Here is a 71,879-nt window from a genome sequence, read left to right as displayed (position 1 = left end):
TGGGAGATAACGTGGCAGATAAGGTGACTCAATTATATCTGAACAGGGCCTTCCAATCCAATAAATGAAATTTGATCTCTAGCATTTATAATGTAAATCATATTATTCATAATAATTTTTGATACATTTATATATAACACATTTATCATATAAATCCTCCTATGCATAATAGCTTTTACACAACCTTTAGGTAGATGGCAAAAATTGGCAAACATTTGTCAAAAATGATGCATTATATTATTATACACACACACACACACGTACATACACGGAGGACATGGGACTGGAATTTTTATTGAGGTCAAGGGTAAGAGCCTAGGGATTTGTAGGCTCACTCTGTATTGGTAAATTTTAAACATAAGATCAGGAATTTAAAGCATGAGAAGAGAAAAAAACAAGCAGCCCAAATGGTCAGTTAACAAAATCAACCAAGAAACCTAAAACAGGGAGACTTGGGGCGCCTGGGTGGCTCAGTTGGTTAAACGACCTGCTCTTGATTCCAGCTCAGGTCATGGTCTCAGGGTCATGAGATGGAGCCTGGCTCCAGGCTCCTTGCTGGGTGCAGAGGCTGCTTAACATTCTCTCTCTCCCTCTGCCTTGCTCCTGACCCTGCTCTCTCTCTCTTTCTCTCAAATAAAATAAAATAAAATAAAAGTAAATTAAATTAAATTAAAATGAAATAAAATAAAATAAGGCCTCAAAGGGAGGTGCCCAGTTCTTTATCTAGTTCTACAGCGGGCAGCGTGTTTATTGGAAACAGCCATCCTTGAAGAGGACACCTCACTGAAGGTTGCTGGGTGATCAAAGTTTAAGTCAGGCACTCGAATTACAAAAAAGAAAAACCACCTGCCAGGACTTACAGCACATCCTATGATTTCTGTTCTGTGTGTAACTCCTAATTTAGAAACAATCCTCAGAAAAGGAAAGAACCGAATGCCAAGTGCAATTGTGTGTCTACCACCCAGGTAGGATAAGATTCAAAATAAGAATTGAGCTGAACTACAGAAAAATAGAGATCTATTCCTCATTTCTTAGATACCCACGATTATGAACTCAAGTTTTTACCCATTTCACTATAAATTGTGTTACTGAATTGGGATTTTAATTGAAAACGTAGCCAGGGTTAAATGATGCGCATCCTCTCCAACGTTACCCATGCTTCGTTAGTGCTCCGGAGAACCCAGGTCTTGCCGTTCTCTGCCTGTGTGGAGAGGTGTGCACGCCTCAGGTAACACATGGAGGGTGGAAGCTCTGAGGCCCAAGCAGTTCTGTGGGAGTCCTTCTTTGAGGAAATTCTATTTTCCTTGACTCTTTTATTACCCGATTTCATCTGACCATGGAGCCAAGTGAACTCTGTCTTTACAAAATCCATGCTGACCCCAGAAGTCTCAGCAGGTGATGCAGTTACCTCCAGGTTGGGTTGAGACTGCGCATTAAAACTCCCGGGAAGCCACAGATCACCCTTGGCTTTAGGAAGTGCACGTTTATCCCTCAAGGACCTGATGGACATTTTCCAAAAAAGGAAATTTTATTTTCCAAAAAAGGAAATTGCAGAATACATGACTTCTCTTTATGCATCTGTCTGGCTGAGACCCTACACTATTTTTTTATTCATTGTGTAGATACAGGCATCTCCCCTTCCACAGTAGGTCATTAACCTACCTTTGCCTTACCTCTCAGTATTTTATTCACTAGTAGTTGGGTATGTATCTTTATCTATCTATTCCTTAAAAATTTTTTTAATTAATTAATTTATTTATTTGAGAGAGGGAGAGAGCTAGAGAGAGAGCAGGGGGAGGGGTAGAGAGAGAGGGAGAAGCAGACTCCCCACCCAATACGGGACTCAATCTCAGGACCCTGAGATCATGACCTGAGCCTAAGACCGATGCTTAATCGACTGAGCCACCCATGCACCTTATTTAAATAAATAAATAATTTGCTTTTTAAGTAGGCTCCATGCCCAGTGTGTAGCCCAATGTGAGGCTTGAACCCATGACCCTGAGATCAAGACCTGAGCTGAGATCAAGTGTCAGATGCTTAACCTACTAAGCTACCCAGGCGCCCCTGGTTATGTATCTTTAGACTGCCAGGAAACTGGTGTTTATATTCAGGATAGCAATCTTCATTTATATATTTATGTCCTTACCAGTCAGCTTGACTTGTCTAGAATCATGTCCTATATATCACAGTCTTTTGCTAAAATGTGCAGGACTTTCTACATTCCATTATCTCTGACCATTCAATTTAGAATGTGGAATTGGTGGCCTATAGTGAATAATACTCCTACCTATATGGCATCTCCCTCTGAAGTTCTCAGGAGATGGATGCATTAATTACGGAGCATTCTGATACAGAAGGTGTAACGTATTTTATAGAGCCTCATTCTCCCTGCCCTCCATCTTTCTGTTATGGTACCAGAATCAACATTTGACCAATGTTTATTTCAAAGTTATGTAAGATCCATAAAACAGTGGCAAAAAGAAAGTGATGTAAACATTAACAGGGCTTGCAAACAATAATCAAAACCGTTCTCTAAAAGAAAGATTGCATGTTTCTTCCAAAGGAGATGTTTTCTGGCAGCCGTTAGCATGGTAGCTGCGTCTTGAAATGAGGGTCGTTTTGTATCACCGAAGAACAAAAGTCTAAAGGAAATTAAAGGCTTTTCTAACTACTTCATGTCGCTGTTGGAATATAAAAACGCATTCCTGAACAACCACAGCATTTCCATAAGCCAATAAAATGATGACTCAGAAAGTTAAATACCCAAGCCACAAACCACTTACATATGAATGTTTTAAAGTTATGTAAAAGTCCTATTTTTTAAAATATTTGTATAATTAGAGAAGAAATAAATTGTGCAAAAGTCATTTAACCACTCACTCTTCCCTGAAATATCTCAAGGAAATTCACTCATTTCAAAAAATGCAACGCTGAAGAACATTGTAGAGTTCCAACAGATTTATTCTGATGACAGTAAACATTCTTTGCCATTTGCTTCCTTTGATGTCCTAATGCAGAGGAGAATTTCAGATCAGGACCTTTTGCTAGCACACATTCTAGTGGATTGCTTGCAGTTCAGTGATGTACCCATCCCAATGTCTTTGACTTCAGCCTTATTTGTGGTCACTTAACCAAATTCCTCAGATTTTGGCCTGGTCCCTGGTTATTTCTATCATCTAAAGGCTGGTTCAAATTTCTACACATGTGAGTTGATTAATTGTGTGGACATCGGCTTTGAGCAAAACCAGATAAATGGACTGAACCACGTTGTGGTTGATTTGGTCGGCTCATGGAAATAGCAGATAGTACCCAAAACACAATGGGCAGCAGAGAGCCAAAGTAGCAGTATAATCCCTGACACCCAGTATATGATCTCTGTGAATTGTTATTTAATGCCAACTGATGAATGATCTTGATCATTAATATAAAACTTTGATCTCAAAATATGTATTGTAGGTGAAGAAGACAACTTGTCTGTTCCTTTGTAGCCCCTGAAATCTTAAATGAACTGAGTTACTGCACTGAGTGTAGAACTAAGTTCCATCCTTGGAGGCAGAGTGGTTCTCTTTAAAATACACTTATTGTATAATTTCCATAAACCAAACAAATGTGGGAATACAGAGATCTGTCATTAAAGAGAGAGTTCAGAGTCTAGAGAGAGAGAGTTTTATAATATGGATATTAACAGAGTTGCAAGGAGCTCCAAAGTATCTACAAACCACATTTTATACTCAGTATAACCACATTTTATACTCAGTATACTCAGTAGTCTCCATATATATAAAACAGAGAGAAATAATATTGTACAAATTAATATTGAATAGATTAATAATATTACCCAAGTCTTAAGGCTGTTGTGAGGATCAAATGCATTATTGTAGATAAAATGTTCACACTAGTGCTTCACACATATTAAATGTTAGCAACTGTTAGCACTTGTTATCATCATGGAAACCCCACACTTTCCTTTCTTGTTTAGTTGCTGTAGTAGTAGCTGCTACTTAATGGATGCTTATTGGATACCACATATCTTATTCTTTTTAGGATTTTTTGTTTATTTGTTTGTTTGTTTAAGAGAGAGAAAAAGAAAGAGAACAAGATGGGAAGAGAGGGAGAAGCAAATTCATCACTGAACAGGGAGCCCTAATGGGGTTCAGTCTCAGGACCCCGGGATCATCACCTGAGCTGAAGGCAGACGTTTGATCAACTAGGCCACCCAGGAGCCCCCTATCTCACATATCTTACCCCAAGTAATATTTTATTAGTCTTTCCCATAACTCTCTGAAGTAACTATTTATAATCCCAAGTTATAGGTGAGAAATTTAGCATTCAGAAACTCAATAATTTGCTTGACTCAGCTCTAATAAATCCAGAGCTAAAATTTGATCTATATTTTTCTTCTAAACCACACCATGGACGAAGATCATTAATGGAGAACTGGGATGACTGCTCAGGTCTCCAGCAGTTTTACTGTCTGGAGGGCTGGCCCTTTCCATCTACCCTTTGCTGTCTTTATGTTGAGATAGAGATCTAGTATAACTTGCAGGGTACTGGAAAAAATATACAAAGTGAATTCAAAGAATTGTTCTAATATTTTCTCCCTTTCTACAGCAGGCCTGTAGAGAAGATGGAGTTTGTGGCCCTCATGGAATGAAGAAAAAGTATTTGAGCATTAGACCTCCCACTTTCAATGGTTTGTACAAAGACTTCTATTTCTAGAAGAAAAACATCTATCATGTCCCGTTCATCCCAAAGCACTGAGCAGTCCAGAGAGGACCAAACAAACGTGATCCATGAGGAACAGCGATGAACAAGGTTGCAGGGGAGAAGCACACTCTGCTGGGGCAGAGCCTACACTCGTTGCCCTGAGGACCCTACCCTGTGTCAGGGTCCTCCCTGGGTCTTTCTTCAGCAAACCAAGCATGATTAAAGTGGGCTTTTAACAATACTCAACTGCCTTTTTATGTGATCAGCTGTGTTTATTTTTATTGTTTTAAAACTTGAATATGTATGCTTGAGTGCGTGTGTACACACTCACACACACACACACACATACACACGCACGTGTATTTTTTCTTTATAAGGTAACGAATGGCTAAAATTGACTGAACAGTTAACTACTTGCTAGGACTGTTCATGCAGTACATTATTTCATTTAATTAATTTCATTTAATAGTTTACATTATTTCACTAATCTTTAAAGCAGCCCTATGAGGTAGATATTATTCTTATCCCATTTTCACAGACGAGGAAACTGAGGGTCCAAGAATTTTAAGTAAAACATCCAAGATCACATGGCTAGTAGAGTATCTGAGGTTGTAAAGCTAGTAAAAATGAGAAGTCAGACAGCTAAATGCAGATCTTGAGTTTTTATGTATTGTGTCAGACCACTTCCCATGGTCTTTAGAAAATTTTGAGAATAATTAAGAAATAAATGTCACTTATAATTACATTAAGAGCAAATCATTGTCCATATTTTCATGTTTTTGTGCACATATAAAATATTACGCCAGTGCAAAGTTTTCATTTTTTCATTTGATGTATCATAATGCACAACTTAAAGTATTTTAAGTTGTTTGAATATTATGACTTCATTTTCTATAGTATATATTATTTATTTAATGATTTCACTGTTTTTAAGAATTCATCTAGCTCTCATTTCTAACCATAATAACATTTTATTGATATCTTTGTGTTTAATGTTTTTTATTCAATTATTTATGACTGTCTTTGGGGATATATTCCTAGAAGTGTAATTCCTATGTCAAAGGCATGATTTTGTTTTAAAGCTCCAGAGTCCACTGAGTGAAAATTTATTTAGAACTTCTCACGAGAGTTTCTATTCTTTTTACCTGTCAACCCCTTATTTACTTCTCTATAGCAGCTCTTACCCTGTGAAGAATTCCAACTTTCTTCTCATTTAGAGGACAAGTTGTTTTCCAGATGGGAGCCAGCTACTCACTTCAACAGATATAAGTTTAACAAGTTGATATAGTGTTTGCAACCCTTACCCAGTGTTCTCTCCCAAGTCAACCATTTCACTCCTTAAACACAGGCTTTGGAGTCTTTAGTGCTTTCCAGAAAGTTCTAGAGAGTTCTGTCTGTGATGCCACTTACTCTAAAATGTCCAGGTCTTCTTGGAGTCTTCCCAGTCTCTCTCTTTCATGCTTTCATATTCACTCTGCCTCAGCATATTATTCAAAGGTGGCCTCTACTTCCCCATTTCAACTAGACCTATTGCTTTCCTAGTTTCTCCAGTGGCTGGAAGCTTTCTGTACTTTGTGTGCTTTTTTTGAGCCACCAGATCTTGCATTTGAAGACAGCTGCCCATCCTTCTAAGTCCCTGACTTCCTTTGGGTGCTGGGCTTTGCAGCCAGGCTTTTACTTGGGATTGCGTAACATATCATCTCTAGGTAGGAGGGAAAAGAATAATCTTCCAATCTACAAAATGTCTCTCAGGCACGACCTAAGAAGAATTGAAGATCCTGGACATAAGTAGAACTGTAACTATTCTCAACACTGTAAGTCAACACTTAGCAAATTCACTATGAAGGAAATAAGCTCCACGTTTCATTTGCACACTTGGGGCTAAACCCATATTATAAACAAAAGACAGGTTAACACAAGTCAGCTGGTAAACAAACCTCATCTTTTTAATGAGAGGATTGAGAAGTGTTCTGTGAATTGCAAAGATGACAATGGGAGCCTGCAGAAGACCATGAAAGACGAACTCTATTGTCCATGACAGCTCACTCTTTCAATGAGTACTGGTATTGGCCTTATAGAAACAGAGATCAGGTGAGTCGAGTTCCATGTATTTAGCTGAGGACTAGGAGGTAGAAATCAGAAAATTTGGGGGTTCAATCCCAGCCATGACAACGACTTCACATATTTGGACAAGTTATTTTGACGTTTGTTTCTCAACAGGAAGTGCTAACAGGAGGGAGATGACATTACAATACCAAGTGTGAACTGTAAGGGGAAAGACGAAACAATCCATCTAGTTAATTCTTCATCTAGAGAAGAAGGACTAGAGAGAAGTCACCACTCAACTTGCAGCCCATGCCATCTTCTAAGTGTGTGTGCTGCTGCTTTCATATTTACAATTTTCATATTTACATATTTACATATTTCAATTTTGAAATAATAAAATAGTACCTACTAGAATATAACATTGAAACCATCCTAAAATGTTGGCCAAGTTGTAGAGGCAGTGATGGAAATCAAAGCCTTGTGAAAATAAGACTTGGTGACTTTGCATCTCTTAGATTTTTTCATTTCCCAAAAGAAGAAAAGTACAGGCTCATTCTGTCAACTACGTGTTGAAAGGTTTTTAGAAATCAGGACAAAAGAGAGTCCATCTTTTTCAAAACACTTTTTAATATTTATTTCTCACGGTTAATGAAATTTCTTAGCAAAGAAAGTATCTTAGCTTCCCGAGGGGTCAGGGAACACAGCAGAGAGGTGATGGAGTATTTTAGGGACAGATAGCCATGGGCTTGGAAGACTTAAAAATCACTGAGACAAACATGGCTTGATTGTCTAGGACCAAACACTCAATCTTAGATAAGACAAACTAGACCAGGGACTCCTGGGTGGTTCAGTCAGTGAAGTGTCTGCCTTCGGCTAAGAACACCATCCCAGGGTCCTGCCATCCAGCCAGGCTCCCTGCTCAGTGGAGAACCTGCTTCTTCCTCTCCTAGATTATGTTCTAATAATTTTGAACAAAGTTGTTTTGCTAGTATTTGAAATGTTTTTCCTCTAGAAATGATGTTGTGAATGGTGGGTTATACTTCATTGAATAACCCCTGTCCCAACACATTCCCAATACATACATACACAGGCACACATACACACAAATCCACACTTTCAAGTATGAGGCAACATGACACAGCACAGGCTTTGATTAATGGGACATGGTAATAACCTACCCGGAGTTATCATGGGAGGAATTAGTGACCTTAGAAAAACTGCTTAATTTCTATCATTTTTGTTTTATTTATTTGAAAATAAAAACAGGGGCACCTGGGTGCCTCAATTCGTTAAGCATCTGACTCTTGATTTGGGCTCCAGTCATGGTCTCAGGGTCATGGGATCGAGACCCGAGTCCAGCTCTGTTCTGAGCATGGAGCCTGCTTAGGATTCTCTCTCCCTCTCCCCTACCTTGCCTCTCACTCATGCATGCTCTCTCTTTCTCTCACAAAAGAGGAAAGGAAGGAAGGAAGGAAGGAAGGAAGGAAGGAAGGAAGGAGAGGGAAAAATAATTATAAATTCCTCATACAGGTGGATGGTTAACTTCTTCACAGGGTGGTTGGTTGTAAGTATGACATAAGGTAAGGTAAGCAAAAGTTCTTTTTACATTGCAATGTCCTACAAAATGTAACTTATTAATGTACTCTAGTGCTCTGTGGTTCAGCTACTCTCTGGATTAAATCACCCTTCATAAAGGATGTGGAAAACAAATGTTATTTAAAATGTTTCTATAGAAGAAAGTGCACAGTGTGTTAAAATGGGCTATAGTACGCCAGGAAACTAACTCCCCCAGCTGTGGTGTTGCCAGCCAGCCATCTGGCCAACAAGTATTTCTTCACTGTCTCCCCTCCCTTTCCCAGCTGTAGTGATGGCTGCTTCCCAGAAAGCGATGTCTGTCTATTCTCCCTCCTTCGGTGGGCCTGTGTTTACCATATTATCCTCCTTATTTTCATAACTTCCCTTAAAACTGTCATGAAAGTTTCATAGCTCTCTGCTCTCTAGTTATACCATGCACATGAAGTTTGTTTCTTTGGTCATTCTAAACCACTGGAAGAAAGACCCACCTTCTCATCTACAGATCAGAGTATCCAGCACAACTCTAGACACAAAATTAATACCTAGCAGATGCTAAGTAAAGAGCAGGAGGGGTTTTCCAGGTGACGAGAACACTATCATAAAGCCAGAAGGTAAATGGGCTTGTTGCCTTTAATGGTAAGGTAAGCAAAAGTTCTTTTTACATTGCAATGTCCTACAAAATGTAACTTATTAATGTACTCTAGTGCTCTGTGGTTCAGCTACTCTCTGGATTAAATCACCCTTCATAAAGGATGTGGAAAACAATGGGTATTATCTAGATTATAATGACCACATTGAGAAAGAAGCAGAAAAGATGCAAACCCCAGAGGGGAATGGAACAAACATCTATGAGCAGTAGTCCAGCCTGAAGGCACTCGAGGAGCAAGTCACTGGATACAAAATTTTAGTAATAGTAATTTCATAAGAAACAAAGAAGTGCCATTTGTCAGAAGCTTAGAAGAAGATTATCTTTTAAAAATGGGAGAAGATGAAGTTGAGCAGGAAAATCACTTTCAGGTGAGTAATTTTAGGTTAATGGTGTATGAAATAAATCTAAGAATGAGATGGTTCAGGCAGCCAGGTAAGTGTCCGGTTCACCTTGTTTGCACTCCTGACAATAAATAGAAAATCCCCTCTGCCTTCCTTATTTTGAATTGTACTGACTGTGCTAAAAGACTAAATGATAACTACAAATAGCAAATATTTTTAATGTGTACTATATCCCAAATCTATCTTACCTGCTTTAAATAGATTATCATATTTAATTACTGCATTAATGTAATGATTTAGGACTACTGGGGAAACTTCAACTTGGAAGTGTTAAGCAAGTTGCCCACTGAATTACTGAATTACACTGGCGTACACTGTTCACAAGTTGTGGGTCCAAGGGTTACACTCAACAATCACTGTTCTTAAGCAGCTCTCTTAACCATTTAATACCTCTTAACCATCATACCCCCAAATATGAAGAAAGCTTATTCACTTGGGGGAGTCTAATTCTGTGTCTTTTGATGTGAAAAAAACCAAAAACAAAACAACAGCAAAAAAATACCTCTTCCTCCAAACTAACATATATGCAGTCTTCTGTCCCAGTGCCATCATGATCATCCTTTCTACTTTTAACCCCAGCTGTCTGTTGGTCCTTCCTTCTTTCCCAATTTTCCACACTGTATCTAGTTGACAACATTGCACAAGGGTTCATTGGCTCATTAGTGGTCTGTGGTTAATTTTGGTTAGACATCAGTGGGAGTCAAATAGCAAGAGGTCTGGCAAGTGGAGAGCTTGGGTTAGTTTGGTTCTACTTTGTCTTTCTCTGAGACCCATAATTCATGATCCAGAATCGTGGCTTATCCTTGGCCTGGCTTGTCGCCATGGTTGTCTTTGAGGCCAAGCAAGAGGCTGAGGTCAGGTAGTGTGGCTTTTCCTTTTTCAGGGCAGATGTGGGAGGGAGCTCCAAAAAGAGGAGGTAGCGGAGGGAGAGACGCAACAGCTGGTATGTGCCTTGTGTGTACCAGTCTAACTACTTTACATAAATTATTTCTGATCTTCACAATAATCTTTTGAGATGGGAAGCATTCTGATTATTTCAGGAGGAAACCAGGTGGCTTTAGTTGTAGAAAAATGCCCACATTCACATTGCTGTAAATGACAGAATAAGAATTCATTTCAGGTTCACCTGATTCCAAAGTCTGCTTTCTGCTCTGTGTCAGTTGTAACCCAAGGGCTGGGAGTTGCCCCAAGTAAGGAGTTATGGGATTACAAACTCCTTGCTCATACTTTTTGATAACGAAACTATTCTCTTGGGAGTGATCACTAGTGCCGAGCTCTTTGCTGAGCACCTTCCATGCGTTGTCTAAACTAACTCCTCACAACTCTATGAAATGGATACTGTTGTTTTTTCTAATTTACAGAGAAGGGAAAAGAGCCTTAGCAAGATTAAAAAGTAGTTTTTACCTGGGATTAGACACCAGGTAATCTGATCCCAAATATCTTACTCCCATCTCCCAAGGGCCCTTTATAGGCATAGCACAAACTAGATGTTTTTGTTTACCAGAGGTATATGTTGTTGTGTGCATATAAATACTTAGGTAGTGCTTATTAAATGCCAGGCACTGTTCTAAACTCTGGGTGGGAAGTCCTTAATTTAATCTTTACAAAAATCCTGGAAAGTAGCTATCATTATCATCTCTGTTTTACAGATGAGGAAAATAAGGCACCATGTGGGTAACTCATTTGCCTGTCATACAGCCATCGAGGGTCAGGACTCTGCTCAGAGATCAGGCTTCTACGCTCACTGAGCTCAGCTGCCTCTTATGCATACTGTTGCTGGAGCTCTTTTCCTAACACTTGGATCCAGTCTTGTCTATCCCCTTAGAGACTGGCAATTTCCCATTATTTATGAGACAAATTTAAAAATATTTTACTCGTCATTCAAAGCTCTTTACAATTCTGCTCTCTCTTGCCATTCCACTTTCATTTCTGTTTTTTTTTTTTTAAGATTTTATTTATTCATCAGAGAGAGAGAGAGAGCGAGCACAGGCAGACAGAATGGCAGGCAGAGGGAGAAGCAGGCTCCCTGCTGAGCAAGGAGCCCGATGTGGGACTTGATCCCAGGACGCTGGGATCATGACCTGAGCCGAAGGCAGCTGCTTAACCAACTGAGCCACCCAGGCGTCCCTCATTTCTGTTTTTGATTCACTTGCTCTGTCTACCTTAGACCAGCAGCCACCCTTAAACTCACCTAACCAGTCATACTCAGTTACTCATGATTTTCTTCTCAGATTGGGAATTTCTTTGGTTTTCAAAACCCAAATCAATGTTCATATTCTCTTAATAACTCTCTTCCCTACTAATCTTTCCTTTTTTCCTCTTCACATAGTTACACTTGCTGCCTTCTGGATTTGTGTATACTTACATAATAACAGTCTTTCACACTATCTTTCTGTCATATTGTGGTGTTTGTTCTTCTCCCATTCAGATGAGACTCTGGATCTCTCTAAGTCAAGCACTGTGTCTTATTACCATGCCCATAACTGTGCCTTGTATTTAGTGCAGATCGCTGGGCTTCATGAATACTGCGGAGTGAATGAGTATATTTGTAAGTGAATGAAAGTGTTGAACACGTTTTAAACTTTGAGGAAAAAAAAAAACAGTAGAATTTCTGAGTGCTGTGGAACTAGATTAACTTTCAGAGTTAATAAAAATTATTTCTGTATTGCATGCATTTTTAAGACAAGAGTATAGCAATATTTTCTGGTTTTGATAGAATTAGCACATCAGAGTTGCTAACGTGCTCAACAAGACTTTGATGAAAGGAGTTGTTCCTTAGTTGGAGGGATGAATAGAGTTGGTCCTCTGATGTTAGGTGGAGGTAGAGAGCACTGTTTTTTCTAGTTTTTCCAAAATATAACTCAAGAAGCTGATATTATATTTTAACCCCATGATTTTTGGTTGTACTACTTTTCTAGCTATCTTACTACTGGTATAGGATTTATCTTTGGGGATGATTTAAGTGTAGCAGAGGCAAACTCTTTCTGATAATGCTTTAAGCGATAGCTTTTCCCCCTCTTGGGAAACACCCTATAAATTTCTTGGCTTCTTGCCTTTTCTCTATCCAAATGTTCCTCTTCCTCACCATGCTCCCACCCATCACATCATGCCCATAGATATAGGCTTACAGAGGTTCCATAATTCCGTTAATTAAAAGTTCAATAGTCGCAGAGGTCCATCTAAAATGTTCCATTCGCCATAAACTTTCTAGAGGGAAACTAATCTACTCTTATTCTCTCTTATGAAAACATGGTGTTTTTTGCAATTATAATAACATTAATCATGTTTGCCTACTCCTGTCTCTCTCCTAGTGGCTTATACGGTAATTGCAGGTGGGGGTCCTCGCATTTGGTGTCGTGTTATACCACTTTCTCCAAGTTATCCTAGCGTCCCTCCAGCTCCTTAGTGTGCCAAGTTCTTTCCAATGTTAGGGCTTTAAAGTTTTGGTTTTCTCTGCCTGTGTGTTAGACGCTTAGGGGAAACTGCAACTTTTCTTCTCTCTTCTCTTTTAATATGACTACCGAGCAGAGACTACATTTCTTACTTGGACTTTCACCTAGGTGTAGCCATATTGCAAAACGATATGACGCCAACAGGGTATGAGTGTAAGTAATTATCTCCAACAGATAGAGATGGCACTAATATTATCATTATCCAACATCACAGGGAAGATATAGGCTTACAGAGGTTCCATAATTCCGTTAATTAAAAGCTTATACTTTCAAGTTGAGACACTTCTACCCTCATGTATCTGAGGTGTTTGGTTTGCAAGAGTCAGGTGCACAAAATCCAGACAGTTGTGGGGTATCTGTAATTGGAAACCAAGCCCTAGTGAATGACGACCGCACCCAGGCAAGCCAGTTAGTTCCATGGTAGCCTATCCAAATACTCCAAATACCTGAACATCCAGCCAAACTTCCTGTACAAGTGCAACGTTCCAGTCATCTGTTTAAAGAAGCTCTTCCAAGATGACCATCTCTCCTTCCTTCCTGCTGGCTGGAAGCAACTGTAGAAGTCGCGGTGAAGGATGACAGAACTGCCCTTCTCAGCCAAGATCCCTAGATGACTTTATAGAACACAGCTTGACGGCCAACTCTGGCCTGTGATGTGAAAGAGAAATAAACTTTTGTTTTGTTTAGTCATTAAATTTTCGAATCTATTTATTAACCATTAACCCCAACTAATATGCCCCAGAACACCTTCTATCAGTAGTAAATCCTACTGGTATTTCGCTCTCAGCTTAACTATTCCATTCTCGAAGAAGTCTTCCCCAGCCTCTCAGTCTAAACAGTCTTCCCTGACATGTGGATTCTTTGATCCAGCTCTTTTCTCTTAGGAAGATCATGGCCGTCTGGAACTCTTTTTATTGATGTGGTTGTTGATCTCTCCCTCTTGCTGGATCGTAAGCTCTAGGAGCACAAGGACTGCATTTGCTCATTCACCGGCACTAATGCACTGTCAGGCACATAGGGGGCTCCCAAAAGAGATTTGTGAAGTAAAATACAGCTAATAGTAATAATTTGGGCAATAATGGTCACTTATTAAATAGTTACTATTTTCAAAAATTGTACTAAGTGTTTTACACACATTATCTTATTCAATCTTCCCAACAACACACAGAGAAGCCATTGAAAATATCAGAATCCCAGTTTACTAGAAAAACAGAGGTTTAGGGAAGTTCAATAACCATACAGTTTAACTTAGTTCAAAGCTTATATTTTCAAGTTGAGATTTTCTCCTGTGGTCCTATATCTCTTGAGAGTATGGTTAGCAAGAGCTGTGTGTGTAATATTCAGACAGTTCTGCTAACTGAGAGATCCAAGACTTCCACTAATTGAAATTTAGATCCTAGTGAATTATGACCACACCAAAGCAGACTGGTTTTGGTGTGAACACCCAGTGGACTTTCTGTGCACCTGCGACACTGACATTCTTATCTCTATGTAACTACAAAAGGATCAAAGCCTAAAAGCTGTTCATAATTTAAAGAAACTCTCTAAAGCCTGGGTGGTTAAATCAAACTAGGGCACAAAGAAACAGTCTTTGGAACTCCCAATGAAGCAACTACAAGATTTTTTTATTATTTTTTTCTTTGTTTGAGTCCAGGATTAGATCAGGGGTTGATTAATATTTTAGAGTTATGCATATTATTTTCTTATTGCATATTTGCGGTAAAGCCTCCACACACCAGCCAAGCCAAGACTTTAGTAGTTAGCACAAGAAAAATCTCTAGCTGTAAAGTCTGGTGTAGAAGATTGAGAATGGTAGTAAATCAGGAGTCAGGGTGCCCAGGATCTAGGTCTGCACTGCCCAGGATGGTAGCTATTTGCATTTAAATATAAATTTAAAAAGACTCAGTTCCTCAGTCACACTAGCCACATTTTAGATGCTCAACAGTCACATGTGTCTAATATGAGACGTGCAAATTCACAGACAATGTCCATCATTGTAATAAATTCTACCGAACAGTATTGTTCTAGACCAGGAATTTTTTGGTCTCAAGACACTTTTAAACCCTTTAAACATTTTTTTTTTTTTTTAGTGTTTCACTTTCTTACCTTCTATTTTATTTTTAGATTAAAATGTAACTGACATACAACATTATATTGTTTTCAGGTATACAGTATAATAATTCAATATTTGTATATAATGCAAAATAATCACCATAATAAGTTTAGTTAACACTCATCATCACATGTAATTACAAATTTTTTCTTGTGATAAGAACTTTTTAAAGACCTGTTCTCTTAGAAACTCCAAATATGCAATACAGTATTATTAATTACAGTCACTATGCTGTACATTATATCCCCAGGACGTATTTATTTTATAATTGGAAGTTTGTACCTTTTGACCCCCTTCACCCATTTCTTCTACCTCCTACCCCTTGGCCTCTGGCAACCACCAGTCTGTTCCACTTATGAGCTCGTTTCTTTGTTTTTGTTTTCTGTTTTCTGATTTCAAAGAAAAGTAAGGTCATACAGTATTTCTCTCTCTGATTTATTTCATTTAGCACAATGCCCTCGAAGTCCCTTCATGTTGTTGCAAATGACACGATTTCATTTTTTAAATGCCTTAAGACACTTTCAAACTCTTAAAAATTATTGAGGATCCCAAAGAGTTTCCCCTAAAATATGAATTATAACCATAGATGTATAGTGTATTAGAATTAAAACTGAGAAAATTTAAACCAACTTACATTCCACTAGCCATCAGAGTAATGACACTACCACATATCATATAGTCCCCGGAAAACCCCATTGTACACTTGTGAGAGGGTTGCAGAGGGGAAAAGCAAAGAACATCCTAAGATAAAATTGTTTTGACCTGACAGACACCCTGAAATGATCTCAGGGTCTCCTAAGAGTCCCAGATCACATTTCGAAAACCACTAACTAGATATAACTCTGTGACTACCTAGTTCTTTTTCTTTTTCTTTTTTTTTAAAGATAATTTATTTATTTATTTGGCAGAGAGATCACAAGTAGGAAGAGAGGCAGGCAGAGAGAGAGGAGGAAGCAGACTCCCTGCCAAGCAGAGAGCCCAATGCGGGACTTGATTCCACGACCCTGACATAATGACCTGAGCCGAAGGCAGAGGCTTTAACCCACTGAGCCACCCAGGCACCCCTACCTAGTTCTTTTATTCCCTTTTTCTTCCAAATGCTCTGGTGTTTATTTTGCCCAATCAAAAATCAACGTCCTGATGATTTTAAATGTTGGGCGAAGTAAAAAAAATGTTTTTTTTAATCAAAGTCAGACTTCTTTGAGGGGGAAAAAATAAAGGCTCTCTCACCGTGGGAATACATTTAACCAAATGGAGGCTTAGCAGCTACTCCAATGAGTGGATTAGCTTTAGTTTGGATTAAGTGGGTGTTAGTGATTTCTCTGCTTTGACCTCAGTAAATTTTCCTAAACGGACGTCAGACTCACAGTGGCCCAGGCTGAATAACCCCAGACAGCAGCTTGATACTTATACTTCGAATTCTCCCCAATGTAATTTGTGTTTGCCATCATGTTGCCATATTAGTAAGGGCCTCTTGAAAGGTCATTATATAGCACAAATGGTAAGTTCATATAGAGATATCTATCTATATGTATCTGTATCTCAAAGTCCTGAATCTGACCCAAGTATAAGCACCATTAAAATGGTTCCAGAATGTTTGGTTTTAAACTAAGTAGTCAAAAGTCTTTGCTTATTGGTTCTAAACATGTCAAAATGTTACACAATGCAATAATCATCCTGAACTTTCAGAGTGAACAACTTCTCTGCCAGTGTACTATTCCCGAGAGTAAAATGGAGTTGCTGACAAAGCACCTTGTAAGAGGCTAACCATAATAGACTTTGCAAAAATGTCTTTAATAAAAACAGGATCTTTTCTGGGAATTTGTTAATCTCCATTCTGGTAATGATCTGAATTTGGATGATTTTAAGTATAACAACCTACGAAAGGTTCCATGGGTTTTATTAGTATCTGTGACCCAAGTTGCCCCTTGCTAAGGTGTCTCTTTATGTAAGCACATGATGTCTGAGATATGTAAGTAGAGGAAACAGGAAAGGAGGAAATCCCCCTGCAGTGGTAAATGGTAGAGCCAGGCTGGTGAAACGCATCATCCAGTGAAGTTGTTGCCCCTGTCCTCTGATGATTCTCTGCTAGTTCTTGACAAGAGAAGTTACTCACAAATAGTTTCTTTACTCTTGTCAGTGACTGAGTCCTGTTTTCTTCCTCTCCTTTCTAGATAGAACCAGCTTCAAATTTTTCAAAGACTTTTTCTAAGTAAGCCAAGTGTGTATTCTGAACAAGTCAGACTCTCGAGGCCACCAAGGCAAGTTTCTTGAGTGATGCTGCTTGGATGGGCTGCTGGGTTGATTGGGATTCATGTACAGATCCTTTCAGCGCTTGAGCAGAGCTACCAGTGAGGGCAGCAGTCTGAGGGGGCCCTTCCTCACATATAACCTGAAGGGAAAGAATCACCTCTGTGATTCAGAACAGCCTTCTGAACCCCTTCTTCACTCCTTCCTCACTGTAACCCAACTTCAGATAGGACCAGGAATAAGCATAATTATTCTGTCATTGATCTGGACCTCATCTAGTTACTGCCCCAACTTTGCTTTGGAAATGTATCACTTACAAAAACTTCACAAATAGATATATAATCTGTTATTGTGCTCCGCATCATAGGATAGTGTGACCATCTTGATTTGAAAAGAAAGAGGTGAGGCTTTGTGAATTAAGCTGCTTATTGAACAATCATATCACTGCAAATTATGATGTCTAGAGAGGATGTGGTAATGGGTTAAATCCAATAGTGCTGTAAACCTTCTAAAAAAACTCAAAGCTAGTATTTTAAAAAATCATTGCAAGCGGAGTCTGCCGTAGGCTGAATTTTGTTTTCAGTATGCACTGAATCTTGCTTCTGCTTCCCGACTGCATTCTGTCTCTCTTTCTGGTTGAGGATGATAACATCCTCTTATTTTAAAGAGTTACATAAACATCCTCCCACCAGAGCCAAGTGCCTTTCTCTGCAAAGATGTCAGATCAAAGTTAGTACAAACTCCTTTGACCATTTCCTGCTGCATCGTTCCAAATTCACTACCCCCAAATGTTGTTCTATCCTTTTGGGGAGCTCCATGCTTTATCATGCTCCTCCTGATCTTCAGGGATGGGACATTTACAGCTTATCCCAGGGGTAGAGACAGTGACAGTGTCCAATGTAGAGGTACCTCACAACTGTCTGCCCTAGGGAAAAAGCGCAGGGTGAATTCACCACTAGCATCCTCCAATATCCACTGGTGGCAACAAGAGAGTCAGCTGCCTCTACCTTGTGGGTGCTCGCATGTCACAGAAGTTCCAGGGCATAAAGCAAGAGACATGCTGTGTAGCTAAGGCCAGGTGTGGTCAGGTAATACCGACTCAGAGTGGCTTACTGCACGAATGGCTGGGTAGAGGGTGAGTGTGGAGGATGTGAGGCAGGGCACAACCCAATACAATAATTACAAATAATAGGAAGTAATACAAAATCTATGTGTGGGAATGTGTTCTCTTGGTGCAGAAAACAAAACTAAGCATTCTGGATGAATTTTTCTGGGAAAAATGTGATTTATTTGTCTGGATACAGACAAATATCCAAGGAAATAAATTGAGTATAGAGCTAGGCAAGATTCCTCCAGTCCAATGTTCTGACAGTTCTTGTATCCTACTTCTTGGTATCCCTGAACAACTTGGTATCCCTTTGTTCCCAGTTTGTTGGTCTCTAAGAATGTGGCCAAGCAAAGTAAGTTGTGGTTTTACTGATAAAGTTCCTTATTCTCCTAATCTGATGGCTCAGAGTGAGTCAATTTATGCTTTGGCTGGGGCTTTAGGTAATGTCACTGCCATTCCAATAGACTGCAGCTGCCTGCCCTTTGGCTGGTTTGGATCAGTGCCTAGGTGGCTCTTCTGCTCGGTAGTGGTAAAGGGAGGTCAGCCAAGTCCGTCCTGGGTCAGAAATAAAGCCTTAGACAACACAGTTGCTGGAAGGAAACAAAGAGAACCCAGAGAAAGGGAAGAAGAAAGGAGTCGTCTTCTTCCTTGGCAGACAAGAAAGAACACATTCAGATGTCACCTGGGTTCTAATCCTGACTGTCAAACAGGATGAGGAAGGGGTGGTTACATGATGAGCAGGATCTCCCAATGGCACCCGGATTGGACAACCTTTATCATAGTTTTGTGTTCTAGTACAGAGGCCTGCTGTTCATCAGAGTCAAGGTCAGGAATGCTAGGTGTTCTTCAGGAACCTACAGATAGTGCTCCTTACAACTTCCTGAATTATGAGTGTTGATTCAACTAAGACAAGAAAAAGTAAGTTAGATAAAAGACCAAAATACCACCCTTACTACTAATAAAGCTCGTATTAAAGATCACAATTTACATCTATCGGTTGATGTACTCCTTAATACTGAAACTCAGAATTAGGCAGATTTATATACCTCGCAACAAGTTGGGTCGAAAAATCGCAGACATCCCTGTGGGGTAAGCTGCTTTCACACATGACAGAGAACAGAGCAGATAACTCACTATAGGTGCCCAGGTGGCTCCCAGGAGAAAGGTAAGAGGGAGATGTTATGTTATGCAGATCTACTTGGTTCACTGCAAACTCATCCATCCAAATCATCATCATCATCATCTTCTTCTTCTTCTTCTTCTTCTTCGAGAGAGAGAGAGAGAGAGAGAAAGTGCATGTAAATGGAGGAAGGAGGGACAGAGGGAGAGGGATATAGAGAATCTTAAGCTCCACAATGGTGCTGCTCCTCCATCTAAATAATCTTAATTTTCCTCTCAGAAGCAGAGACCAGATTAATTCACTTTTTAATACACCTTCTTTTCCATAAGCAGATACATCAAGAGGGAGTAAAACCAAGTTTACAGGTAAAAGACCTTCTTTTTCTGAGCTGTACAACCTGCAGGTCAACGGGGACACCCCCGCCCCTCCCGTCATCTCTTTGTTGTGGGTAGGCTTGTTGCGGGATACCTTACCTTCACACTCTGGCTCGCTCTGTCACTCTAGATTTTGACTTTCCTGGGTCAGTATTGAGACTGATAAGGAAAGGATGACAAGGAAACTAAAACTTTTAAAGAAAGTTTTTTTATACCCATTTGTTTACTGAATGGAGAAAGAAAGCTTCAAAGATAAGATATATACTATTTCAATGATTCTAGGATTCATATTTGATCACATTTTAACACCTCCACAGTCATGATATGCTTACCACTAATGGGAAACACAGATCAGCTGACTGATATTTCTTCTCAATGGCATGTAAAATAATGATGACTTGCAATCTATAGTGTCTAAGAATGAACAAGTAGTTAATAAATGACGAGCCTCAAATTTGTCACTTGGGTTGTGTGATTTCAAACTTCAGACTATTTTTTGACCCACAACCCTTTTCCCTTAAAATATTCAGGCAATTAAGGCAACACGTGTGTTTCATGTTCTATGCAAATGATTTCCTCCCTTCCCCACAGCATTTCACACATTGTCATGCCGTTTGGCATTCAGTCTTGCTTGACCACATCTGTACAGAATTATGCTCTGTGGGAGCCAAATTCCTTCTTTTGTGAACCAAGGCTTCTCAATGAGTTTTATGAAGTGGACTGATGAAACATATCATTATCACAAGTTGGACTGATGGTGATTGAAATGTTTCAGCAGCTGGGCCTTGTTAGAAGAACAAACTGTAGGGCTGACACTTGATGTCAACTCAAGTGGAATGTGAGGGAAAAGGCGAGGGAACTTTTCTTATTGCTTAAGACTATTCCCTTTTGCAATCAAGAAATGTGGGAAATAACAAGGGATTATTTCATAGTTGGTTTCTCAAGCAAGGCTTTGAATTTTTTCAGTTAAATAAATCATAAGTGTCTCCTTTGTGCAAAGTGTGAACTGGTTGCTTCAGGAGATAGGACATGCCACCTGCCACTGAGAACCTAATATGACAAAAACAGGGACTGCAGTCAAGACCAATAGAAGAATGAGAGGGTCAGATAGGTGATACAGGGTTTTGAAGAAGGAAGAAATTATGTATGTCTGAGAGAATCAAGAGAAACATCATTTAAGCAATGGCAGAGCTTCAAAAACTTAGGTGACATTTTTTCAACTTGAGATGTGACTGAGACTTCTGGTTTCTAATAATGGCAGTCTTGGTTATCTGGAGCCCCGCTCTCACAGAAAACAAATTTAAAAAGTAGGTAAAATATTTTTAAAAACTCTTTTAAAAGTTAAACAACCAAAGCAATAAAGAATCATTAGATCAAGATTTGAAGAAAATCAAGAAATCAGACAAATAAGTGGAGTATAAAAGGTGACTTGCTCATTCCCCCAAATCTGAACTTTAGTTTTGATGACCCACATATAATGGCCAGTCTAATAGAAAACAGCTGTCGGTGAGTTCATAACCTAGGACACTGCACACACAGGCCAAAGAAGACCCAGGTGTAAGCCAGCCCTCAACCGTATTTCACACTGAATGGCTAAGTCCAGGAATATTAAACTTCAGACTTAAAGATTTAAGGTGGTCCTGGCCTGATAGAGATTTGGAATACAAATCAACTTGGGGATAGGCAATGACCAGCAAGCAGGCATACACTATCTTCAAGGTCAAAATACTTTGCTGCTGGTAAGGATATGACCACATCCATACAGACACGGACATTACTAACTTTGTGTAAGTGTGTGTGTGTGGTGTGGGGGGGTGATTACACTATAAATTACCACATTTTGAAACTGGCATCTTTAAAGACAAAGAATCTGCCTGCATTTGTGATTTTCTCAAATTAAGTTACTGGTGAATATTTAAGTCAAGAATATCCAGCTCAGTATTTTCCCTGTATTTCATATCTTTCTTGCATGAAATGGTTTCTTATTCTAATCGTAGTAAGGATAGTGAGTCCTTTCAAGGAATTTCTGTCTTCAAAATATGCTAATCATGGATCAATGTCCTTTGGGAACTTATAATAAGAAAGCTAATTTTTCTCAATAGGTGTGACAGACAATTTCCTTCAGTAGTTTGGGTTATTGTAAGGCGTAACATATCTGGGATATGCATATTGTAGCCAACATCATTAGTCATTTGAAAAATGAGTATAAAACACAAAGTATTTTTTTTTTCTCCCAGTCTCCATTGTTGGATCGTCTTCACAATTTTCTGACTCCTGAGAGTTCGTGTGTGTCCAAGTCCGTCCTGTGACCCCTTCTCAATTTTATCTACAGCCGAGACCTAGGTTAACTTACTTGGATTTTCATTACCTAAGCTTTCCTTATCCCTTGTACGCTGAGGACATTTCCACTGATGTCTCTACCTCTCACCTTTCCTCTGAGCATCGAGACAGATGTTGCAACGGTTCAGTGTCTCCACTTAGATGTCCAACACACATCTCCAATCTTGCATGTCCAGAAGAGAACTCTAGTTACCCTCCGAAACCAACTTACTTATTCCTTGTCTTTATTTGGTAAAAGCCACCATCATTCACTCAATTGCTAAGACCAAAACTGCATTGAAGGCTCTGATTCCTCACTTTCTTTTTTCATACCCTGCCTCAAATCCATCAGCAAATCTTCAGAATATATCACTCATTTGATATTTCTCACTCTCCCTATGGTTACCTCCTTAGACCAAGCCACCATCACAGTCTCATGGGAACCACCATGAAAGCCACTGAACTTGCCTCTTCACCTGGGGTAAACAGGTGAACCCTCACTGTTCTCGACACTCCAGCCAGAGTGATACTTAAAGTGAAACAAAATATTTCATTCTTTTGCTCTCAGTCCTTCAATGTCTCCTCATTACACCAAGAAGAAAATCTAAAATTTTTTCCTTGCCTGCAAAGTCCTTTATCACAGTCCCTGGCTACCTCTTGAGCTTTATGTTTGAGACCGTTCCTCTCATTCATGCCACAATGTCAACCTTTCCTTTTTCCTTATTCTTTCTAGAGTGTGCCATTCATAATTTCATTTTGGGAACTTTGCTCTTCTTCTTTCACTTGCCAGGAATATTCTCCCACCATTCAAAGGCCTTGCTCTTACATTTTACTTGGTTTCTTGTTGAAATGTCCTCTTCTCAGAAAAAAAAAAAAACTTTCTGGACCATCCTAGCAATTCCCTTGCCCATTTATGTTTCTTCCTTGCCCTATCTAATTTTTCTGATGTAAATCTCAGAATATGTAATAATATAACCTGATATTCTGTGATATATTTATTTGTGATTGCCTTGTGTCCGACACGATGATACAAGCTCCATGAGGCCAGAGCTTTACCATATCTTTGGTTTTTGGAAAATAAGCCAGAATATGGAGACACTCATCACATAAATGGATGAACACCAGTATTCCAGGCTCTTCAATGACCTGGAAAGGGATTTACATTTACTAACAAGCTAAAGATGGCTTAGTCCAAGAAAATGAAAGATCCTCTTTACTCTCCATTTTCTAGAATCTGGACTTGGAAACTGGTTAAACTCAAGTAAAAGGTTCTTTGTTCATTCCATATGACTTTTTTTTTTTTTTTTTTTTTAAGGAGAGTGCGTGTTGTGGAGAAGGGACAGAGAGAGAGGGAGAGAGAGAATCTTAAGCAGACTCCAAGCTCAGTGCAGGGCCTGATGCCTAATGAGGCCAGTATGGGACTCAATGCAGGGCTCCATTTCATGACCCTAAGATCATGTGACCTGAACTGAAATCGAGAGTTGGACACTTAACTGACTGAGTTACCCAGGTCTCCTTACATAATAAGATTATTAAATCCTTTATCCCATTATATCTGCTTCTGGGATAGTAACAGTGCTTACATCATAAGATTGCTGTGGAAATTAAATAACTTAAAGCCAAAAAAGTGTTTTAAGGGGACCGACATATATAGTAAGTACTTAATAAGTATTATCTGTTGCCATTAAGATTATTGTTGTTACTTTAAATTTAGAGTTTCCTTCTTAACCAGTAATAGATTACTCTTACTCTCCATATCTTGCATATGGAAACATTCATTAAATGTTACTGTAATATTTACTGTATCTGATACAGGCTGCTCTGTCTTCACTTTGCACAGAGATGTAGGGCCCCAAATGACTTTTTAAGAAGTTTGTGCCTACTATTGGATGTTTACCCCAAAGATACAGATGTAGTGAAAAGAAGGGCCATCTGTACCCCAATGTTTATAGCAGCAATGGCCATGGTCACCAAACTGTGGAAAGAACCAAGATGCCCTTCAGCGGGTGAATGGATAAGGAAGATGAGGTCCATATACACTATGGAGTAGTATGCCTCCATCAGAAAGGACGAATACCCAACTTTTGTAGCAACATGGATGGGACTGGAAGAGTGAAATAAGTCAAGCAGAGTCAATTATCATATGGTTTCACTTATTTGTGGAGCATAACAAATAGCATGGAGGACATGGGGAGTTAGAGAGGAGAAGGGAGTTGGGGGAGATTGGAAAAGGAGGTGAACCATGAGAGACTATGGACTCTGAAAAACAATCTGAGGGGTTTGAAGGGGCGGGGGGGTGGGAGGTTGGGGGAACCAGGTGGTGGGTATTATAGAGGGCACGGATTGCATGGAGCACTGGGTGTGGTGCAAAAACAATGAATACTGTTACGCTGAAAAGAAATTAAAAAACAAATAAACAAACAAACAAAACAGGTAAAAAAAAAAAGAAATTTGTGCCTACTGGAACCAGAATCATGCAAAGCAAGAGCTGACAGTATGTTAGGCTAATACTGTGTTAGCATTTTTTTTTTCCAGAATTGTGAGTCAAAAGAATATATTTCTGTGCTGTACCCATTTTACTCTTCATTGTGTAAATGTTGACTTTTCTTTGTGTCAGTATAACTACGAAAGGGCTTTTTATGGGGACCCCTGCGTGGCTCAGTCGGTTAAGCGTCTGTCACTCCCCCTGCTTGTGCTCTCTCTGTCTCTCTCTTTCTCTAACAAATAAACAAATAAAATCTTTAACTAAAAAAAAAGAAAGATTCTTCTCCTACCCACTTAAGCCCCCATGTTGCATCAATGAAACAAGATGGGATTGGGAGGGAGACAAACCATAAGTGACTCTTAATCTCACAAAACAAACTGAGGGTTGCTGGGGGGAGGGGGTTTGGAAGAAGGGGGTGGGATTATGGACATTGGGGAGGGTATGTGCTTTGGTGAGTGCTGTGAAGTGTGTAAACCTGGTGATTCACAGACCTGTACCCCTGGGGATAAAAATATACGTTTATAAAAAATAAAAAATAAAAAAATTTTAAATAAATAAATAAAGAAAGAAAGAAAGAAAGAAAGAGCTTTTTATGGTGGCTGTTCTTTTTTTGTCTTTGCTATATTACCGAAACATAAAATAATCTTGTTACTTCTCTTTCATTTCTGATTTTATTTATTTGGTTTCTCTTTTTTTCTTGATGAGTCTGGCTGAAGGTTTATCTGTTTTGTTTATGTAATTTTTTAATGTTTACATTCCTTTTATTTTTTAATAAAAATAAAATTTACTATTTTTTTTCTTTTTTTTCAAATTTTTATTTAAGTTCTAGTTACCTAACATATCATGTGATATTTGTTTTAGGAGTAGAATTTTTAGTGATTCATCACTTACATACAACACCCAGTGTTCATCACAACAAGTGCCCTCCTTAACCGCCATCACGATTTAGTCCATCCCCCACCACCTCCAATTTTGTTTATTTTTTTAAAGAACCTGCTTTTAGTTTCATTAAATAATCTCACAGTGGAATTGTAGAGAGACAAACCACTTGTGTTATTTCTCTGTGAACCTGTCTAGTTCCCCATGAACTCTTTGGGAATATCCCATCAGTAGGTTCAGCACTGGGTTTTTGTAAAATGTAAATCAGTTGTGGAAGAGTTGGGTATTGGGCATTGATTCTCCATGATTTGAAGCAGTGGTTCTCAATATTAGTATTCATATGGTTATTATTGCTGTATATTACTGGTTATTATGATCTGCAAAGACCTTTTTAATACATGATTCTTCTGATCAGTCACTCCTCTTCCATAAAATTTGAAAATCATGAACATACCATGTATCTGTTCACATAATGTGGCCCTTTGGAAGGTCATGAACAAGTGTAATTTCTAAGATTAATCTACGTTCCTAAACCAATTGTTTGTCTCATTAGGGACAATATCACTCTCACTGCGGATGCAAATTTTAATGTAACTCCAGGTTGTATACTCAGTTGTCATTAGAAATAAATGTAAACGGGACGCCTGGGTGGCTCAGTGGGTTAAAGCCTCTGCCTTCGGCTCAGGTCATGATCTCAGGGTCCTGGGATCGAGTCCCACATCGGGCTCTCTGCTCAGCGGGGAGCCTGCTTCCCTCTCTCTCTGCCTGCCTCTCCATCTACTTGTGATTTCTCTCTGTCAAATAAATAAATAAAATCTTTAAAAAAAAAAAAAAAAGAAATAAATGTAAACTTTAGCCAAAGAAAGTAGGTGATTTAAGAGAGAGTTGCATAAATTTCCATCTAAGCTGGTCTGGGGAAACATTTCCTAATATAAGGGATAGTAAAGGATTTTGTTGTTCTTGGATTGAGAGAAAGCAGAGCATGATTGATCAATTGATCTCTCTGTCTGTTTATTAGTTATTTATAAAGTGCTTCCTATGTACCAAACACTTTTGTGGACTAAGGATGGAATCAATGTTATAAGACATAGAGAACTGTTGTTCTGCAGTGACATGTCCAGATAGCAAACAGTGGCTGATACAGTAATACTCGCTTCTTTCTTTCTATCTCTAGAACATTATCCACCTTTCCCATGTGTGTGTGTGTGTGTGTGTGTGCTGGTGGGGTTCCTGTCCAGTTTTGGATTTCTAAACCTACAGTCTCAAATCTCAGAGGTCATGAGTCATCCAGTATGCCTAACCTCAATCTACCTTGAAAGAAGGATTAGATGAAACAATGGCCTACTGGATCTCTAGTTTTCAAACATTACAGTGCCTAGGAAACATCTTAGGTATTTGCATATCATATGAATTATTTTCCCCTGGATACCCCCTTCCACACTAAGAATCTGAATGAATTTAGAGAACGACATATCAAATGTGGCATTTTCACAAGTAGAGAACACAGTTTGAAAAACAGGGCACCAGAATAAATACATTTTTTGAGGGCAACATTTTTTTTTTCATTCACTATAAACATTATCAATGTCAAAGTCAATAGTTGTATTTGCTGTTTTATCATAATAATAAATTATCTTTAAGCATACACCTTTTTATGTATCTTCCTTTGTGATATGTCTGTATTTATATATCCATATATTACTTCTGCCTTACCTATGTTTTTAATATTTTTCCTTAGACATATATTTTACTGTCTAAATATATAAAAATTAAGAATATCAGCTTTTTACCATTTTGCATACAAATATACTTCTTTGTTACATTCATTGTCCTCACTGACCACTTCCTGAGATTAGTTTTTTGTTGAAAACTGGTTTATATAATTTTCTTGGAAATTATCCTAAAGGATGAAGAATAAAATAAAATCCCAGAAAGGTGATCTTTCATAATTGGCCAATCCTGAATCAAGTCTTCATTCTTAATCTTTGAACATAACTATTTTTCTGTGCCATTTTTTTTTATTTGTTACAAAAAATTCTGCCATACAACAAAATTGTCATTGTCTAAGTTAATCATGTCAATAGGGATGCCTGGGTGGCTCAGTTGGTTAAGCGGCTGCCTTCGGCTCAGGTCATGATCCCAGCGTCCTGGGATCGAGTCCCACATCGGGCTCCTTGCTTGGCAGGGAGCCTGCTTCTCCCTCTGCCTCTGCCTGCCACTCTGTCTGCCTGTGCTTGCTCTCGCTTCTCTCTCTATGACAAATAAATAAATAAAATCTTTAAAAAAAAATCATGTCAATAGAGGTAAATATAGTCTTTTATTTTTTTTTTCTTTAATAATAGAGAGATGAGCTCATTAGGTGTTGTTTGTACTGAGTCTTCCCAGCTCTCTCAGGCTGTTTTCTGGCTCCCTCACCTCTCTCCACTGAGGTCCTCAACAACATCTCAAGCAAGAGACAGAGGACATTAATCTTCTCTGCTGGCTTTGTTTTCTATCTTCCCTCCTTCTCTCCTTCTCGGCCGTCCCCTTCTACCACCAAAAAAAAGATATCCATAATCAATTAATGCAAGGTGAAAATTGTCAGCTTAATGGCCATACAACTAGACTCACAGACTTGAAATTCCAGCTTGGCCTTGACTTGACTAGCTACCTAACAGATGGAAGAGGAGTTTTTCCCAGAAACATGACAACATTGCAAATACTCACCTGAAAACAGAATCCCTAAATGTAAGAAATAATGGTGTAGAGTGTTGACAGTCACCCATTTTGAGTGTACGATAAGGGATGGAGAAGAAATGGAGTCAGAGAGCAAACTTGACTTGCCTTGGGACGACCATGGTTTGAATAGTGCTTACCTCTTACATGTGGAGAAAGCTGGTCATTTTCTAGATCCCCGTTGGATTCAATAGAGCACCCCTTCATTTATCCACCAGCAAGATTAGAAACAAGTCTTTTCATAGTTGTTAAAGGGTAGATATTTAGGATATATTTATTAAAACAATGCCCACATAAAAGAGAGAACTTAGCAATAGCAAAGTCGGATGAGGTGACATTCCATTCTTTAAACTAACAGGCCGGGGACTTACCTTCATGAAATATAATCCTCCAGTCAGCCAGAATTCTCTGCCCAAATATAGAGTAAGGCCAAATTTTCCCTCATTTCTTCCGCTTAATTCTCCACCTGCCCCTAAATTTTCTGCCTCATTGCTCTATCATAATGCTCGAGTTTCTACTATTGCATTCATTTCCGGGTGAGCTAAGGTTTATTTAGTTTTTGCCCATTCACTACTAAACACCTACTTTATCAAGCTCCCAGTTGCCTTTAGTCTTAGCTTCTGTGTGGCCTCCTCTCTAAAACCCACTCCCCACCCCGTCCCCAGGGCAATAGCAGCCACTCTGACCAGAAGAGAAAGCTAACCAGGCTCTCACTGCCCTGCTCCACCTTTCTGAGTTGTCATGATTTGACCAGCATCTTGTAATGGGTCTTAGAAGGTTTGATGCAACAGCAAAAGAGACAGCAGGATAAGGAGGCCCAAGGGTGTTGGTGAGGGTAGGTAGCAATTATAAATAAGTTGATTGGGGTGGGCTTAATTGAGAAGCTGATATTTGAACAAAGATTTGAAGAAGTGAGAAAGTTATCCACAGGGATATCTGGAAATAACATATTCCAAGCAGAGAAATTAGCATAATATATATGTAATTAATATTAGCATTATATATATTATATATGCATGCATAATATATATATGCATGCTAAGGCAGGCATATGTATGAGTTGTTCAAGGCTCATTAAGCAGGTCAATGTGCAGGAAGAGAGGAGCAAGGAGACGTGGTAGAAGTGAGGTCCTATTGCGAGTGATGGTATTATGAACTGAATGTATCTTTTCAATGCTCAAATGTTGAAGACGTAACCTTCAATGTGTATTTGGAATGTATCTTCTCAATGCTCAATGCTGAAGACATAATCTTGTAACCTTCAATGTGTATTTGGAAATAAGATCTTTACGGAAGTAATTAGGGTTAAATGAAGACATAAGGGTAGCACCCTGATCCAAAAGGATTAGGGTCTTTATAAGAAGAGACATCAGACAGCTCATTTTCTCTCTCTTTCTCTTTCTCTCTGCCATGTGAGCACACAGTGTGAAGGTGTTTGTCTATAAGCCAGAAAGAGTTCTCACCAGAAGCTGACCATGCTGGCCTATGCTCCAGCCTCCTGAAGGGTGAGAAGACATGCTTATTGTTTAAGCCGCCTAGTCTATGTTTTGTTATAGAAGCTCAAGCAGACTGAACCAGGGGGTGAGGTGTAGGGGAGGCTTTGTTGGCTATTCCAAGAACTAGGACTTTGCTGTGAGTGAGATGGGAAGTGATCGAAATGAAAGTTTTGAATAAAAGAATTACACTATCTGATCTAAGTTTTGTTTTATTAATATGCAACGTAATATTTGTCCCAGGGGCACAGGTCTGTGAATCATCAGTCTTGCACAACTCACAGCACTCACCATATCACATACCCTCCCCAATGTCCATAACCCAGCAACTCTAACCCTACCCCTCCACTCCCCAGCAGGCCTCAGTTTGTTTCCTGAGATTTAGAGTCTCTTGTGGTTTGTCTCCCTCCCGATCCATGTTTTAAAAACGCTGCTGTGGCTACTGTTTTGAAACAGACGGGGAATGTGAGGGTGGCAAGTATAGAACAAAAGTCAATTTGGACATGACAGCATCCCCGGGTGAGACAGAAGGCTGGCTCAAACTAAGGTGGTAGTAGCTGAGATGGTAAAAAATGGTCAAGGTCTAGATATACTTTTCAGGTGGATTCAATAGGATTTTCTGACCAAAATAATTTCTAACATGTAAGTTAAAACAAATCAAGAAAACCCCTAGTTTTTTGGTCTGGACCATTGGGAAGGTAAAGTTGCCATCCACTATAACAGAGACTTGCAGGTAGACCAGATTGTTGGGGATGACCAAGAGTTCCATTTTGGATCTAGTAACTGTGAAATGGCTGTTGGAGTCTGAAGTGGTCATGTTCCGTAGGAAGATGCACAAGTCTGGAGTTCAGGGAGGGTTCAAGTGTGGAGCCTGAAGCCTGGGAATCATTGACACAGAGATGATGTGTAGTCATAAGACTGGATGAGATCACCAGGGTCTGTTCTTTTCTACTTCTCTACTTTGAAATTCTTTCTCTCCTTCCCTACTCATTTTGTACTGCTTCTGCATTTTCCAAGGTCAGAACAAGTGTTGAAGGATACAGGGTGATTTTTTTTCTAATTTAATTGGTACTGTTTGTGGTTCTTCCTTGGATGACTGGCTGGCTATGCACTATTTTTTTTTTTTCTGCTCTGCAAATTTATATATTCATGAGACATTTAAGTATCTTATATCTCAAGTACCATGTAACATGTAATAAGGAATGGTCCTTAACCCAGAAGGAACTCATAATTAGAAGAGAAATTTAAAATGTGAACACACAGCAAGAGGAGGTTTGAGAAGTACACAAATAATTCTGTGGGCACATAGAGGATATGGCTTTTAACTACTTGGTTAGTGGTAAAAACTAAGGGAAGAAAGTGACATTTGACCTATATTTTGAAGGAGTAGTTGACAGTTCATAAGAAAGCAACACAGAAATTAACATACCGGCTATGCACTATTTTATAGCAGGCTACACATGCTGCCTTTTTATGGACATGTGGCTTAGTTCTCCAGCTGTTCTTACATGAGGGATCCTGCATCTCTCTGCTCCCTGATTCGGGGTGTGGGCAAGGATGGGATGCCGGTTCACCCAACTTCTTATGAACACCTCCCCTTAAATTCTGCTTCTAAGTCACTATACCTCTAATTTCTTTCTGCTGGTGTTTCTTAGATCTAACAGAAGTGTCCTTTATGGAGTCTCTTAAAGATGACTTAGCCATTATATTTATAACTATACACACATGAGAAAACAGACTGAAAGGAGATGTATTAAAATAATGGCAGTGATTACATTGATATAGGGGGACTTGAGTAATAACTTTCTCATCGATTATCCAAAATATGTTGTAATGTGGTTAAATTTCTTTTTCAGTAAAAAAATATATGTATATATAATTTTTGTATGCAAGTAAATATTAGTATATTTTGTATATAAGTATATATAGTATTTTTGTATAATATACAAAATGTTTATGTACATACATTCAATATAAAAATACTACATATATAGTTTTATTGAATATTTATACATGTACATGCACATATATTTCTGTGCTGAGTGTGTCCATCAACACACACACACATTTCTATGTTTAAAGCTTAAACTTACCTTTGTTCTTTCCAAAAGATGACATTGCTGTAATGTAGCAATTCAATTTAAGACATGACCTACTTTTAAGTATTCTAGATTGAAAAGATTTTTTAAATAAAAGTTATTATTCTTATGTGATGTATGTGACCCACTCATTAGGAAGCCTATTTTCCTAATTTAGAATATTTATCTTGGAGAGTGTTGGTTCAAACCTCTCAATTTGAACAAACTGAGTTTCAAGACAGAGAAGTGCTGCGGTGGCAAAACACAAGCCATTAAAAACAAATTTAGTGAACTAACTACACTAAAGTAATATGTTTTTCCATGAGGGAAAGCCAAAATAAAATGAAAACACAAATGGAAAATAAAAAATAAACATTTTGGGGTTTATTTCCAGAAAAATATTTATTTTCTTAATGTGTACATGTAGCTTACAAATAAATGATAAGACCAATAATAAGGAGAAAAATTTCCTAGAGAGCAAAATATAAATGGCTGCAAAAAAGAAAAGAAAGGAAGCCCAACATTACTCATTATTTGAGAAATACAGACTCAAACAATGGGATGGTAGTTTTTACCAATCAGTTTGGCAAAGATCGAAAAGTAGGACAAAGTACTATCACCAGTGCCTTTTGTTTTCATAGTCTCATAGAGGGAGTTTAAATGAGTGCCAATTCTTTGGAACTGTTTGGGCAATGTTAGTAAAATGTGAAATGCATGGGCCCTTTGATTCAGATGTTCCTATTCTATAAATTTATACTACAAGTGTACTTGCATAACTTGAATACACAAAAAATGAATATATAAATATTCACTAAGGGATTATTTCTCACATAAAATAGAGTCTGAGAAGACCTAAATGGGGGCATCTAGGTGGCTCAGTCGGTTAAGTGCGTTAGGCTCAGGTCCATGATTCCGGAGCACCCCTCGCCACTGGGCTTTGTGCTCGGTGGGGAGCCTGCTTCTGCCTCTCCATCTGCTCCTACCTCTGCTCATGCTCGCTTTCTCTGGTGCACTCTCTGTCTCATAAATAAATAAAATCTTAAAAAAAAAAAAAAGACCTAAGTGTCCATCAGAATCGACAGGTAAACTGAACAATGGTACATACCTGCAATAAAATATTCTATCACCACTCCCCATCCTGAGCAAGTAAATAAGTAAATAAATGTACTGGAATGAGACAATGCTCTCATTCATGTCATCAAATATACTGGTTCATCTAGAGAACATTTCTGGGAATATATACCCACCAGAGCTGGTAAAAATTATTATCACTAGGTGAACCATGAGAGACTATGGACTCCGAAAAACAATCTGAGGGGTTTGAAGGGGCGGGGGGGTGGGAGGTTGGGGTACCGGGTGGTGGGTATTATGGAGGGCACGGATTGCATGGAGCACTGGGTGTGGTGCAAAAATAATGAATACTGTTTTCCTGAAAATAAATAAATAAATTTATAAAAAATAAAATAAAATAAAATAAAATAAAGTCATTAGCATAATTTACATGCAATAAAATTTTAAAAAATTATTATCACTCCTAGGGATGGAAACCAGACAACTCAGGATTTAGGGTGGGGGGAAAATTTATTTTTTTCCTTTAAAAAAAAGGATATAATCCCTTACACCATTTACATTTTTACCATCCATGTTTTCTTTCAATAGCTCTAACACTTTTACCTATTTGCTGATGTAAACTTCGGCCCATGGGTAAAAAATAGAAAATTAAATAAAATGAAGTGACAGTAGAAATATGGGTCCTTTTTGACCCATATTTGGCCCAGGGTTATCAAAATTTGAATGACTCCAGGAAAAATGGGTCAGAATTGGGTCCATCCAATGTATTTTGAGGCAAATCTTAAGAACGATGGATAATTTTCAGGAAGGCTCTGATTAATGGTTGTTCTGAATGATTGGCCTGCCTCATAGATGAGGGATTCTTCTTAAATGCTGATATTCATGTTTTAGAACAGTCACTTTGTGGTCAATCAGACTGATTGGAATAGGAATAGTCATGGATACTAGTTAGAAGGCTATTTCAGGGAAACTGTGGAAAGCTTGAGGTTCTGGAAGGAGGTTTGGCTAAATTAAAACAATATATTTTTGTTGGCACCAAGAAGAAAATGCGGAAGCAGGTATCATCAGTCCAGACCAAGATGATAGCATTTGACGATCCAGTGGGGAAAGGCTGGTATTGCTGGAGGGAGTAGCCAAGAGGATGTCTTAAGCGCCTTGAGTTACTGTGTCATGGGGAAGAAATGCACCTCACCCAGAAACCCACAGAGGGTCTCTTTCTAGAGGTTTTATGTCTCAGCATCCTGTAGTCTGGGTGTAACCAGGGTGGAGCCGGTTCTGCTAACTAAAGCAAAAGTAATGGAGATAAGAGTAATGGAGGATAAAAATCACGATTCCTGGCATCCCACCTTTTCTCTGCCACTATCTGGTTTTATAATCTTTGGCAAGTTAGTTATTTGTGTTGATTTAAAAGCTTCCCCTGTGAAATGAGATAAAATGAGAAGTAAATGTAGTTTTGACAGTTTATATAGATGTGGAGCCAATAACCCAGACTGGAGAGGTATGTATGGGAAGGCCTCCTGAAGGAGGTGATATACAAAGACCATTCCTCAAATCTTAGTTCCTTTGTATGTTAGGTCAGGTGCAGGGGAAGGAGGCAGGGCAAGGGGAACCAAGGGAAGTTAAGTGGTTGGGTACAACATGGAACAGGTAGACTCTGTTATGGTATATTGAGCATAAGAAGGAAACATCTCACCCACTATATGGATTTGGGAGCTTATTCTCCCAACATAATAGAAATTTCATTACTTCTCCTTCCATTATTCCCACACAAGTAGTCAATCACCTGCCTGAAAACAATATTTAGGTTGTTAGAATGAGCAAAGGAGGCAGTTCATTGTAGTCATAAATTAACATAAGTTGGTGTTATTTTATTAAAAAAAAAAGATTACTTGACAGAGAGAGCGAGAGAGCACAAACAGTGGGAGTAGTAGAGGGAGAGGGAGAAGCAGACTCCCTGCTGAGCCGAGAGCCCCATGTGGGGCTAGATCCCAGGATCCTCGGATCATGACCTGAGCCGAAGACAGATGTTTAACCATCTGAGTCACCCAGGTGCCCCAATTAGTGCTAGTCTCAAAGAAAATTCTAGAGGATGTCCAAGCTCACCATGATACCAAGGGCTCTCGACACCCATAGGATGTGACTTTCCCTGTGTGGCCATCAGTTAAGAGCACTACAAAAAAAAAAAAAAAAAAAGTACCACAATACAATCAGAGCCACATGTAACTATACAGATATGCAGGATTACCCATGTGTGGTGCCTTGCAAGAAAAAAGAAAAGACCTTGACAAATAAAGATAAAAGCCTATGTATTTGGTCAGCTGAAAATTAATAACAGCCATAACTAACTACTTTATCTCTAATTCTTCCATGACAGAGCAAAGTAAGAACAAATGAAATCATGTAAATCCCAATGTTAAGTGAATTAACCAAAATGGCATAACTTTTAGCTGTGGATCTGGAACACTAAGCCATAGCTATAGGATTCGCAAACCCAGGTTATTCCCACCACATTATACCACTCAACTGCCAAGGTGATCCATTACTTTTGCTTTAGTTAGCTATGTCATAGCTCCACATACCCTTAATTTGTTTTCCTGTTGATTTTTTAACTAAAAATCCCAGAAAATTTAATTTTTCCATATGACTGGTCACCACTCTCTTCTTATATACGGCTATGTCTTAAAAATATCCCCCACAAAATCCTACTTTGATTTTTTTTTTCCAGAAGTTAATCCAAATATACTCCCATTATCACCTGCCTATACTCAGTGTACCTTCTCCATTCATCAATTTGCAAATTCTATTTGGAGTCTAGTTTCTAGAAATGTTGTGCTGGAGATAAATTTTTTTCAAAGGGGAATTATTTTTTCTGAAAATTTCTCTCATCAAATGCCTGGCTAGCTGGTCTGCATAAGGCAGTTTCTAGGACTTTTAGATCATTTTTGTATTTATTGGGGATGTTTATAACACAGGTCAGTCGGATAGTATGTTAAATACAATGCATGGACCAATTGTTCTCAGACTTGGTCATGCATCAGAATCATCTGGGATGCTTGTTAAAACACAGACTGTTGGGCTCCATCCCTAGAATTTCTGATCCAGTAAATCTGGGCTAAGGCCTAAGAATTTAGATTTCTAACAAGTTCCTAGCTGGTCTTGGGAACAACACTTTTGGATTTTCTGGTGTAGACTCATTCGGATCTTATTATAATTTTATTCTAACATATAGCAGAGTTTTTATACATTCAAAAATATCTTTAATTAAAAGAAAAAAGAGAGTATGAATACAAGAATCCTTGGCATTAATTTTACCTGTTGATAATCTTTTTGATAACAATCATCACCCATTCAGCCTCAGGATCCAAACAAATTAATGCCCCATCTTTCAGTGGGACTCTGAAAAAAAAAAAGGAGCATTTGCTTAAATGATAATGGTATGTAATTCAATAATGCTTTAAGTTTATTGATTAAAATTTCAGCAACATAAAATTTTATGCTTAAAATGAACATATGGATTTATTTCTCAAACTACATTAATCATATTATTGGAATATGACTATCAGTCATACCAGTGTACATCATGGAATTTTAAAAATCAACTAAAATAATTTTTTTCTTATTTGGACTTCTATTACACAGGTTTAGCATTTTTGGGGTTTATGCTACACAGGTGGTAGACTCTGGAAAATCTAGATAAATGTAATATCTTCCAATCTGAGAGTTATCAACCACTTCCTATACATTCTTTATCATCATACCTGTGCTAATTGTGTTAGCTTTTAGGACCTCAGTGAAACCTCATTTATTATAGGGAGAGGGAAGGAGAACATAAATTGCTTATTTAAAGTAATTCTGTAGTTTAAATTGTTTCTTTAGTTTTCAACTGTACTTCACAGAACCACAAATCTCTACCTCTTTGAAGTTCATTACATGAAGACCAGATCATAATAAAAATGATAATGATAGGGCGCCTGGGTGGCTCAGTGGGTTAAGCCGCTGCCTTCAGCTCAGGTCATGATCTCAGGGTCCTGGGATCAAGTCCTGCATCGGGCTCTCTGCTTGGCGGGGAGCCTGCTTCTCTTCCTCTCTCTCTGCCTGCCTCTCTGACTACTTGTGATTTCTCTCTGTCAAATAAATAAATAAAATCTTTAAAAAAATGATAATGTTAATAATGTAATAATAACCCTTGAACAAATTACCAATACAAAGATAGCCACAAAACAGCAAGCATTATAGTGGAAACTTGAAAGTGTTTCCTCTGTGTGCAGAAAGAAGATTAGAGGGCCTGCCATCTCCACAAAGCTAGAGAGATAAAAGGCATAAAATTCCAAAGAAGGAATCTAAATGGACATTATTGCCAGATGACGGGACCACCCAAGTAAGGAACTGACAGTCACAAAGTCAACTTAAAATTTTATGTTTAAATCCTAATAATGAGTAGAACATAAAATTTTATAAAGCTATTCTTTATAATAACATCCAAAAATATAAAGTGACTTGAAATGTGCTTTTTTTTTTTTTACTAATAAAAAGGACATGGAAGGGAAACATCAAAAAATATAAAGTAACTAGAAATGTGTGTTTTTTTTTTTTAAGTAATAAAAAGACATGGAATTTTGGGGGAAATTATGAAACTTTGTTTAAAAACATTAAAGAAGGCATGCCTGGGTGCGAATGGATTAAAGCCTCCGTCTTAAGCTCAGGTCATGATCCCAGGGTCCTGGAATCGAGCCCCATATCGGGCTCTCTGTTCAGCGGAGAGCCTGCTTCCCCTTCTCTCTCTGCCTGCCTCTCTGCCTGCTTGTGATTTCTGTCTGTCAAATAAATAAATAAAATCTTAAAAAAAAATTAGAGAAGCCCTTGATAAATTGAGAGCTATTTTATAGTCTTGAAATAACTCAGAACTATAAAGATGTTAATAATTCACAAACCAATCTAAAATATCAAAGAAATTCGATCAAAATTATAGTTAAATTAGTACAAATTTGCAAGCTGCTTCTTTTACTTATATGGAAGAGCAAGCAGAAATCTAAGAAAATCTGCTCTGAAGACAATGGGAGAATTTTCCTTTCTTGATGTCAAGAAATTAGAATAAAATGTTAATGAAGATGGTGTACAAGTATAGACAATTTGATTTATGGGACAGAATAGAGAAGTCAGAAATATCCTTGCACATTGGGGGTACTCAGTTTATGATACAAGTAGCAGTGCTGGAATAATTGATGAACTGTATAGAAAAATAAAATAAAATTGTATAATTCCATCACATTGCATACAAAATCAGCTGTACTTGGGTTAAGGTCTTAAATACAAAAGAAAAAACTGTAAAAACTTTAGAATACCATATAAAAGCCAATATAAAATATTTCTGTGAAGTCTGTGGGAGAAAGTTTTTTGAAACAAGACACCGAATGTGCTAATCAGAAGAAAAAAAAAAGCATATCGCCTAACTCAGTATATTAAATCCGCAAACTTATGCTAATTGACACACTAGAAAGAAGGAAAATCTGAGCCACAAATTGTAAAATGGGCTTTGCTATCTGTAAATCTATATTTACATATAATATATATATTATATAACATGTGCATATTACATATATATATATATATATATATATATATATATTGAGAGATCAATATCCAGAATATATAAAGAATACCTATGAGCCAATAGGGAAAAGATAGTATCCAAGTAGGAAAAGAACCAAAGAAAGGAACAGAAATTTCACTAAAGGAAGAACACAGATGCTTATAAACATGTGAAAAAATATTCAGCCTCATTAATATGGAAAAATGAAAATGAAAAGAACAATTAAAAGATACCATTTTAAACCCATCATGTTACCACCACCAGATATTGGCCAATATGTGGAGCAGCAGATGGTTTTATGTAGGATGGAATGTTCTATGGTATCTTAATACATTAATACAGTGTGGCATAATCTCGTAAGGTCAAAGGTGTGCAAACCTTAAACCCGGCAAGTAATTCCTAGAGAAACTCTTATATACATGAATCTTATATAGCGAATGTTGATAATAGCACAAATCTGGAAAGAACCCAGATATGCACCAATAGAGATCTGGATAAACAAATTTGATATTTATTGATTTAGTATTCCTATGATGGGATGTTAAATGTCATTTGAATTGAATAAACTACAGCCACAGATATCAGAGTGCATGTACTGCAGAATAAAATGTTGGATAAGAGAAGCAAGTCACAGAAGATTATATTCAGCATGGCATCCTGAAGTTCAAAAGCAGGCTGTCTTATAGAGAGCAGTAAACCATTAGAGGCTCTTAACTCTAGGGAACAAACTGAAGGTTGATTGAGAGGAAGGGGATGGGGGGATGGAAAAATTGAGTGATGGACATTAAGGAAGGCCCTTGATGTGCTGAGCACTGGGTATTATATGCAACTGATGAATCATTGAGCTCTACTCAGAAACTAATAATATGCTATATGTTAACTAACTTGAATTTAAATTTTAAAAAAGCAGGCTGTCTTAGTTCATTTGGGCTGCTATAAACAAACAAACAAACAAGCAAAAAAACACAACAGAAACCCCCATCGATGGGGGTTTAAACAACAAACATTATTTCTGGAGATTGGGAAGTCCATGATCAAAGTGCCACAGATCTGGTGTCTGGGGACAACCTACTTCCTGGCTCATTGAAGGCCCCTTTCTAACTCTGTGGTCACATGTTGGAAGGTTAGGGAGCTCTCCATGGTCTCTCTCTTTTCTTTCTTTTTTTTTTTTTTTACTACTCTTTTTTAAAAATTTTTATTTATTTTTTATTTGAGAGAGAGAGAAATCACAAGTAGGCAGAGAGGCAAAAGCAGGCTTGCTGCTGAGCAGAGAGCCTGATGTGGGGCTTGATCCCAGGACCCTGGGATTACAACTTTAGCCAAAGGCAGAGGCTTAACCCACTGAGCCACCCAGGCGCCCCTCTATGGTCTCTTTCTCAAGGGAACTAATCCCATTGATAAGTGATAAGGGCCCCACCCTCATGATCTAACCACCTCCCATAAGCCCCACCTCCTAATGTGGTAACACTGGGGCTTAGGATTTCGACATATGAATTGGGGAGCAGGGACACACATTCAATTCACAACACAGGCAAAATTGTAATTGTTTTAGATTTCAAACATAGATGGTAAAACTATTTTTAAAAAGCAAGAAACCACAGCTCAAATAGTAGTTATTTCTTAGTTTGGGGCGGGTATATGATGGGGGAATGTATTAGTTTGATTAGTTTGCTAGGTCTGCCATAACATGTACCACAAACAGGGGAGCCTAAAAACAGAAACCTACTACCTCCCTATAAAGGCTAGAAGTTCAAGGTCAAGGTATTGGCAGGTTTGGTTTCTTCTAAGACCTCTCACCTGAGCTTGCAGATGGCCATCTCCCTGCTGTGTCCTTATGTGTATGCTTTTCTGGTGTCTTTCCCTCTTTAAGGACACCAGTCACATTGGATTAGGGCCCAGGCTTGTGACCTCATATAACTTTAAGTACTTCTTTAAAGGTCCTGTCTCCAATTATGATCACCCTCCGAGCTTTTGGGTGTTAGAACTTCAACATAAATATTTAGAGAGGATACGATTCAGCCCATAATAGGTGTTTTGCATGTGCAGGCCTCTGAGGTACTAATTATGTTCCAGATTTTGGCCTGCGTGCCAAGTGAATGGATGTTTGTTTTATTACTGATCTTTAAACTGTATGTGTATATATTCATATACTCTTTTGTATACTTGTTAGGCAGAATACTAAGAAGAACCACCAAGTTTTCCTCCCTGGTCTCCAGGAATGTGATGAGATACTCCATGATTATGTCACAGGACCGAGGCAAAGGGATTTGCAGATACAGTTAAGGTTACTGATGAGTTACATACATTAATCCAAATAAAGGTGATTCAGGTGGGCCCAATGTAATCACATGGGTCCTAAAAGCAGAGAGTTATCTCTGGCTGGTAGCAAAAGAGAAAGAGAGATTTGAAGCCTGAGACTGGTTCAGTGTGGGGCAGATTCTCAGCTGCTGATACAGAAGGAGCTATGTGGAAGGAACTGAGGGTAGCCTCTAGGAGCTGTAGGTGACCATCAACCAATGGCCAGAAAGAATATGAGTACCTCAATGCTACAACTGCAAAGAACTGAATTCAGCCATCAACACAAATAATCTTAGAAGTGGTTTCCCCCTAGAGCCTCCAGAGGAGACTTCAACCCCGCTGACAACCCTAATTTAAGTCTTATGAAACTCTAAGCAAAGAACCTTAGTCAAGCCATTGGACTACAGATTTACAGTAGTATTGTTGAGATGACAAATGGGTTTATTTTATGCAACTAAGTTGTGGTTGACTTGTTACTTAGCAATGAACTGAAACAGTATGCATTATACAGTTCCAAATTTTAAAAAGTTTCCGTAAAATGCAGAAGTGTTCCCCACAGCCACTAAGTGCTATATTTGTAGGCTGATGGTTCAGAAAAGCTGTCAAGTTAGCTTAGAAAGCCATTAGGCCATACTGGATTTATTGTGTTACCCAAGGACCTAATAGAGAGCTCTCTAGGCAATCAAGGTTCACCCATGTATTCTTACTGAAGACCATGTATCTTTGCTTGTTGTACATGTTCATTGACATCAAAGGCCACTCAAAAGTCTTCATATCCTAATCATGTTCCCATTCGAGTGCCTTTTCTTTCTGGAAAGGGTACATGATGTTTTCAGAAAGGAGAACACAAACACTGGACAATGATCTTCCCCTGATGTACATGAATAATGTTCAGAGCCCTGGTCTCCTGTACTCTCCATCTAGCACACTTTTTTTTTTTTAAAGATTTTATTTATTTATTTGTCAGAGAGAGAGAGCGAGCACAGGCAGACAGAGAGGCAGGCAGAGTCAGAGGGAGAAGCAGGCTCCCTGCGGAGCAAGGAGCCGGATGTGGGACTCGATCCCAGGACGCCGGGATCATGATCTGAGCTGAAGCTGCTTAACCAACTGAGCCACCCAGGCATCCCCCATCTAGCACACTTTTAATGCAAATGTCATCAGCTTTGAGAAGCCCAGTACTAGTGGCTTCCATTCTCCCCCACAACTTATCCTGCCTTATCCCCCAACGCTTATCCTTTATTTATCAATGCAGCAGGAGCCTCAATTCACAAAATAAGTACCAATCGGGTTATTTAGAGAGATAATCATACAAATCTAATCATCTGCTCTATTTAAGATCAGTACACATTTAAGGAGCATCTATTATGTTTGAGGAATGGTTAAGTACACTAGACCAATAATTCATTGTTTCAAATTATGCCTGGTCAATAAAATAACTTATTTTGTGGCAAAATCAACTTTATTTCCTCCTATGAAAAGTTGGGAACATAAATATTTTAGGTGAATTCTATCTTTCTATTGAAAGCGGTGATTCCCATCTGCCTACCATCATTAGAATAAATACCCTACACCTATTTGCAGTAATGCTCCTGCTGTTGTCTTTAGTAAGACAAGCACAGACCCTTACAGTTAACCATTTTCTAGGAAGTTAAAAATTTTTAAATTAATTTAATAAGAAATTCTTTGACACTCCACACTGTAAACATACGTTCTGTTTAGGTTTTAATCTTACAGCTTCTACATTTGCTACATTAGATCTGGAATCTTTTCTAAATTTTGCAAAGGAGACTATAAAAGCTATAGCTGCTTTACCAAAGATGCTCAGGCCAAGGACAGACAGCAGGAGGAGTGTCTGTGGGCTCTTGGCAGCCAGGTCTGTGGTCAGTCTTGACCTTGGTCTGAATGGTGGAATCAACACAGCAGCCCTCTTTTATGTGTCTTCTGTATCTCTGAAAATTATTTGTTGTTCATGCACTCTCTTCCCACTAAGGAATGAAAGGAGCAGCTTCTAAAGTAGTGTGCTTGTCACAAGCTGATAAGGAAATGGGGTTTGTTTTTCAAGTGTTGTTTTAGTTGGAGGAGGGCTGAGGGTTAGGGTCAGGATATGAATTTATTGAAAGGAGAAATGAACCTATTATTTCCTGGGGAGGGAAACTGCATAATCCTGAAGAGTTCAGTGCCAGTTAGTTAATAGTAGCTTACAGAATGGAGTCAGAAATGTCTATACACTTTCTAAAGGTCATGTTTGTACAAAGTAGGTAATTAAAATGTGTTTTCCTCCACAAGTATTTGCTTTTAGCGTTTGTTCCTATTTGCATAATCCCACTCAAGGTGTTAATAGAATGCCAAGCTCCAACTACACCTCTAAGTAACCTACAAAGGAACCGAAGTTAGGGCTACGATAACCCTTATCCTGTCAAAAAGAGCAAATTACAGTTTACTTGTGGTTTGAAGGCAGCAGTTTTAATGGGCTTGAAGCTATAATAAGCAACAGTGAACCATGAACTTTTTCCTTAAACAATTTTATAAATGACCTTAATTATTATTTCATAGTGGCCACATTTTTTTTATTTGCATTAACAAATCAAGTATCAAGGCATTGGCATTGCTCTCCTCATGCTGTTATAACAATGAACCACAGACTGGGTGGCTTAAACAACAACAAAAAATTGTCTTGGAGTTCTGAAGATTCTGGAGACTAGAAGCCCACAGTCATGGTGTTGGTAGAGTTGGTTCTTACTGGGAGCAGGGAAAGAAGGAGCTGCTCCAAGCCTTCCTCTTTGGCTTATAGATGGTTGTTTTCATCTTCACACAGTGTTCTCCCTGTGTGCTCGTCTGCCTCCAAATTTCCCCTTATTGTAAGGACACCAGTCATGTTGAGTGAGGATCTAATGATCTCACTTTAGTTTGGTGACCTCTATAAAGACCTTACCTCACAACAAGTACTGGGGGTTCGGACTTTAACCTATGAATTTGAGGAGTAGCTGTGGGGCACACAGTTCAACTCATAATAGCATTTAACTGAAGAATCAGTACTTCTTTAAGGGCTGATATAGTCTGAAGGTAAAGCAAACTTAAATAAAAAGGTCTTTTCTTTTGGCAGTTATAATTGAACATCTGTTACCTGCCAAGACCTTTGCTGGCCATTAAACACTCAAGGAATAAAAATTGAGTTTCTGTTCTTGAGGAATTCACAGCCTGTTTGGAGACAAACATGTAGGTAGAGGAAACTACTATTAGTCTGATGTAAACCTGAGGCCCTCTCAGGCAGAAGGGGGACTTGGAGGGGAGGGTGGGGCAGCTGGGAGAATTCACTGGAGAAGTCACCCTGGAGTTGTTCCAGAAGAAAGGAAGTTCATCACAGCAAAAGACTGGCAAATATTCTAGACAGAGATATGCACCAGAGCACAGGTTCACAAAGGTTTGCTATGTCTGAATGTTGGCTTCTCCTTAGAATTTGTGTGTTTGAATCCTAAGCCCCAAGGTGGTGGTGTTAGAAGGTGTGGTAATTAAGGCACGAGGATGAAATCCTCATGAATGAGATGAGTGACCTTGTGAAAGAGACCCAAACTCCCCCTGTCCCTTCTGCCAGGTGAGACAGGACGAGTCTGGGACCCAAAAGAGGCCCTTGCTTAACCCATGTTGGCACCTTGAACTCAGATTTCCAGTTTCCAGAATTGTGAGAAATAAATTTCTGTTGTTTATAAGCCACAAGTCCATGGTATTTTGTAACAACAGCCTGGACAGACCAAGACAAGGATCTTGGCACGGTTAAGGAAGAGAAAAAAGTGATTCCAATCTCAAAATCAGCTAAGTTTTACTATCTTGACAGCATTCAATGGACTGATCAGATATTGGCTTTTATAGAAACCAAAAAACTGCACATCAGTTAGAAAAACCATTGAGATGCAATCTTAATTTCTTTGAGTTTCATTTTCTATCACCAAGTGAAATGCTATACCTAGATATTATGATGAGAACAAGATAAGATAATACAAAGATAATAAACTATTGAAAGATTCAAAATAATTTAGCTTTCCAAAATTTCAAAAACAGGCTTAAGACATCATGGCTGTTAAGAAGTTTGTTAAAGAGAGTGATAAAAGATCCGGGGAACTTCCTTATCAAATGTGGGTCTCTCATTCTAGACCTATTAAAATCTCTGCCAGATATGGAGCAGAATTAATGTACAGTTGGACCTAGATTGTTTAAAATATTCAGATTGTCAGCTTAAGTTTTATAGACATCTATTTCATTAGTTAAATTTTCCCACAAACCTGACACTTATATATACGTGCAAGTCACCAAGAAAAAAAATCCATTTTAACCATAATCTTATGTTTCTTTCTTCAAAATATTTACCCACCTTAACAGAAATACAACAACATAATGTAATGGTAGTAACAACCATTTATCGAGTTCTGCTTTGTGTCAGCATAACTCTATGACATTATCTGGAAACTTTACCAGAGACGTTTCTATCTTACAGATGAGAAAATCGAATATCCCGGAGAGATTAAATAATTATGAAAAATTAAAAAGAGCTACAAATTTTGAACAGCTCCTCACTTCAAATGTGGAATTCATTTCCCAAACCTCTTGACCCTACGCTGATACTGCTTTGGGCAGTAGAATGTGGTAGAAGTGATATGAATATTTCGAAGCAAAAATGCCAGTACACTTGAGGGAATGTGGGTGGGGGGAAGGGCAAAATAGATAATGGAGATTAAGAGTACACTTATCATGGCACACTGGGGTGGCTCAGTCAGTTAAGCATTCGACTCTTGATCTCAGCTTGGTTCTTGATCTCAGGATAAAGTTCAAGCCTCGTGTTGGGCTCCATGCTAGATGTGGAGCCTACTTTAAAAAAAAAAAAAAGTACACTTTCGATGAGCATTAAGGAATGTATAGAATTTTTGAATCACTTTATGACTTTATTGTATATCCAAAACTAATATAACACCCTATGTTAATTATATTTGAATAAAAAAATAAAATGGAAAGAAAACATGAGACACTTAGGAGCTTCTAATCCTGCCCTCCTGGAAAGCTGCTGCCATTATAAGAAGACAGAGCTCATCTACCAGAGACATGAAGCCCTGCCAACAGCCAGCACCAAGGACCAGAGAAGCGAGCCAGCAGTGCTGCTCAAGGCACAGATGACTGCAGAGACAATCAGAAGAACCATTTAGGCCAGACTGATGACCTACAGGATCATGAACCAGGATAAAATGGTTGTTGCTTTAAGCCACTACATTTCAGGGAGGTGATAGATAACAGAGAGTAACTTTGCAGATCACACAATGTGGCTTTTACTTCAGATTGTTTGGCTACAATATTCATCGTATTTCCTTTAGAACACCCCACATAAGCTGTGGTATGGATGGACTACTACTTATTAATTAGTAATCTGAGACTGGTTCTACAAATTTTAGAAAGCCAACCCTAGAACCAAAACTAAAGAAATTTAATTTTTTTTTTAACATTTAAAAAATTTTTTTATTAACATGTAATGTATTATTTGCCCCAGGGGTAAAGAAATTTAATTTGATAATGATCTAATTAATAAAAATTCATTAAATTTAATTTAATTAATGAAATTTGATTAAATTCAGTCCTGTACTGAATATCAGAAAGCTAAGTCCTAGTCCATTTTGAAATAAGACAGTTCTGTGACATTTGGTAATTTCTTGGTGGTCTCTGAGCTTCTGCAGTGCCATCTGTAAAATGAGAGAATTGATTTTTTGTGTGATCTCTCAGGTTTTGAATTAATCTCCTGCTTGGCTGCTTAAAAAAAAAAAAAAAAAAAAAAGTTTCCAGTTTTAGTACGTGACTTGTCTATTCCTTTCCAAATTATGTGTTCGTCCTCCCTCCAGGGAACTACTGAAAGCCAAAGAAACAATCCCAACTAATTCTCACTTTAAAAAGAAAACAATTATCAATTTTAATTTTGAGGACAGAATGTTAATATGCACACCATCCTCTTCACAGGGGAAAATAAGGTTCTGAATGTGGGTTTGGTAGACTGTTTTCTCCACAGATCCATTTTAGGGCCTTATGGATCCAACTTTCCAGTTTTGACATTTTCCTTGTCCCACTTCACATTTTCCTCTTTCCTGGTCCTCTGGTATTATACGCCCTAATAAAACAGTTGTACACAAGTCCTAGCAGTGAGATCGAACTTCCGGGGAATCCAAGTGACCAAGTTCCCCTGAAAGCAGATACTGATACTGAGACTTGTGTGTCATAGTTTAGCTTGGGAAGAATCATAGAAGAGCAAGTGAGGGAATGGGGGAATGGGAGGTAGGGAAGAGAAAAACACTAATAAAATCCATGTAATAAATGTGCTACCACTATAAGTAACTAGAGATTAATCTTGCTATGGAACTCTGAGAAATCTTGTAAAATGTTCCTCAGAATTGTCTCACTGAGACTTTCATTTCCAGCCATATTAAAATCAAAGGGAACAGTCCTCACCTCCTGCCATAAACAATTAGAAAACTCGATAGAAGACACTGAACAACGGCATTTAGACATTGGAATAACGAGCAGCAGAAGACTAGGATCCCTGAGAAAGGAAAACAAAGGAGATCAGGTTCATGATCCCCCTGGGTTTTTTGCTGGAGCAAATTGCACAGGGAGGGAGATCCCAAGCAGAACTCAGCAATCCTTTGCTGAGTTGAGGAGACAGAGATTTGAATTCAGGGAAACTGAGATGACTACAAGTTATGGAGTAGGGTTGTAGAAAGGAGAGATCCATGGAGGAAGCTAGAGCTCTGTAAATCTGCACTGAGGTTCCATTGGGTCTCTCTGATCAACACTAAGTCTCATGTATATGGTCAGGCAGAGAGTGGCCAGAAATCTGTGAGCTGAGCCACTCTTTGACCACATGGAGTGGGGAGATATTTGAGGTTGGACTTGTTAGAGTGGAGGGATGTTGTAAGTACTCAGGGCATTCAGCAGAGACACAGAAGGGGCATGATTTTGTAGAGAACTCTCTCTAGATCATCCTCATCAAGCTTCCAAACAAGCCTACCAAAGATCAAGCCAATTCTCAGGTAACTTAACAGTCTGCCAAAACAGAAGCCAAGATTCTAAAGGAAAAAAAAAAATCTTGACATGCAACAACATAAGATTCAAAACTTCCTGCATCCAATAAAAAATGCTACACATGCCAGGTTGAAAACCATGATCTGTAATGGGATGGGGGGCGGGGGATGGAGTTCAGTCAATAGAAATAAAAATGACAGAATGATAGAATTAGTAGACAAGGATTTTAAACTAGCCATTATAAACATGCTCAAGGATTTTTTTTAAAGATTTATTTATTTATTTTACAGAAAGAGAGAAAGAGCATTTGGTGGGGGGTCGGGAAAGGGAGAGAGAATCTCAAACTGACTCTTCACTGAGTGCAGAGCCCAACAGGGACTGAATCCCATGACCTTGAGATTGAAATCAAGAGTTGGATGCTTAACCAACTGAGTCACCCTGGCACTCAATATGCTCAAGGATTTAAGAGAAGGATTTAAGGATTTAAGAGAAAGAAGTATTTAAGAGAAAATGTGAACATAATGAAGAGAGGATATATAAAATAAATATATTTATAAATAAATCATTTAGCAAAGCAATGAAATGAAGAGTCCTTGTCAAGGTAGCTATAAGAATGTAAATGTTTTTGAGGAGATAAATTTAAGTAGCAAGATAGAAAGAAATCCTCATAAAACATACACACACACACAAACACACATGCATGCATACACACACACTTACACTGTAACTTCTGGAATTGTCCAGTCAAGGGACTGGAGAATAGAATATTCATCCAGTAAGTCCTGCACCTCAATGAGACTGGCCTCTGAAGGCAGTAAATCAGAGGCCATCTTAAAAATAAATAAATAAATAAACAAACAAACAAATAAATAAATATCAGGGGCCATTTTGTCTTTGAGCTAAGCAAACTCTCCCCCCTCATTCCCGCCTCCCCAAACCCAAATGGAGAGAACCCTCAGGAAGTGGAACAGAAGGATAGGGGAGCTTGAGTTGGGAAGCTGTCAGCAAGAACAGATGCTGCCCATTGCAACTGTGGAAGTCATTGGTATGTGAAGGAAATATGGAGTGGGGCATCAACGGTGAAGGTAGGATAAGATCTTCCTCTCATTATTTGTGGGGGTAGTCAGAAAAAACAAAGAGAAACAGATCACCTGTTATTCTGGATTGGCCATTGTACTACTGAGGTGTGCTACCTCACCATCCCCCACTGTCTTTCCAGTCATGTCTGGAAGTCCTGAGAGGATATCTCAATAGCATTCAAAAGAAGGACTCATAATGACATAGTAGGATCAGCCATATTTCCTTCTTTCTGGGTTTACCTCCTTAGGCAACATTGTTCAAGAAACTTGAGTCAATGTTGTCACTGCTGTTTTCTGCTGATGACCTTTGGAAACTATGCCGTATCACCCCATATCCTTTCCCTACTTCACTTCATGACCACCACCTCACACACCCTTTTGTCCCATTTCCTACCGTAACACCCTCAATGGGAGACTGCCTTGTACCTGCAAAGTCTCAGGGCAGTATGGTGTGAAAAGCATAGCACATATCCTCTTGACCCAGGACAGACATTAAGATGATGTTCATGGAACTGGCCTGAGGACCAATGGCAGATTTCTGGAGCCACCAATCATGTTTAGTCCCTAAAATAACTTCGGAAATTGTATTATGTTATTATCTCCATTCTATTATAGGGGAAACAAGGCTGGGTAAAGTCAAGAAATGTACCCAAGAGCACATGGTCAAGCGATACAGCTGGGATTTATCCAAAGTCTATCTGATTCTTTGAAAACTATGTCCTTAACCACCATAGGAAGAGAATATCTCTTTTCTCTTTTCCATGCTGCATGTTCCTTATTGACAAGAAAGAGCTCAGTGGCCAGTACGACAAGCTCAAGCCAATGTTTGAATATAAGGGCTAGTCTTAGGAGTGAGGGCTTTATTGAAGCCTTCGGGGGTTCCCCTTATAAATAGTTTCCAATGTCCCTTCACTTGGGATTAGGGAAGGCTAGCATTGGTAGAGCCCCCTAGAATGGTTGACATTTATTTACTTCTGCACCATTCACAAATTTTCTTCCTTCTGATCTCATTGATAACTAAGAACATTGGAGTTATAAAGAGGTTGCCATTTTTAACCTCAAAGAGAAAAAGCTCACAGAGGTTGTTTCTTGCTACTTAAAATCCTTATTTACCCAGCTGCTTGGCAAACTAGAACCTGATCTCACATGTTGAGGGGACCAAGCCCTGTCTTCTTGCCTCTGCTGAAGTAAGGCTCACCATTTCCGGAATAAGTCTCTACTCAGGGACAAGCACACTCTGCACATCCACAAATATCCTTCCTTTTCAGGTCTGGAGTGTGGTTTCAGATTATAGGGATCATTCTTCTCTTTACATATACATTTCCTTTTTGGGGCGCCTGGGTGGCTCAGTGGGTTAAGCCGCTGCCTTCGGCTCAGGTCATGATCTCGGGGTCCTGGGATCGAGTCCCGCATCGGGCTCTCTGCTCAGCAGGGAGCCTGCTTCCCTTCCTCTCTCTCTGCCTGCCTCTCCGTCTACTTGTGATTTTCTCTCTGTCAAATAAATAAATAAAATCTTAAAAAAAATTTCCTTTTTGTCTTGGAATACTGGAGTTTTGGTATCTTCCAGGGGACAGTTTTGAATACCAAGACCAGAAAACTTTCTCAGGTTAGACAATCTATTAGGTTCCATAAAAACGCACTAAGACAGATGGGAACCAAGGGACTCAAATCTCAAAATTGTTCTACTTGACAAATTGGTATAAAGAATTGGAATAACATTAAACTCAGTGGTGTTACTTATAAATGAAAGTTAGAAAATTGAACCCCAAAGTCAGTTAGATCTTTTCATAGGTGAAGTACTCAACCATTCACTCTTTGTGCTTCTATGGGTGACACAAATTATTTGAATTTTGAAGGAAAAAATCCACTTTATCACCATTTCACAGCCAGTTTCACTAACTTGTCAATAATTGAAAAATCATTTAGCAAAAGCAATGAAATAAGGGTCCTTATTAAGAGTGCTACAAGAATGTAAATGTTTTTGAGGAGAGAAGATTAGGTAGTAGAGTAGAAAGGAGCGCCTTATTAAAACAAAACAAAACAGCAATAGGGGCACCTGGGTGGCTCAGTGGATAAGCATCTACCTTTAGCTCAGGTCATGATCCCAGTGTCTTCAAATAAAGCTTTGAGACCATGGCCTCAGGCTTGCTTCTTAGCAGGAAGCCTGCTTCTCCCTCTCCCCCTGCTCCTGTTTGCTCTCTTGCTGTCTCACTGTCTCTCTAAATAACGAAGACAACAACAACAACAACAAAAACCGGTAATATATACCAGTAACTCTCACACTGAGGGGCAAAGGGAAACCCGCATTTTGAAAAAGCCCATTCTTGGGTATAGGAAACTCAAGGTGAGTGATATCTACCATCAGATAAAGTTAAGCCTAAATTATTTCCTTTACTCAATGTAGCATATTAAATGCCCAGGAGGAAAATTTTTTTTAGAAGGTTGAGAAATATTGGTGTAAATCATTAGCTTATCCAGTAAAAATAGCCTTTTCCCACTAAATGAAACAAGCATTTTTTTTTTTTTACTTTGAGATACTTTATTTTCAAGTTCTTTTGCAAAAACAGCAATAAATATTTGAACTTCTCTGTTAGAAGACATAGAAAAACAATGTATAATTAAGACTAAACAAGGCATTATGCCTTACAAGAAAGACATAAAATGTCCAAAGGATATTTAGAACATTGTAGTTCCTAAAGCTTCAACATGAGAAATGTTGACCACATACTGTGAAATTATTTCAATAAATAGCTGACATTCTTTTAAACAATTACAAAAGTAGATGTACACATATATTCCCCAAATTGACAATGAACTCGCCGTCTCTTTGCTCGGATCCCCCTCTCTCCCCAGCCTCCGTCACAGTGACTGGCATTCCGTGGGCCCACCAGAAGTATTAATTTAATGATTGGAGAATATTTGCAAGTCTTTTACCCTCAAATTAAATAAGAATCCAGGTCGAGCTAAATTGGGTTTAACATAAAATAGATAAAAATAGCGGTACAGTACACAAATAGATTCAATTACATCCTAATTATTTTATGTGTAAAATATTAACATGGAAATCTTTATAAACCAACCAACCAATAAATAAATAAATAGGAGAACTCTCCTAGAGATGCTCAAACATATTAAGCCCAGTTCAGGTGGAGCTGGTAACTGGGAGCTGATGATTCCACCTTCCCTCTTGGATTCCTGTTAGGGCGGGGCCTGATCCGGGTCTAGCCACCAATCAGCTTTCTCCTTCCTCTGGTCGGTTGGAGCTGCCCAATAACGAGAGAAATGTCATCCTTTGTAGCTGCTAAGGGAAGATACCACCAGCACAGCCCTCTTTTCCTGTCCTGACCCTGAGGTTCCAGAGTTTTCTAAATCTCGTCTCCCCAGCCTAGCATCCAAAGGCTATTATTCCCTACGCTGTGCAGCAGAGACCTCTAAGTTCTTGGATGCTTTTATTTAGGAACGCAGGTGGGGGCCTGTGGGGCCTAACTGAAGCTTTAGAGCATCATCATCATCATCATCATCATCATCATCATCATCATCGTAATAATAGCAATTGTCCTTGAGTCACGTGGCTCAGAATGGACGGAAAGGACAATAGTAATTGTCCTTGAGTCACGTGGCTAATAGATGGTAGAATCCAGATTTGTTCCCAGAGCAGGGTCACTACAAAGTGTCTGCTCTTGACCTCTAAGCTTTAGGGCCCATGGTGCAGAAAAGCCAAGAGTTCTGCTTTTCAGATGTGAAGCCTAGAAGGAACTGGGGGGGGGGGGGGAGGAATAGGCCTGGGTTTTTCAACAGGTGGAAACTTTTTAATATAACTAACACCAATCAGAATTTAATGAAAGCAGGTGTACCCACACTCATTTGCATGGGGACTGAAGGCACTGGAAATATCCTTCTGGCACTAGAGCAAATGAATGATCTTACTAGCAAATCCCACTGTGAAACAATAACGATTTTCAGTCCTTCAGCTAAATCCTTGATAAAAAACTGCCGGGGTCACTTGCAGGAGTGGTGACCTATGGGTCTCGTCCCACGTGTGAGTAAAAGGCACAACTCACTTGTTCAGCATCTTGTTGATGAGTCTCTTGACCAGGGGGGCTTCGGGGTTGAGACAAACCTCCTGCCCATTCTTGAGAGTGGCTCTGCGGAGAGAAGGCAGAGTCCGCGTCGGCGGGGCTGCGGCCGGGCGGCCGGGCGGGGGCAGCGGGGCAGGGGGGCGGCCGGGGCTCAGCGGCGCGGGGGGCCACTTACATGACTTCCGTCTGCTCACAGTGGGGTCCCGGGGGCGTCACCACGACGTTCTGGATATTCTTGAGGTGAATCCCCTGCACGGTCTGCAGGCACTGGCAGCGCAGCTCGGCGGCCACGGGCGCCCCTGCGGGGAGAGCGCACGGGGTGAGCGCGCCGTCCCGGGTGGGCGCCCCCCGCCCCCGCCCCGCCCGGGGGCCGCGGCCCCGAGTGTCACCTGAGGCGCGGCGGCCGGCGGGGAGCAGCAGCAGCAGCAGCAGCGCGGCGCCGAGGAGCCGGAGGGCGCGGGGGGCGCGGGGGGCGGCGGCGGCGCGGGCCATGGGGCTCAGCTCGGAGAGTCGGCGCGGCGGTGCGGGCGCTGCGGAGCGGGAGCGGGCGCGGGCCGAGCGGGCTCTGTGGCTCCCGGAGCCGCGAGAACCGCTTTTATGCCCGGTCGGCGCGGGGAGGTGAGCGAGCCCGGGGCCGGGGAAATTCCCGGCAGCGCAGGTCGCTCCGGGGTCGGAAAGGCCGTGGCGGCCCCGCCCCGCGGTGGAGGGGGACCCGCCCGGCCACCCGCCGGCCCGGCCTCCCGCGTGTCCCCGCGAGTCGGGGACCTTCTCCTCCCTCCGGAATCCCCAGAGGGGGCGGGAGTGGCCGTCGCGTGCCGCTGCCGCCCGCAGGGGGCACCGTGGGCGCCCAGCGGTCCCGGGGCGCGGGGAGGGAGAGGATCTCGGCGCCCCGGACAAGGGCTGCGGCACTGCGTTAGGGCGAGAGTTCTCCCTCTATAGTTATCAATTTCGGGGGAATTAAGGACAGTGAGGGGGCAAATTTGCTGAACGATCCTTTATCTCTACGTACTGTCTCTCGATGTCGTTGGGCGTATTCCGCGCGCCCGAAGCGACGGCGGTCTCGGATCCCGGAGGGGGTGTCCGAGCCGGCTCTGGTGTATTTTCAAACCACGCTCAGATCCTGTTGCTCGCGTTTTCCACTTGGTGGGAAGAGGGATCAGGGTCTAAACTTGATTCCAGTGTTGATTTTTTTCAGAGTTGAGGGCTGACCTGACCTCTTTTCTGGACCCTGCTGAGCGCCCCTCTTCCCCGGGAGAGGCGGGAACCCCCCAGGTTCCGGGGACATCTCCTTTTCCAAACGCAAGAAGGGCTCAGATTTGATCTACGAAATAGGCCGTCAAAGCTGTAGAGGGGCTAGTCGGGCAGGCTGGCGGGATTCGCCCCCTCTGGTCCTTCTCTGGACAAGACGGCACCCAGTTCCCAGGGAGTGGGCGCCGGCTGTGTAGCTCCCTTGGTCCCGCTGTGTGCGGCTCAAGCACGAACCGCCAGATCACGCTCAGAATCCCTTTCCTGGTGCTAGGGGACCTTCGATGTTGGTCCCCCTTTCTCTAGCAGGGATGACGTGTCTCTCTTCTGACTAGGGATTTCAGTCTTTGAACCTGACACCTTGACTACTTTTGCACCAGAAGTGTTAGAGAACTCTTACTAATTCACTATGAGGTATAGAGGTCTGGAGTGTAATAATTCTCCAGGGTGCGCTCAGAATTCTTGGAGGCGTGGAATCCGATGGGAAGCGTGGCTGGGGTTTGGGGTGGGTGGGGGGCGCCGGGAGCAGACAGGAATGGCATCTGGCGGGGGTGTGGGTCTCTAAGAACCAGGCTCCAGGCAGCCCCGTGTAAACTTACACCTCTTATCTTGGCCACACCAAGGGAATACGCCTGCGCAAAGTAGCCCGCCACTGGGCGCGCAGCGAAACTGCTTACCTCCTCGGGTTGCCACCTATCACTTGTAGTTATTAAACATTTCTTTGTCTACCCCAAGGTAATTATGAGAAATGAGTCAACATTTGTGGGAGCCAGCACAGATTAAGCACTTTATAAATGTTGGTTAAGTGAGATAGTTTTTCCCAGCATTGCCTAAACAGAAACTCAACCTGTTGTAAATCCTTCCATAAAGAAAAAAAAAATGTAATGGAAAGGGTCACTCCCTAATTTTTCTCTTCACGTTTAAAATTTTCTGTACTAGGATTCCTGAAAAGAAGGCACATCTGTACTCTTCTAAGCGATACACAGGATTTAAAAAAAAAAAAATTACTGTTGAGATCTATGACTGATTTAATTTTGTAGTCCTATTTCCTTTTTCTTTTCTTTTTTTTTAATTAAGATTTTATTTATTTATTTGACAGAGAGGGAGTACTACCAGAGGGAGAAGCAGAGATAGAGGGAGAAGATGACTCCCTGCTGATCTGGGAGCCCATACAGGTCTGTATCCCAGGACCTGAGCCAAACGCAACACTGTTTTCAATCACTTCATCTATAAATGGAGTTTGACTTACTCTCCATGTCATTGGTTGGAAAAGATTCATAAAATGAATGCCTACCTTCAAAGACATTCTAGCTTCTGAGAGGGAAAATGAGGGAAATTAGAATATTAAAAGATTAAAATTTGTCTTAAGCAGTAAGAAGTGAGAAAAAAGTTGTCAATATGTTACTAGCTTATGAATAATTAAAGCTGTGGTTCTTCTCTTGTTATAAATTGTTTTGTGGGATTTGATGGGAAACTGGCTCAGAATCCCAAAAATATTTTTTAAAAGTTGAAAAATGTATTTTTTACTTGTACTTGTAAAACAGTTTCATTTTATGAAGTTTATAGAATCAGAGAGACATGAAGAGTTTCTTTTTCCCTATAATCTCTTTTGTTTGTTCTACAGAACAAACTTTAAGAAAATCACCAAAAAATTGCTTTTTCCGTCAATGAACATAGTGGCGAACAAAGAAGGGTTTACAGGATTTTGAGTAAATATGAAAGAGGCCACTTCCTTTATTTAGTTGCCACATACCATGAGCAAATTACTAAGCCCCTGCACCCACCCCAAGGCATAGCATGTTTGTTTTGTGCAAACTGCAGGAGCTTTTCTAAGAGTTTTACAAATATTGACTCATTCAATCTTCCAAACAACGCTGTGAAGTAGATATGAGACTTTAAAGTTATCTTTATGGGGCTTTAAGTTTACAAATAGAGAAACTAAGGTGAAGAGAGATGAAGTAACTTTCCCTCCATCCCAGGATGTTGAGCCCGGGACTCAAACTCCGAGAGAATGGCCTTGAACCATTATGCTATGATAAAGATGCTCTGTGATACGTGGTTAAGAATTTCTAGAGAGGAGTGATTTAAAAAAAAAAAAAAAAAAGAGCTGCTTTTGGACCCCTGAGTGACTCAGTCGTTTAAGCATAGGACTCTTGGTTTCTGCTCAGGTCAGGATCTCAGGGTGGTAAGATCAAGGCCCTCATCGGGCTCTATGTGGTTCATTGAGCTTGATTCTTTCCTCCCGTTCCCTCTGCCCTTTCTCTGCCCCATGTATTTACTCTCTCTGAAAAAAAAAAAAAAAAAAAAAAAAAAAAAGGCACCTGGGCGGCTCGGTTGGTTAAGCAACTGCCTTTGGCTCATGTCATGATTCCAGGGTCCTGGGATCGAGTCCCACATTGTCCTCCCCCTGCTCTGTGACGAGCCTGCTTCTCCCTCTGCCTGCCACTCGCTTGTGCTCTATTTCTCCCTCTGTCAAATAAATAAATAAATAAGATCTTAAAAATAATAATAAACAAAAATAATAAAAATTTAAAAAAATAAAAAAAACTGTTATTCCCTTAGCTGAATAGTTCCAATTTACTTTTTCTACAATACAGACATAACAGAATGATCATGCACCTGCATCGTTTTGTTTCACTCTACATAACTCTCCTGTTACAACTCTTTCACATAGCTTGTTTTATTTTCTTAAATTGTCCAATTTTGAGAAACTAGTCACTCGACCATGCAGAAATCTGGCAAACATCCCCTTAACTAAAGGATGAAGGTTAATGGTGTAATGCAGTGTGAAGTGGATATCATGTGCCTTCTGATACAATATGATGAAAGGGGCACTTCAACTCTTTGGTATTTTCCTCAAAAGTTCATAACTCCAGTCTCACCAGGAAAAAAAAGTCTTTCCAACCCAAATTGAGGAATATCAAATGGCTGACTAGAGCTCTTCAAAAATGTCAAGGTCATGAAAAATAAGGAAAGACTCAGAAAGAGTCACAGTTCAGAGGGAAGTATGAGAGGTGACAGTGAACTTCAATGTGGTCTCCTGGGTTGGGTCTGGACGAGAAAGAGGACAGTGAGGGGAGAACCTGGCGAAGTCCAGGAGAGTATGGAGTTTTCATTAGTAAAAATGTACCCATGTTGGTTTCGTAGCTTTGGCAATGTCACCTTACTAAGGTTTGCAAAAGGAGAAACTGAGTAAAGAGTACAGAAAACTACTATTTTAACCAATTTTGTCAATTTAAAATTATTTCAAAACACACAAAAAAGGGTGTTTTTTTTTTTAAACTTGCTCTTTTAAAATCTATTTAGAGTATCACCCAAATGAAATCAGTGGACATGCGTGCTTTACTGCTAGCTTCCTGGGGGGAAAAAAGAATTTTTGTTGAGTTCATATTTGCTCAGATTTGTTGAGTTCATATTTGCTCAGCTATGAAAAGCTGAAATACCCACTGCTCCAGATCGGACACTTCGTCATGTGTTAGAGGCTTAAAGAGTTTGACTTCAGCACCAATCATGCTGCATGAATCTCTCAATTTCATGTAACTAAAGAAAAACAGACATGATCTCCAGACCCAACCCAAGACTGACGTCAATGAGGGTGTTCAGGGAGATCAGAACTCTTATTTATCTACAGAAGCTGCCAAAAAATGGGAGTAAATGAAGCATGTCAAGAAGCAATAACACTTGAAGATTTTGTGGAGTTTAACTTCCAGGAATAACCTCACATCACCTGTTTTTGGAAATGAGGTAAAAAGGAAAGGGTTGTTTGTTATATGTTCTTTAATATGCCACTTAAATCCATGAATCTTTCTCATCTGAAATGCAGATATGTTTATAAGCACAGGACTGCTGTAACCTACTACAATAAACAAGTCCATTCTCTTATTTGAATATGTGCCTCTCTAAGCCAATTACTTCTGCAAGAGTTAAATACCAAGTTGTGTGTTGGGTTTTTTTGTTTGTTTGTTTGTTTTGTTTTTTGTTTTTTTTGTTTTTTTTTGTTTTTTGTTTGTTTGTTTGTTTGTTTGCTTTTTTAGATTTTATTTGTTTATTTGAGGGAGAGAGAACTTGAGAGGGGAGAGGGTCAGGGAGAGAAGAAGACTCCACGGTTGCAAGGAGCCTGATGCAGGACTCGATCCTGGGACTCTGGGATCATGACCTGAACCAAAGGCTCAACCAACTGAGCCACCCAGGTGCCCCTAAACACCAAGTTTTTAATGAACACTCTTTAAGCCAGGACAAGCAACAACTCTTAAGGAATGGAAGAGTCTTTAAGAGACATCTCTGGTGGTCAAGTTCCATTTGCCCCCTGTAATTATTACAAATCTTTTGGGATTGACAGTTAATAAAATCCAGAATGCTCACACCCTCTGGGCTCACTGCTTTGCCCTGGTCGTGGCTGCAGCAGCCCAAAGCAAACCATTGTAAACTTACACCTCTTATCTTGGCCACACCAGGTAACTTTCTGCCCCAAAGTTTCTCTGTCACTGACATGGAAAATCTCTTGCCAATAAGGAAGAGGAGGCAATGGTAACTATTTCCTCCTCTGTCATGGTTTAGGCAGATATTCTGCATGACTTCTCACAAGATCCCCAGGAGGACTCAACCCCAAAGGTGCCTACACTCGGTTTCACTCTTCCCAGTTCTCCAGCCCCAAACTTGGGAACATTTCCCCCAAATAAATCTGCCTGTATGGCAGGCTGATGACTCAGGTTCTGCCTTTTTGGGGGGCACAGAAGCTGAGACACTGCTCCATCCTGAGAACCACCCATGCTGTTGGCAAGCAAGAATGGGCAGAAGAGCTCTGACTACTCCCAGCTTGCCCAAAATGACCTCTTCTGACGGACTGACTCCAGCTCTGAGGGGAGAAGAGTGAGGATGCCTGAAAATGACACTAAATTCCTGGATTCATCTGCCCTAGAGGCCAAAGGCATTAGGGTGTACCAGGAATAGGTCAGCCTCTCTATCCAGCCTCCTCAGAAACTGCATGTTGGGCTCCCCTTTCTCTTTTTCCTGCTAACACACCCTAGAATTACTCCCTCTCAGTCCATGAAGTTCAGGGGGATGAACTATTTCTTAGTTCGCCACCCAGCCCTGCTGGTTGATTCAGAGATGGACAAGTGAACTAGGTCTGTTCAAATGAGAAACAGTCCCTTGAATTTTTGTTGAAACAATTGAAAAAGAATTGAAAAGAATTGTTTAATTCTTCCTAGGCTGCCAAACTGGTAAAGAGGGGATCCAGAGGTGACCCAGTGCTCAGGGAGAGTCTGCCTAAGGATGAAGCTGGCACAGAGGAAAGCACATGAAATGCAAACAAATTACAAAGGACATGGTTTGGACACCCATGTCCTCCAGGTGACTCTGATTGATTCATGGATGCTGTGTCAGCCAACAGATCCCCCTCCCACCCTCTCTCCCTTCATTCTCACTTCTCCTTCCTTCCTTCCTTTCTCTGTCTCTCTCTCTCTCTCTCTCTCTCTCTCTCGCCACTTAAATTAGATGTCTCTTTCTTGCCTGGCTCAACACCGTTCATCTTCCACATTTCTGCTAGAGGTAACTTGCCAACACAAGTAGTTAGTTCTATTGACTCTATTTCTAATCCATTTAACCATTTATTCCTTCAACATTTATCAACTGCTTATAAGCTAAGAAACAAATTGAGCTACACAGAGGAAAAAGACATTTTCTGTCACTACCAAATTCACAATCTATAGGAGTAAGAAAAAAAAAAATGGAGTTGTCTGGACGTCCATGATATTTACCAATGCATAGCGCTTTTTTTTTTTTTTTAAGATTTTATTTATATTGAGAATGAGGGAGAGCAGGAGGAGGGTCACACGGGAAAGGAGACAGAGAGTCTCAAGCAGATTCTGCGTCAAGGGCAGAACCTGAGGCAGGGCTCCATCTCTCAACCAATCTCTCAACTCCCTGAGCTCAACCAGGGAGCCCCAGTGCACAGAGATTTATAGGCCCTGGGAGGAGGGGGGCATCTGATTCCCTTTGTTGGAAGGGTGGGAGGTATCAGAGAAAGCTTTCTGGAGGAGAATGCTATCTAAGGTGAGTGAGTAGGGAACCATTCCAGAAAAAGAGGATCGAATAACCGAAGGCATAAAAAGAAGAAGCACTGTGGTATGACATGACTACAAAAATAAGCAGTTTATTTTTTTTTTTCCAAGTTTAATGCTGAAGCAGGAAGTGCAGAGATACAGAACAGGCAGACATGCATGGCCCAGCGATGTCTACTTGACACTCAGGAGCCATTTCAAATGGCACTTCCATCAGAAAGTTCATAACAAGGTTACCTTGACCCTTGGCTACTGATCGTGTTATTGGAACCACTGGTTTACATACTCCCACTCTGAAAAGAAGCCATCATATCTCATTTCTCTCTGTGTCCTCATCTCCAGTATGAATTCATCCATACAAAGCATTCAACAAATGTTTGTTGAGACAATGCATGAACAAATGGTTCCAGGCCAATGTTGTATGTAACTAGAGTGTCCTGAGGTCAGGACATCAGGAAACCATCCTTGAAGGACTGGCAACAGTTTAGACTTCCTTACATTGGCCTGCTTTGACCACTCAGCATCAGCCTTTCTGGGGACGTAAGGGAATACAGATGAGCGAGCACTCGAATTACAGTGAAAGAGTTCAGGAAGAGTATCTAACTGAGGCAGCCAGAGAAATGAATCTGAACCAACATCTCTAGAAAGTTCTGAGGCCATGATCTGCCAACATGGCCAAAGAACACCAGGAAGACCTACAAAAATATTCAAAGCCGGAGCACCTGAACAAGGTCAGGAATTAAATAAAGGAAGTCCAAGTTGACTGCCACAAGTGGAACTGGAGCAGAATGTTTGGACTTTAAGGACCATCTGCATCATGGTATATGGGTAGATCCATCTAATTAAAGGTATAAGATCTGGGCAGGTGGTGAATGGAAAATAGCTATTTATCCCATATATTTTTTGGTTCATCTATATGTGTAAGGCACAGTGATAGCTAAAGTAGGAGATATGAAATTATATAAAGTTCAGTTTCTAACACAAATTTATTTAGCCTGTCTGCTTTCTTCTGCAATGGAAGATCATTTAATTTCCTGTTCCTGACGTGATCATCCATGGATTTAATCAGTCTACAAATACTTAATATCATTTAGTTAACACTGAGAACCATTTGATATATTAGTTTTTATCAGGTTATTTTTAGGTTTATTGATTTTAAATGTTTTATAAATTGCTTTTTATCTCCATTTTCTTAAAATTGTTCCCTGAACGTTCTGCTCACTAAATCAATGGCATCATGATGACACATGTAACAGGAAGAAGCAGAGGATTGCCAAAATTGCAAAAGAATAAGGAAATGAGAAAACTTTTCTTAGAAATAATCACATAAGAAAGCTGTTTTGGAGATGGCAACACCCTTATGACCTTATCGTATTATGGAAACCAAATTTAGGAAGTCAAAAGATGAATGTATAAACTGCAAAAGAAAATGCATAGCATAAGGATACAGATTTCAAGTAGTAAATGTGAATCATCATAAAGACTAGATAATGAGCATGCTGTCCACAGTATTTTCCAATATTCATTATCTCTCAATTTTTTGGCCAGAAATGTTTTGTTTTTATTTTTGCTTCCTAGACTCTGTCCATATACTCAGTCAATCTTGGAGGCAGAGGATTCCGCGTGATACTTCTTTCAAAGGGGTGGCTCTGCTGGTGTATGCCCGAGCCAGTTTGTTGATGGACATTTCTGAAGTGGTGGAGGGCGTTAAGGAAATATGAGATCCAATTAAATATGGTGGCAATATGGTAGAAGTGAAGAAAGGATGACTTGGTTGTTTGTACTTTACGTGTGCATAGGTTGCACATTGAATGTGAGTATCCACAGTAAAATTATGTTTAATGAGTACATATTATAGCATCTGTGTGTGATGGAAGACTGTGGATGGACAGACAAGGGGAAATCTTAGCAGATTCCCTAACAGCTATGGTTGTGACTCTAACTAAAGAGTCATACGAGTCATCCATAGGGTAAATGGCGTGGATGTGTTATAACGTCTATGAATAATTTGGTGAAATCTTTGAGCTTAACAAAGTCAGGTGTGGGAAAACAGAGTCTTTCTTGTTCAACCCACTTGTTATTGATAAGGTGCCTAATCCAGCCCCCAACTGCACCATTGTATTATGGTGCTAACTGCATTACTGCCTCCCTTCACGTAGTGAATAAATATCAACCAACATTTATTTAGTGCCCACTCTGTTAGGCACTTTTCTGGAAGTGGGAATGAAGAGAAGAGGCAAGACCCTTATTCCTTGATGTGAAGGAAGGAACAGATAAATAATCACAGTGTGGTCTAATCTTTATTCCGTTGGAGACTGATATACACTGCTTTATTCCCTTTTTCCTCAATTGATCCTGTCTTCGTCCCCAGGATTACTGCGAACATAATTCACCAATTCTCCAGCACAGCTGGTAAGTAAGAGCTGACTGCTCCAACTCTGCTGGGTGACTGCTCTGCCTTTAAGATTTACTACCTTTCATCACAACACTGCCTAATAATGCATGATTCCCATGGCTCTGCTTCAGCAAAGATACAAATATTACACAAGGTGACAACCAAAGTTTATTTCTTGTCCTTGTTTTCTTTACAGGATAAACAGTTATGCCAGGCTTCCACTCACCAGATTTCCTAAATATTTTATAGATAATGCTGGGTGATAAACATTGTGGTTTTGTTATTTAATTTCTTTTAATTCTTATCCTAAGTGGAAAACACAACTTGTATTTTTCACATTAAACTTGTTTCTTAACCACAGTCACTGCCCACCCCCCAATTAACCACCAAGGATAAGGTTTAGGACCTTCAGTGGTTGCCTGGAAGACAGATAGTACTGAATCCTATATACACTGTGTTCTTTCTAATACAGACGTAACTTATAAAGACAAAACTTATAAAGTTTAACTTATAATTAGGCACAGTAAGAATTAACAAAATAGGGGTGCCTGGGTGGCTCAGTGGGTTAAGCCTCTGCCTTCGGCTCAGGTCATGAGCTCAAAGTCCTGGGATCGAGCCCCACATCAGGCTCTTTGCTCATTAGGGAACCTGCTTCTCCCTCTCTCTCTCTCTCTCTCTGCCTGCCTCTCTGCCTACTTGTGATCTCTGTCTGTCAAATAAATAAAATCTTTTAAAAAAGAATTAACAGTGGGGCGCCTGGGTGGCTCAGTAGGTTAAAGCCTTTGCCTTCGGCTCAGGTCATGGTCTCAGGGTCCTGGGATCGAGCCCCGCATCGGGCTCTCTGCTCAGCAGGGAGCCTGCTTCCTCCTCTCTCTCTCTCTGCCTGCCTCTCTGACTGCTTCTGATCTTTCAAATAAATAAATAAAAATCATTTAAAAAAATAAAAAGAATTAACAAAATAGAACAACTATAACAGTATATTATAATAGAAGTTATCTGAATGTGGTCTCTCTCTCAAAATATTGTATTGTATTATACCCATCCTACTTCTTGTGATGATGTGAGATGATAAAATGGCTACATAATGAGAAGAAGCAAGGTGAAGAGCATGCACATGGTGACTTAGTGTTAGGCTACTCTGGGTCTTCCCATGCTAAGTCAGAAGTAGGACCATCTGCTTTCAGAGTTTTCAGACCACGGTTGAGGGTGGGTAATTGCAACCAAGGAACACAAAACTGCAGAAAGGGGTCACTGCTGTAGTTATCTGCACCCACGCTCGGAGTTGCGGTTCTGTGTGGGGTAAGTTCAGGCTTGTCCACCATGTTTTCAATGCTCACTTGTTAGCTTAAGGATGTGGCCACTCTTGATAGGAAGTGGTACGTGCTTTTATGGGGTCAAATTCCCAATGAACGAGAACAAAAGTAACTCTTAGTCATTATTTTCCACTTCCAAGTCAGAGCCATGCTGGGTCCTGTTCTAAGGGAGATTTACCCTTTTCCAGCAAGCTGTGGGGTGGATTTTACTGCCCTGGTTTTTTGGATGAGGAAACTGGGAGACTCGGGTCACACAGAGTCGGAACTCTGTAACCCAAGATTGCCTTATCAAAAAGCCCACTGAGCTAAAGACAGCTACTCCAGGGATAAGGAGAAGAACTGTAACGGAGGAAGAAATGGCTATAAAACAACAAGTTGAATGTCCTGAATGGGTTTACTTTCTCCAAGCACTCCTGGAAAGCAATGTTTTCTGTCCTCGATTCAGTTTACATGAAGACCCACACAGAATGTGCAAGAATGAAGCTGAATAGGCAGTGAGCACTAAGTATAAGAGGAAGCCCCAAGCTGAAAAAAAGACAGAGAATCTCAACAGTTGAGACAAGTCCCTGTGTGGTGTCATAGCTACTCAAAAGCTGGCTCCTCTTGGGGTTTCCAAAGACTCCAACCCCAGGTCACACCTGCAGATTGAGATTGAAAACGGACCACAAGCAAGGAGACATGACTATCCAGCTGGTCCTGAACCTCCTGTCCCTACCTGAGTGTCTTGAGAAGCGCCAACTGGAATATGGCCTCCAACAGGACATGTTAAAACTCACATCTTTAATCAGAGAGCTACAGCAAGGTTTTAAAGCTATACATTATGGTCCATTAGTGGGTTATGAAATACTTCATGAGCATGTGGCCACCAATTTCTAAAAAGTGGGAAAAATAGAACAGTATAGAAAATAAAATAACAAAGCACACCGAAAGAAACAAGTATAAGTGTATTGTGAACTTGTTCTAGCGGTGTGTGTAAACACACATGATGTGAATAGCTACACACACATTACCCATAAATATGAAAGTGAATCTGAGTCTGACATTCTTTCTCTGACCAAGGAATAACTTATTTTATTACCCCAGCACTTGGTTTCCTACCTGCAAAATTGGGACAGGAATGTTCCCTAACAATAAAGTAATTACTCTTTCCTTTAATTTCCTGTAATTATAGTGATGATTTATTGAAAATTAATAGTTCACTTTATAGCCAATATCCAATAACTAGTATTTTGAAAAACAGATTATTTTTGAATGGCAAAATTACACTCATTTTAAATTTTTTCCTCATATTTTCCACTATGTTTTCAACGTCATCCATAATGAGAATGTGTTCCTTGTCTTCTATAAGAAAAAAAGCATTTGAATGTATCTTTTAAGCCCATTAAACCCTCGGTGATCTATGCAATGAAGAGGAAACTGTTTTTACAACAAAGGCCTTTCCAGGAGAAAAAGACACAATACTTAGAAAAATGCAGAATGCCTTCCAAGAGCAAAATATCCTTTGGTGGTTTTGTTTGGTTGATAAGGTCCATGACTGTGCAGTAAGTGCCTAGTGTGTGGACCTTTTTTGCAGGAACAAAAAAACATAAAGTAAGTACATTCAAACTTTATCACTCCATAAATGTTCCAAGAGCAGGAAGCTGCAGTAAGTTGCTCTCTAATTTGGGCTTTCCCCTGGCAGGGAATTTCCCCCAATGCCATTGTTGATAAAGGCAGCTACTTGAAAGTCATCTCTGGCAATTCTGAAGGAAAGATTTGCAAAGCACTAGCATGGGGTGACTTTTGCAAAAAGCATTGGGGCCATTTGAGTCACACTTAGATTATGGACTCTAAGTAAGTAGGTTGTTTGAAGAGGGCCTTAAAAGGAAAATAAACAAAGATAAAAACAATCTTACCAGCCACACTCCACTTCCAATATTTTGCCTCCCAAAGTTCATGGATTTAAGGAACTTTTACTCCTATTGCTACTTCACATCAAGAGACACTCTGTTAAATGTCTTTGTCCACGCTCTGGACTGGCTGGGATGGGGATGCTGGGATGGGGTGCTAATTCTTAAGCACAGCCTTTGCAGGAGGAACAATGCGAAGTGTTTTGCCTGCGTCATCTATTTAAGCCCTTGTGGTCACTGATGAAGTAGATGCTCATACAATTTCACTTCACAAATGAAATGAAGAAACTCAGGCACAGAGGGGAAGTCGGTGTCCATCATTGGGAGCCATGCTAAGGATTTGGACCTTGAAGGTTTTATGCAAGAAAGTATCTGTACTTTTGGAATGAGAATTCAGGTGACCTTCTTGTGGTAGACTGAAGGTGAAAAACACCAAATGGGTGAAAACTAGTGGGAAGACATCGTTTGCTCCCAAAAGACACATCAGCTCTCGAGAATGACAAACTACCCTCCAGTTGTGCTAAGGAGCTAATGTCTTGTGTCTTTCTACTCATTTTTTTTTTTTAATCCTGTGGCAGTTCTATTCCTCCCTTTACCCCCAGAGTTCATTCGTATTCCTCCAAGAGCGAGGAAACTTCATTTGTAAACTCCAAGGGTGGTTCACGGGACAGTTCTTCTCTGAAGAATGAGCAGACAGGGCCATGGCCAGGGTGAAAGGCAGCATACAGGGGACTGAGGGTCAGACGCATCTGTTCAACCTCTACCCAGCTGTGGCTTTGGGAGGTTCCTGAACATTTCTGAGACTTACCTCAACTTTGCAATAGGAATAATATTTCCCATCATGCAAAGTGGGTGTGGAAATTTAGATGATATTTTGGCACTTTAAAAACCTCTATAAATAGTGTTTATTTAAATAGCTGGTCATCTCAGAGGCCCTCAACCACCCTCAAAGAGAATGAATTGTTTCTCAGCAAACCAATCCTACCTCTACATATGGTTGGACTAGGTTGAAATGACATGAAATCATGAGTAAGGGTCTGTAGTGTTCTCCTGCCTCAACTAGATTCTACATCCCTGCCCACAATGGTAGGCTGAATAGTGCCACCCTTTCCCAGAAATTCCTATGCCCTAATCCCTTGAATGTGTGAAAATGTTACTTTATATGGCAAGGGGAGGAAAAAGGACTTTGCAGATGTGTTAAGGATCTTGAGGTGAAATTTTCCTGGACTATTCAAGTGGGCCCAATATCATCACAAAAGGTTTTGGGTTTTTTGTTTTGTTTTGTTTTGTTTTTAAGAGACCGGCAGGGTATAAGAAGTGGAAGGGTCAGAGGAGAGAGAGGAAATGTGATAACAGAGACAGAGGTTGGAGTGATGTCGTTTGGAGATGGAGGAAGGAGCCACCAGCCCTGGACAGCAGATAGGCTCTAGAAGGTAAGAAAGACAAGGAGACAGATTCTCCCCTAAAGCCTGCAGAGGAACGCAGCTCTGAGGATACCCTGAGTTTAGAATGTAAGCCCCATTTTGGACTTGTGACTTCCAGGACCAGATGATAATAAATCTGTGCTGTTGAAGCCATGATGTTCATGGTACTTTGTTATAGAAGCAATAGGTAACTAACAAGCCCATCTTGCAGCAATCTCCTTTCTCCCCAAAATGTAGCAGTATCTTCCTGAAGCGTGAATGGAAAGTATAAACTTGAACCTCTCCTACTTTCTTTTTTTTTTCCTCCTACGTTGACAGCTGTTTAACATACAATCTTGATTTCTCCAGTGTTAAGGGATTCATGGAATGGGGGATGACTTCAAATAAAGTGTTACTGACCGTGAGAATGCCAAGAAACAAAAAATCCATTCAAAACATTTTCAGGCTGAGAACAACACTCATGGTATATGAATAGAACGTAATAAAAGCCAACTCTGTAGGCCTGCCAGATATAGGATTCACGAAAGGTAGTAATGTGGGTATAAGAACCATTTTTTAGCATTTCACTTTTGTGAAATGTGAACATTATCAAAGCATGAATAAAGAGTAAAATATTTTAATGTAATTCTCTGGAAAGTATACACATATTTCTCTTAAGTAGTAGAGAATCTTAGTTTCATTTTTATTAATTTGTCTAATACTAGGGTAGAGTGTAAATCTTAAGAGGATAAAAGTAGTATCTGATTGATTGATTGATTGATTGATTTAAAAAAAACCTAGTAACTTATTTTTTTAACCAAACATTTTTTTTAATTTAAATTCAATTAGCCATCATAACGTGCATTATTAGTTTCAGAGGCGGTGTTCAACAATGCATCAGTTGCGTGTAACCCCCACCGCGCATTGCATCAGGTGCCCTCCGTCATGCCCACCCCCAGGCTACCGCATCCCCCCACCCAGCTCCCTTCCACAGCCCTCAGTTTGTTTTCCCGGAGTCAAGAGCCTCTCATGGCTTGTCTCCCTCTCCGGTGACCTCCCATTCAGTTTTCCCTCCCTTCCCCTATGATCCTCTGGGCTGTTTCTTACATTCCACGTGAGTGAAACCCTATGATAGTTGCCTTTCTCTGATTTAAAAAGCCAATAACAGTTAAGTGTGATTAATTTTTACTGGCAGATCTAATTACAACATTAATATGTAAATGAATGAAGTAATGCAGTACGTAAATATGCAAATCTGTATCTGTCAAGGCATAACACCAAGTGAAGCCAGTCTTTACTAAGCCAAACTTTACCTCAAATGTATTTTTGCTTAAAATTTTGGAGATTTTTTTTTTTTAAAGAAATCTTTTTTTTTTTTTTTTTTAAGATTTTATTTATTTATTTGGCAGAGAGAGATCACAAGTAGACAGAGAGGCAGGCAGAGAGAGAGAGAGGGAAGCAGGCTCCCTGCTGAGCAGAGAGCCCGATGCGGGCCTCGATCCCAGGACCCTGAGATCATGACCTGAGCCAAAGGCAGCGGCTTAACCCACTGAGCCACCCAGGCGCCCCAGGAGATTTTTTTTTTAATGAAATGATGTGTGGATGCTATTTCTTCGTTCTATTAAGAAATAACTTGACTATACCATAAGTCGATTTATTTTGTTTATTAAGAATTTGAAGTATCATAAAAACTTCAGAAGATTTTTCCACAGTTAGGTTGAACATGGAAAAACTAAAATAAAAAACATGCTCTGTCGAAAAGGTACAGGGTCAGGCAGCCAGTAACTAGCTCTTCAAAAGCTTCCTAATTATTTTCTTATGCACAGGGGCACTCGGGTCCAGGCATATTTTCCTCCCATTCTTCAGCGAAGCTCTGCCAGGGAGAGAAGAGACCCGCCTTTCAGGGCTTGGATTTGAACGAGGGAGTGATTAGACGCGGGGTGGAGGGTGCGGACGCAGGACCCCGCGAAGGCCGGCGAGGAGGGGCGGGCCCGAGGGGGGCTCCTAGGCGCGCAGGGGAAGGGAGAGGAGCAGAGGGCCGGCAGGCGCTAAGAAGCAGGCGGCGAGACTCACATCATCTGGGGGGTGGGACAGTAGCTTGACACACCGATGACCTCCAGGCTGCTGATGTGCTTGGGGCGGACTAGGGAGGTGGTCTTCAGACACACGCAGCGCAGGTCCTCGTCTCCTCCCTCCAGGTCCACTGGGGCTTGGGTCAGGGACAGGACAGCAGAAGAGAAGAGTGTTGACTCAGGGAACCACCAAACTTACCTTAGGGCTCTTTCTTGGGAAACCGTACTAAAGTGGCTTTCATGTCCTCCCCCACAACTCATACCCCCTCGGGGGAGCGCTATTGACTGCATAGTAAAGTGCCCCTGGCAGCGCTTGGCACAGCCCCCACACACTGGAAAGAACTCAAAGAGTGAGAGATTCAGCCCCATCCCGAGGGGTTGGTTCCCCGACTCTCTCTCTCTCTCTCTCTGCTTCCCTCTGACCCCACAATGCCTTATTCAGCTCTCACCTGTGGGGAGGGCGACCACCGCTGGCGGGAGCAGCAGTCCCAGGAGCAGCAGCCCCCGGCCCAGGCAGGGGCTGGGGGCACGGGAACGTGCTCCGACGCTCATGTCCAGCAGGAACAAGCAGAAGCCGAGAGTGCAAGGCAGTCGGGGCTGGGGCTTCTGCAGGCCAGTGGCTCCCAAGACTCTCCAGGCCCGTTTTATCCCCAGGGTCCGGAAGCTTGGGTTGGAGGATGGGGAAGCTGGGATACTTCTGGGAAGAGCTATGCCCTGGCCGGCTAAGATTAGTGGGGGTGGGGAGGAAGCCTGAGGTCATCTGTCTTGGCTGGGCACTGAAAGCAGGATCCACAACCCCAACATGAACTCATATACAGGCTCCTGGGTGCAGTAGAAACAGTACTTGACGCTTACATGTCTTGCCTTTGTCACTTGTTACCGTAGACTTCTCCGTGGTCACCATGTTGCAGTGTACAGGGCTAGTACCTTCCGACCGGAGGCAGTTTTTGTTTCTTCTCAACTCTCAACTTTCCAAGCACCGCATAGTCTCCCCTGCCTTTCCTACAGATTTCCAGTTATAGATTAACAGTTGAGTTGGGTGGCTGTGGGTGTTCAAGGTGTGTCCTTAGTAATTGTTTTCTTGCTGGTAAAAAGTTGAATGTGGTATTTTGATCTTTAGATGATGACTCAGTTTTGAATTTCGCCCGAATGTGGAAGTCTTCTTCAGTCTCTTGATCTCTCCCACGCTAGGAGCCTTCATCCTGTATACTCTAGGGAGCAAAGTCTGTTATTCTCAGCTAAAATGGTCCTCTGAGAAAAATTGCAGAAGTAATATTTGAACGCATTCTTTCTTTAAAAACTTGGTGCCTAGATGTTTCTCCATGGGGCTGGGCCCAGAATGAGGTGAAGGAGTTTCCAGGCCACTTTCCCCAGAGCCTCCTGTGACCCAGCCCAGGCCGTTTAAGGCAGGCTGTCCAGTCGCCAGAGCAGTGATGCTCTCAGGAGGACACAGAGCACCTGGAGGGGAGTGTGGGGAAGATTCAGAAGAGCGGGTGGAGGGCAGGCGACAGAATTGTACGCAGGAAAGGTCAAGAGGTCAATATGGAACATCTTCCCTTTCCTGAAAAAGGATGACTTGGGCTCTTGATTAGGGCAAAGGACGACCTCATCTCAAAGCCAGAGGCTTTCCCTCCTGCTGATTAATAGCAGTGAAGGGCATCATAGCCCCCTGTGGGCAACTAGCTGGTTCCGAATGCTCAGCAGGACCACACCTCTGCAGGGTGTGCAGTTGACTTCCTGGGCCTCCAGTGTTCTTTCTCTTAGGATCCCACCCCTTGTCTTTCAACTGACTAAGTCCTATTGAAATTTCTGGTGTTAGCCTAATATCATGTCCTCAGAGAGGCCTTTCCTGATGGCTACAGCTAATTGTGTTTCCCATTGGGTATTTTGGCACCTTCTGCCTTTGCAACTTCTCACACATCTTCCAAACATGCACACCTGTACATTTTGGGGTAATGATTTTATTTCCTTATTTTAGAGAGAGAGAGAGCACACATGAGTGGGGGGAAGGACAGAGGGAGGGAGAGTCTCAAGCAGACTCACCACTGAGCATGGACCCCACCATGGGGTTCCATCCCAAGACCCTGAGATCATGACCTGAGCAAAATCAAGAGTCAATCAAGATGCTCAACAGACAGTCACCCAGGCAGCCTGCACTCATGTACCAGATGTATATGCATGTGTCTGTGTGTCTGTGTGTCTATTTGGAAGTGTTTAGATGTTTTCTCTTCCTAAATGGAAAGCTCTACGAGGTAAGACATCATAACGTTTAACCTTATTCTAGCACATGGGTAGGGACTTGATATAACGTACTACAAACAAGAAGATAATACATGTTGAAAATGATTCTGAGGCTTTGACTTACTGATGAGTTGTTTCTTTATGTAGTTAGAGCTTGTTTCTATATTAGTGTGTGTTCCACATGGTGTAATGATTTGTTAAGCTATCTGCCTCTTCTGCCGGACAATGATCTCTTCAAGGACAATTCTGTGTGACTTACACTTTTTTTTTTAATACCCAGCATCCAATGCAATGATTCATACAGAATATGCTATGACTTAGACAAGTG

General features: G+C 40.2%; 2 protein-coding genes and 1 long non-coding RNA gene across 5 annotated transcripts in view; 1 reads left to right on the top strand and 2 right to left on the bottom strand.

The window, feature by feature from the left end:
* The window catches only part of LOC101675559, a 9,789-nt gene extending 4,831 nt beyond the window's left edge, over positions 1-4,958 (top strand). The window contains exon 2 of the long non-coding RNA XR_001181835.2: positions 4,612-4,958. This is a non-coding gene — a long non-coding RNA (uncharacterized LOC101675559). The remainder of the gene's footprint in view (positions 1-4,611) is intronic.
* Positions 4,959-27,811: 22,853 nt separating this feature from the next.
* Positions 27,812-53,846, bottom strand: LOC106007219 (growth-regulated protein homolog gamma). Of its 3 annotated transcripts, none has more exons than XM_045079864.1 (5): positions 53,321-53,846; positions 53,107-53,230; positions 52,914-52,997; positions 36,148-36,231; positions 27,812-28,007 (listed from the first exon to the last, which is right to left on the bottom strand). In XM_045079864.1, exons 1-5 carry the CDS (start codon positions 53,421-53,423, stop codon positions 27,944-27,946), a joined length of 459 nt encoding a protein of 152 aa, XP_044935799.1. In that variant the 5' UTR covers positions 53,424-53,846; the 3' UTR covers positions 27,812-27,943. The 3 variants fall into 3 exon arrangements, with proteins under 3 accessions (XP_044935799.1, XP_044935797.1, XP_044935798.1); XM_045079862.1 differs by lacking the exon at positions 27,812-28,007 and adding an exon at positions 34,829-35,005 and having other exon boundaries at positions 53,321-53,550; XM_045079863.1 differs by lacking the exons at positions 27,812-28,007; positions 36,148-36,231 and adding an exon at positions 51,871-52,115 and having other exon boundaries at positions 53,321-53,544.
* A 15,041-nt stretch (positions 53,847-68,887) lies between these two features.
* On the bottom strand, positions 68,888-69,949 carry LOC101675777 (platelet factor 4). The gene is made up of 3 exons (XM_004766275.3): positions 69,760-69,949; positions 69,312-69,447; positions 68,888-69,111 (listed from the first exon to the last, which is right to left on the bottom strand). Exons 1-3 carry the CDS (start codon positions 69,860-69,862, stop codon positions 69,024-69,026), a joined length of 327 nt encoding a protein of 108 aa, XP_004766332.1. The 5' UTR covers positions 69,863-69,949; the 3' UTR covers positions 68,888-69,023.
* Positions 69,950-71,879: the final 1,930 nt, after the last annotated feature.

Source organism: Mustela putorius, unplaced genomic scaffold (assembly GCF_011764305.1).
Source record: "Mustela putorius furo isolate JIRA1106 unplaced genomic scaffold, ASM1176430v1.1 tig00000430_pilon_pilon_pilon, whole genome shotgun sequence".
Taxonomy (NCBI): Eukaryota; Metazoa; Chordata; class Mammalia; order Carnivora; family Mustelidae; genus Mustela; species Mustela putorius.
Note: the sequence above shows the minus strand (reverse complement) of the source record. Positions and strands in the feature narration are given on the sequence as shown.

Excerpts from the sequence above, each read along its gene's own strand:
- LOC106007219 (XM_045079864.1), bottom strand. The coding sequence starts at position 53,423 with ATGGCCCGCGCCGCCGCCGCCCCCCGCGCCCCCCGCGCCCTCCGGCTC. Across the intron at positions 36,232-52,913 it reads ATCAACAAGATGCTGAACAA|AGTCCCACTGAAAGATGGGG; the intron begins GTGAGTTGTGCC and ends TTTTTTTTTCAG. Across the intron at positions 28,008-36,147 it reads ATCAAAAAGATTATCAACAG|AAGGGGACGGCCGAGAAGGA; the intron begins GTAAAATTAATG and ends TTTTGGTGGTAG.
- LOC101675777 (XM_004766275.3), bottom strand. The coding sequence starts at position 69,862 with ATGAGCGTCGGAGCACGTTCCCGTGCCCCCAGCCCCTGCCTGGGCCGG. Across the intron at positions 69,448-69,759 it reads GGTGGTCGCCCTCCCCACAG|CCCCAGTGGACCTGGAGGGA; the intron begins GTGAGAGCTGAA and ends CCCTGACCCAAG. Across the intron at positions 69,112-69,311 it reads TGTCCCACCCCCCAGATGAT|AGCTTCGCTGAAGAATGGGA; the intron begins GTGAGTCTCGCC and ends TCTCCCTGGCAG.